Source organism: Pteronotus mesoamericanus, unplaced genomic scaffold (genome assembly GCF_021234165.1).
Source record: "Pteronotus mesoamericanus isolate MK-2021 breed Mesoamerican mustached bat unplaced genomic scaffold, CSHL_Meso_final contig_121, whole genome shotgun sequence".
NCBI classification, from domain to species: Eukaryota; Metazoa; Chordata; class Mammalia; order Chiroptera; family Mormoopidae; genus Pteronotus; species Pteronotus mesoamericanus.
The window spans coordinates 882,598-943,545 of NW_026555046.1; the positions used below are offsets into that span (position 1 = coordinate 882,598).

General features: G+C 41.8%; 1 protein-coding gene and 1 long non-coding RNA gene across 3 annotated transcripts; both read right to left on the bottom strand.

The window, feature by feature from the left end:
- Nucleotides 1–4,274: 4,274 nt before the first annotated feature.
- On the bottom strand, nucleotides 4,275–58,458 carry TGFBRAP1 (transforming growth factor beta receptor associated protein 1). 2 transcript variants are annotated; one of them, XM_054585760.1, is made up of 12 exons: nucleotides 58,360–58,458; nucleotides 37,437–38,137; nucleotides 28,143–28,337; nucleotides 25,942–26,096; nucleotides 22,179–22,261; nucleotides 18,874–19,215; nucleotides 17,211–17,268; nucleotides 14,962–15,105; nucleotides 14,192–14,335; nucleotides 13,476–13,635; nucleotides 8,488–8,921; nucleotides 4,275–6,532 (listed from the first exon to the last, which is right to left on the bottom strand). In XM_054585760.1, exons 2-12 carry the CDS (start codon nucleotides 38,122–38,124, stop codon nucleotides 6,356–6,358), a joined length of 2,580 nt encoding a protein of 859 aa, XP_054441735.1. In that variant the 5' UTR covers nucleotides 38,125–38,137; nucleotides 58,360–58,458; the 3' UTR covers nucleotides 4,275–6,355. The 2 variants fall into 2 exon arrangements, with proteins under 2 accessions (XP_054441735.1, XP_054441726.1); XM_054585751.1 differs by lacking the exon at nucleotides 58,360–58,458 and adding an exon at nucleotides 38,341–38,392.
- A 1,653-nt stretch (nucleotides 58,459–60,111) lies between these two features.
- LOC129080127 (uncharacterized) lies at nucleotides 60,112–60,655 on the bottom strand. Its single transcript, XR_008530158.1, has 2 exons — nucleotides 60,516–60,655; nucleotides 60,112–60,407 (listed from the first exon to the last, which is right to left on the bottom strand). It is a non-coding gene; the product is annotated as an uncharacterized LOC129080127 (long non-coding RNA).
- Nucleotides 60,656–60,948: the final 293 nt, after the last annotated feature.

The following is a 60,948-nucleotide window of genomic DNA, read 5'->3' on the forward strand; positions in this document are numbered from 1 at the left end:
AATGTTCAGTGGCGGAAAGTTCCAGTTCCAGGAGCATGATGATAAGGTACAAGGTGCATGTGCATTCAGTATGTCAGAACACCCAGCCTTCCACCTGTCTTTGGATAGCCTTGCTGTGGATTGCCCAAGACACAGGTCTGTAAGGCAGTGCAGAAACATGTTAGAAACCCACAGCGTGAAGACTCCTTACCGCAGTGGATGTAAGGAGGCTGACAGAAAAGAGGCTGGTTGTAATTTTCTGCCGCACTCTTTTCCCTGGTTCTCATGTTTACAAGAAGTGGTGAACACCAGCCCTCACCGACCTGGACCCACATGCACACACGTGTGGTCTATATACTGCCTGCTGTCACCTTCTTGCTCTCCCAGGAAAGCAAAGAGAATGTCCCCTGCTTACCAAGCATATGGATTCATCAGACTGTCAGCATCCCCTGAATGTTGTTTAGTGACCTACTCAAAGACTGAAACTGGAGCCGTAACAACTGGCTCCACCTTTGGGCAGGGCCATGACCAGAGAGAGGTCTGGGGCTGGGCAATGCTACTTCCCTTCCTGGAAGATGTTACAGAGGTTTGTGTAAAGGGAAATTGAAAGAATGATAGAAAACATGCACATCTTTGTTCAGAGGCTTGCTGGAAAAGTGCATCTTGCCTGCCACATGTGCTTTGGTCGCTTTTTCATTACAAGTTAGTCTGGCCCTTGTTTCTGAATCAGCTTCCTGCAGATCTTGCAGGTGCGCAAGCATCGTATCATGATGGGAAAACCTCTATGCCTTTCCTTGTTGACAAAGACCAGGTACTGATTTTGAACCCATTTTCAGTAGTGGATGACTTCTAGATGGCTGATACAGGGTTATATTTTAAATGTTGGTAAGAATATATAAAATAGCAATGCTAGTTTTACATAAAACACACACAAGCAAATAATCTATGTGCACACACTTTGGGCACTATTCTAAAACCAAGAAATTGAATATTATTGTCTTTTAAAGGAAGGAAATTCTGACACATGCTACAACATGGATGAATTTTGATGGTAATGATAAATGAAATAAGCCAGTCACCAAAAGACAAATACTGTATGATTCCCTTCATCTGAGATCCTTAGAGTTATCAAATTCAGAGATAGAAAGTAGAATGGTGCTTTCCAGGGACGAGGGGTGGGGCGGCTGGGGAGCTAGTGTTTAATGGGCAAAGAGCTTCAGTGTGGGACCATGAAAAACTCCTGGAGATGGATGGTGGCGATGATTCACAGCATCATGAACACACTTAATGACACTGAACTGTACAATAAAAAATGGTTAAAATCAAAGTTATGTTGCGTATACTTTACAATTTAAAAAATTTATGAAAATGGCAGACATACACAGAAAATGTATTTGAATATTAGCAATGTCATAATCTTTTAGACAGAGCACTAAATTTCTGTTTACTCACAAAGTGAATATATTCTTGTAAATAAACTGAAATCAAATGTCTTCAGCAGTGTAAACACAACTGAGGAAATGTTGTCTTGTGCTCTCACTCTCAAGAAAGCAAGGTGTAGCATTTCAGTTACATTTATTTATGAGCTCAAGTCAATAGTTGTTAGTCAGCAATGTATTGAAAGCAATTTAGAAATAGATTTGGGGTTTACTCTAACGTGCTGACGCAGAGAGGGGAAGGGGGTGTGGGCGGACTGACTGCCCTAGTTCTACTGTGCACTCCCATTGCTCTAGGTAAATCATGAACAAGTGGGCAATGAGACAGAGGTAGAGGCTGGATGAGCCCGTCAGATGAGTAGCAATGACGCGGCATGCTCTGTGGTCATAGCTCACACTGGTAATCTGCCTCCCCAGCTTAGTGGAACACCAGTAGAATCTGAACTGGGAAAACTAGTATTTCAAGTGAAATGAATGAAAAACATTTTCTAGAGAAAGATAACTGTAATGGTGAAGGGCTGTGGAAGCCAGAGCACATGCAAAAAGGTACAGGGATTCTTACAGCCAAGAGTGGAAAATGCTGGAGGAAAGGGGCACTTGAAAGCCAGCTGTTTATTATTGAAAATGGCCCATGTAGGCTAACTCCTCTTACAGTTGCAGATGATAGCTCTGGAACCAGTGGGTGTAAGCTACAGAAAAGCACTTTCCTAATAATTGCAACAACACGATAGCACCCTGGGAGGGCTCAGACACTTCCGTGGGGACCCCGTAACAGTTCCTGAGCTAGACACTGAGAGACCCAAGGTCCTGTAAGGGCAGCATTTGTATCACAGGCTCAACCATCCGCACTGCTCTGCCCTGACTGCCCCTGCTTGGAACAGGTGGTGCCTAAAGGGTCCTCAGACACCACCCGGCCCCACCTCTAGTCTATAAATGACACCACAATGTCTAGAGGATATGACTCGCCCAGGACCACAGTTGGATGTGTTGGAGCCCAGTGACACCCAGGTTTCCCCACATCTCATAATAACATTTTACTTTTCAAGTTACACTTGGTCTGTTGAGTTGTGTTGCTTTCTAATCTCTTCTTGCCATATGTCTCGTTTAACTAATTTACCACTCTAGATTGCTGACTGAATTATAGCTACTGTTTCCCTTCTCAGCTGCAAGCTAAAGAAAAGCAGGCTTCATTAATTCCAGGGCTTGTCTCTGAACACAGTATTAACAAGCTTTTAGATGGTGTTCCAGCCATTCAGCTTTTTCGAGAAGGTAGAGGGGCCTCTTGTCCATATGGCCTAGATTCTTGTACATTTTCATTTCAATAGTGAGTCTGACAGTCTGCTAAGAGCAAATGGGGTGTTAGTTAGCACATAATTACTCCTAACACAGCCACAGCCCATTTAATCGAGCCAAGAGCCAGTCTTTCCCAGACACATATAGCACATCAATTCATTCTTTTTCTCACTCAGCCACTCAAACAGGCAGTGTGAGTCCACAGCCTCTTCCTGGCCAGTCAGGTGTATAAGCCTAAGCGCCACCCCTTCATTTCTAATATGCAAATGAACTGCCCAACATCAATGATATAGAAATGTGAAGACAAGTAAAGTTTCTGATGCATGATTTTCTGCTTGAAGCTGGGTTGGTTTTGGTTTTTGCTTCTGTTTGTGGATGCTGAGCAGCAGGCAGGGAAACCTGCTGGTGGGGACTACAGTTCTGGCTTGGTGTGCCTCAAACTTCAAGAAAATCACCCAAAAACCTCTGCCTCAGTTTCTTCAACCTGAAATACAGATGACTCATGACAACTCACCCCTACCATCACCCATACATATTTGGAATTTACCAGCCTGAATAGCATTCAGACTACCTTAGACTAGTCAGGGGCTACCAGCTGTGTTAACACACCCTCTCCTCAGGGCTAGTCCAGTCCCCGGAAGAAAAGAACACAGGAATGTGCTGTGAAAGTTATTCCACAGGATTTCTCCAAGAGCTCTAGGAACAAGGTTTAAAGGGGGTAAAAAAACTTTTAAAATGAGATATTTTTTAAAAGGTTATATTCTTTGAATATATTCAGGATTGGAACTGCAGGAGCAGCAGGCTTATTGAAGAGTGTTTGGCTACAAGGTGAAGTATGTAAGTAACCAGAAACCTCCACTGTGAACTCCTTCGGGCATAATTAATCTGAAGGCAACGTATGTCAAGGAGCAATTTAAGAATGTGCAGGAGATAAATTCACAAGTGGACAGTTTAAAATTTGGTACAATAATAACAAAAAATTTAAGGGGTGGCCATGTAAATCCTCTGTAGGTGCTGGGAGGTATGAATGAGTAAGTTCTGGAACTCCTTAGGCTAGGTACCAGGTGAATGGAAACCATCACTTTATCAAGATAATTTTTATTTAAAATAAAAAAGAAAACTACAGAAAGAACAAAGAATAAAAAGAATTTTAATAAAATCAACAAGTTTACATTTGTACATCTTGTGTATTTGGGACCGAACCAGGGGCAAAGGACAGATGTGCAAGGACAACAGTTCCTAAAGGAGATCGAGCAAAAAGCAATGGCTACCCAGCTGTGTGACAGGTGTCAGTTTGAGGGTGTTACCCGCGGTCACTCACTGAACTCCCGAAGGGAGTGCACTGCTGAGCCCAGGCCCCATGCTCCACAGCCTGCACAGCACCCCCACCTGAATACCCACCTGACAGGCAACAGCAGATAAACACTTAACAAAATTAAATAGTATTGCCCAGAGTATTAATGCCAACTGAGTTAATGCTGTTTTACCTAGAATGGTTATACCAAACCTAATGAGGGGAAAAAAGGGCTGATGATGGTTCTAATTGCTCAACACAGTCATAAAACAGCAGGCCTACAGAAGGAATCATGTATTTCTTTTAAAAATATGATTTGAGAAAAGAGCCTCATGGGAGTTCGAGAAAGGTATGATTTTGAACACAGGAGGTAATTCTGCACAGTGTCATAGAATTCTGCCCGTCTTAGAGGATTCGGGAGAGAGGGAGAACTGTTCAACTTTAATTCTTATTATTCTGAAGGAAATGTATTTCAAAATATTAATATTCAGAGAAAAAAAGAGACTAGTGCCCCCAAGTTAGGCATGAGCAATCACAAGACTTACACCCATTTTGAGTAGAGAGAAACAGTGCTTTTAAAAGTGCAATGCTGCATGGACTAGTGACTTGTTCTTTGAGGAGTACATCCAAGCTCACAAGTTGTAATGCTGATGTGCACAGCGATACAATGATTCTGCAACAGAGTCATCCACATGGTGAAACACATGACCGGGCTTTGAATCCACACCAATGTATAGCATATGGTTGAGTTACAAGAAGCATTTCTTCATCATTTATTCTTTAGATCACTGAGACACAGTTAGGAAAGAATGCAGGGGTGTCTCTGCTTTCTTGGCCCAGCTGGAATCACGAAAGGAAAAGGAATGCTGACCATTATCAGCAGAGGACACACGTTTTAAAGCATGGAAAATGAGTTCTCGTCCCCCTCTGCAAGGCTTAGGCTGACAGACAGCCTGTATTCCAGGGTCCTTTCTTACTCAGAGAAGCTGATGCTTGTTTTCCAAGTGTTACGCCAGGGGACACAGTGTCTTTACTGTTAATTCCTACCCGAGTCAACAATCAAAATGAAGAAATTCAAATGAGGGCAGTATAGTAACAACAGCTTCAGCCTCTCCACAACTTTTGCCAGAAACACAAAATGAATTTGCAGTTCAAGGAACAGGAGGCATTTTTCCTGTGTGTTCAGGAAACCTCAGAGCAGATGTGTGAAGTGCTGGGAGGTAAGGCAGCCTGACTGGACTTCCCCATAAGGGTGTGTGGCATTACCTGTAGGAAAGGTGGCATCTCTACCATGTACAAAGGCAGCTGCCACCGACTGCCTGCCCTGCCGAGAGTGAGGGTAAAACCAGCCTCTCCTGAAAATACGCTCGGTTTGTGCTCATAACGTTTCCCTTTTGATTTCCCGAATATTCAATGGGCGGTGCATTTTAACAAGAAAAACATCCCTAACAAATGAGACAGGTGTCGTATTTCTCTAAAGGAGAAATACTACAAAGATGACATAACTTCAAAAAAAATTTTTAGCCACACGTTAGTCACGGAGTTTCTGATCACCAGGTGCTGTGATAGTGAAGGAGCTGTGCCTGGGCCCTGCCCCACCACAGCACCATCTCTGCTGTCACTTTTAAGATAGACAGGCAGCTTCTCCCAGCCTTATCAGTTTTGTGTAAGGTCTCCACTTGCTAGGCAGCCAGAAGGATACAAATTTACCCCAAAGGGAGTGCTTGGGTGAACAAAGTAGAATCTCTTAGGGGTTGAGAGCCAGATGGGAAGCAAGAAGGAATGGAAAAACTTCCCTAAGGCAGCCGATGCCAAGGGCAAAAGCAGAGACCACATGGTCATTCAGGAAACAGATGGGACCCCAGTGGCTGTGCCATGGATGGAGCACACACCCACACGGGAAGGAAAAGTGCGACAGTGAGACCTGCCCTCACAGGACTCTGTGCCCTGGACACTCACCTGGCCCAAAGAGGGTGTCACATGTGTGCCATCCTGAAGCAAATGCTTCCAGTGCAAATGTGTGCCTGAAGATCAGGTGGGGGCCAGGGGAAATCCGGTGGGTTTGGAGTGCACTGGGAAGGCTCATTTTTCTTTCCAAGTAGACACCTGTTTTGGATGACCATGCGTCTGGACAGTGAACTCTCGCATGTCTCTCTCTTCAGGTTTTTCATTTACATTCATTGCAGATTGGTGAGCAGGGAAGAGTCCTTGTTTCACATTGACTAAAGTCTCCCAGGCACCCAGATGTCACGCTTCATCTTGGCTGACACAGTGCCATGCTTTCTGCTTTTTGCATCCAGCAGACTTGGTGCATCAAGAATTTGAGGTCCCCCTGGCACCCCCAGGTAGCCCTTCAAGTCCGTGCGCCAGGTCTGGGGGAGCTGGGGTCCGTGTGTTTCCTGGCAGCACAGTGGGTGTGGACGAGACCACCATTTGGGTATCTAACAAACACGGGCTCACAGAAGGGATTCTGACATAGCTGGCACAGATTTTTGTCTGACAGCCGAAATGAGCTTCCTTTCAACCTCATCTGTGAAAATAAAGACAGAACTCTCACATATTGTTATGCTGTTTTTCTGAGCTGACATGCATTATCCCATGGATCATTATTACTGATGAGGACTGCTTTAATATCAACTTCTTGAAACAGAATATTAGAAGTTAAAAAAAAAATATCCTTAGTAACTAGAGAAGTAAAAAAAAAAAAAAAAAAAAAAAAAAAGCCTCAAAACTGCTTTCTTTTTTTACAAGTCATTGCTGCTTGTCTAGCAGAAGCATTTCCAACCAAGATCATCTCTCAGATGTTCTGTGAACTCCGACATATTTTGGCAAGGCCTAGTATAATGTCATGTACTGCTGGAGCTGAATAAACCCTGCTCCTCTCACTGGCAAACAAGCAGAATAAGGCATAAGTAAGGAACATGGTCAAAGCTGCAGGGTTGATTAGTGGCACATTCCTGCCTAATCCCAGGACACATAACTTCATTTCTTTAAAGGTACCTAACAAAACTGAGCTGTGACCGCATTGTTCCCTGTCTGGTAAGACCTAAGTTTTGCAGGTTAAAGAGCCTTTTTTTCACAAAGAAGGCACATCAACCTATTGGAGGGATTGAGTAACAACAAGGACACATTAGTTTCATTAGTCACTCAATAAACATGTATTCAATGACTTTAAGACATCAGGCTTGGTTGGTTCTAGCAATAGTGAAATAAGTGAATGAAGCTCCCTGCTCTCGAAGAACTCAAACTCTAACAGTAGAGGGAAAACAATTACAAATGCATGTACTCAGAAGTGGTTAACCTGCTTCAAAGGGAATGAAGGTTTCACAAAGGAAAAATACTTGCCTAGGCTTCCATCAGGCACTCACCAGGCACCAAAGGGAAAGAAAAGAATACCTCAGGCAGAGAGAATGGCAGGGAGCAATGGCCTTATGAGTGAAACACTATGTCACAGTGGGCGGTGCCACACATCCTGGCAAGCAGTCAGAGGTAGACAGGGACAGGCCACGGGAAGTGACTCTGAATCTTCCAGGAGTCAACTTGTTCACGGTGGGGTGAGGGAGTAGCGGGGAAGGAGGTGGGTGGAAGTAGGGCTATGGAAGGGCAGGCAGTCCGATTCCTGCTCTGCAAAGATCATTCTGCCAGCCATGTGGAGTGTGGAGCTTACAAGAGAGGAGTCTCCAGAGGGAGATAAGTTTGGGGGCTGCTACGGACTGAATGCTTTTGTGCCCCACTTCCCAATTCAAATGTTGAGGCCCTAATTCCTAATGTGATGGTATTTGGGGGTGGGGCTTTTGGCAGGTGATTAAGGTTAGATGAGGGTCATTAGGTAGGGCTCCCATGATGGGATTAGGACCATCAGAAGAAGAGGAAGAGAGACCAGAGCTTGCTCTCTGCTCTGTGAGTGAGGAGATTGTCTACAAGCCAAGAAGAGTCCATAGCAGGCGCAGAATCTGCTGGCAACTTAAATCTTAAATTCCCAGCCTCCATAACTGTGAGGAACAAACGTGTGTTGTTTAAGACCCTGAGTCTGTGGCATCTGGTGGCGCAGCCTGAACTGAGTAAGACAAGGACCAGGAATGTGGAGTTCTGAAATGGCCCGGAATGCATGCCTGGGCTCTTCTATTTACTGTGTGACTTCTCTGTGCTTCAGTTACCCCTTCTGTGAAATGGTGATAATAGTAGATACTATATAAAATGTTGTGATGATGAAGTGTTATCATGATGTAAAGTGTAGAAAAGTGCCTAACACACAATATGTACTTGCTTTCTTGATCATCAGAGCAGAAAAGGGAGACAAATTACACCAGCATTATTCCTGCCCCAGCTCCTACCTCCACGCATATGCACCTGTTTCTATAGGAGTGGAACATATTTGATGTGTTGATGCTGTAGAGAAAAATCACTAACCAAGAATATTTTTCCACAGGTAATATGTATATTAAATAAAGTGTCAACTGGCTAAGAAGCTAGCCAGGCTCTCACCTTATCGTATTTGTAGATTAAGTTTTCAGACTTGGCCAGGCCGAGAGCCACCTGAGTGGTCCTCCTGGTGTGCACACTGCCCCTCATGGCCCCGGTCAGGAACGGGCAGAGCAGCTGCACTGACCAGGTACCTGGCAGCAGAGGCAGGACCTGGGCAGCATCAAACTCTGCAGCATGGTGGTTCAGGAGGTCCACAGCAGCCACGGCCAGCTCAGGAGCTGAGGGGCTGGGGCTCAGGTAAATGGTGAGGAGCGTGTGGAAGAGTTGCTGCCGGTAGGCTGGGTCCCTGCCCTCAGAGCGCCAGAGGCAGTAGTCTTCAGCTGCTGAGACGTCCCTCAGTTCATGCACCAAGATGCGCAGCGCCTTCTCATGCTCTTCCAGCTTCCCGTGCAGGATGGCACGCTCCATGGGCAGGCTGGCACCCTGCACCTTCTCTGTGGGGCAGAACCCACTGGTCAGGGCAGGCAGGGCCTGAGCCGCTCTGAGCCAAGCTAGTGTAGAACCAGCTGCCTGGTGCTCTCAGCTTAGGAAAGGGCAAGGCAGATCTGGCCACCCAACATTCCTGACCACTGCCACCCACCACCCCTATGCACTGCCATCCAGCTATGCACCACCCCCAGCGCTCCCACACACCGCCATCATGCTCCCCTGGGCACCCAAGAAGGCTTTCTCTGTTTCCACTTTCCCATTTGGTGTCAGTAACACCAAAGATAGACTTGACCCCTAAGTACAGCCAGGTCTCATAATACAGCTTTTTAACGATGTTTAGAGAATGAATGAAACATATGATGCATGGTCTCAAAAGGCCCCAGTGAAACCCTCAGTATTGCAGTGTCAGACCTCCAATTAATCCATGTTATTCCTATCTTCCCAGTAAGTATCTTCTGACTAAAGCAGGAATACACTACAGTCACTAAATCCCGATCATACCACCTCACCCCATAAAGTGTGCCAAGCCCCTCTAGTCCAATTTAAAATATATTTCATGGAAAGGAATATGGGTTTGTATTGTTAAAATCCCTATCTACGTCAGTCTAAAGATTTTTTGTTTCTCTCGCAATTTAAAATTCTGACCAAGGTCCTGCCCTTGGTGGGCTGCATCTCATTAGCAAAGCCCCTTTGCTTTACTCCCCTGAAGGCTAGGGAGATAATGCAAAATCTCTCTCCACTGTGAAGGGATATCCCAAGGACAACTTCTTCAGGGACCAAGGTTTCTACTCTAACTGTAGCATTTTACATGTGAAGTTTGGCCACATTCAGGCCCGATGCACACAGCAGACACTTGTCTAGTAGCAAAGGGCTGCCTCTTCAACATATGTCACCTACAGCACTAGACACAGAAGCTGCAACAGGCGTCATCCAATCCTCACAAAAAACTGTCAACAAATAATTACTAAGTGCACACCACATTCATGGAACAGAGAGAGGCACAAAGATGGTTAAGAAAAGGTCTTGCAGTGACCTATACTTTCACGTCTATCATCTCATCCATATTTAATTCTCATCCCCAGTGGGTAGACCTGGCAGGAACTGTTCGGCAGTGTGGCCAGAGTGACACTCCCCAAGTCACCTGACTAACAAGGGTACAGAGGGAGCCTCTGAGTGCTGGTCCACAGTGCCTTGGGGACACCCCTGTTCCTGCAAGTTCTAGATCTGGCCTGCAAGTCCAGACTTATCCTTTATGACTGCTAAAACAGGACCTCCTCTGAGAGCTCTCCCTGCCCATCCACTCCAAGAACCCATGTGGAGCCTTTACCAGCCCTCATCTGCCCTTTGCTTATGAGGACAAGAATCAAGTCACATGTATCTTTATATCCTCTGAGCAGTCTGACACTATATGCATGCTCCAAAACGGTGCATGAATAAAAACCTTCATCAACAAACTAATGACTAGCATGAAATTTTTATACAGGGATTTGTAAAACGAAGTATGAAATAAATCAAGGGTGACAGTAAAAATGTCGAACAAGCTGTATAGCATGGGAACTGACCCATCAGAATGGCCAGCAGCTGTGAGCAGCTGACAAGTATCACAGCTGAATGTAAAGTGCAAGCTAGAGCTAGTACTGGCTATCCAAGAGGCTGTGTGAGCTGGGGCAAGTTGGTAACTGCTCCAAGCTTCAAATTACTCTGCTATAAAAATCATGAAGTATGATAGGACTTATCTCATAGGCTTGTTGTGGAAATACACATCATAATGCATGCTAAGCATTTTTTTGTAACCAGAATTTATTTGTAACTCCCAAGTCAATACTTGTGGTGCTTTTGAAGGCATCTGTGGACTTGTGCAGAGTGGCAAAACATTTGAGCCATCGACACTCACTTTCCAGCTGAGGTCAAGCAAAGTGACACACTGCTTTCTTGCAGCTCTCATTGGACAAACAGTGTGCTTCTCATGGTCTACTCTGTCACAGTTTGGCATTTTTGTTGGTGATTTCAGCATTTTAAAATGACCCTCAAGCACAGTATTGAGGAGCTATCTAGTGTTTCTAAGTACAGGAAGGCTGTGAGGTGCCTTACAGAGAAAGTGTGTGTATCAGGTGAGCACTGGTCAGGCCTGACTCAGGAGTGCTACTGGTGACTTCTGGCCAAGAAGGAAGTCTAGGTAAGCATGCTTTGGCTACGTGCACAACAACAGCAAAAATTACAACGAGACTACAAAACAAATCTCACCCAGATCAGTCAGAAAATCTAGCTGTACAGAAGTCTGACAACCAAGGATTTAAAGAAGCCACATTTATCCACACCAAGAAGGAGGGGTGGAGACGTGGCGAGGCAGCAGAACAGGCAGTCCCAGGAGTGGTGGATAAAAATTGGGAGGGATACCTTGGGAGAAAGAGATCCCAGCCCCAGGCGAGATTACCCAGTCCAGGGTTCCAGCACCAGGAAGGTAAGTCCCCATAACTTCTGGCTGCAAAAATCAGTGGGGGTTGAGGCTGCAGAAGAAACTGCGGGATACTCAAGAGACTTCTCTTAAAGAGCCTGCAACAGACTTAGGATTCATGGAGACCTACCTCCTCTGGGATTCAGCACCAGGGCGACAGCTGGAAGGGCACAAGTGGCATACAGGGAGAAAGTGAAGTGACTAGCAAGGGGGCAAGTGCCAGGGAGACAGCTTCCTCCTGGGCAAACTCCAGAGGCCAGGCAGGGGTACTGCCCCCTCTCAGAGCCCTCCGCCACACAGAGCCGCAGGTGGTGAAACGGGGGTCACCTAAGGCTCCGCCCCACAGAGTTTACAGGTGCCTTTTCTACAAAAGGCCATGCTACTAAGACAGAGAGTCAAAGCAGGTCTACCTAATACACAGAAACACACACAGGGAGGCTGCCAAATTAAGGAGACAAAGAAATATGGCCCAGATGAAACAACAGAACAAAACTCCAGAGAACTAAATGAAATGGAGATAAGCAACCTATCAGATACAGAGTTCAAAACACTGGTTATCGGAATGCTCAAGGAAATCATTGGGTACTTCAACAGCATAAAAAAGACACAGGCAGAAGTGAAGGTGGCATTACATGAAATAAAGAAAAGTCCAGAGGGAAACTAATAGTGGAGGTGATGAAGCTGAGAGTCAAATCAATGATTTGGAACATAAGGAAGGAAAAAGCATTCGATCAGAACAGCAAGACAAGAAAAGAATTTTAAAAAGTAAAAATAGAATAAGGAGCCTCTGGGACATCTCCAAATGTACTCACACCATAGTCACAGGGGTGCCAGAAGGAGAAGAGGAAGAGCAAAAATTGAAAACTTATTTGGTGAAGGAAATTGACATACAAGTCCGGGAAGCAGAGACAGTCCCAAACAAGTTGGAAAAGAGAGACAGACCCAAAGAGGAAAAGAGAGACACATCGTAATTAAAATGCCCGAAGTTACAGAGAGAGAATCTTAAAAACAGCAAGAGAAAAGCAGATGATAACCTGCAAAGGAGTTCCTATAAGACTTTCAGCTGATTTCTCAAAAGATACTTTACAGGCTAAAAAGGCTGGCAAGGAGTATTCAAGGTGATGAAAGGCAAGGACCTACATCCAAGACTATTCTATCCAACAAAGCTATCATTTAGAATTGAGGGCAGATAAAGTGCTCCTCCGGCAAGATAAAATTAAAGGAGTTCACCATCACCAAGCCATTATTATATGAAATGTTAAAGGAAACTATTAAAGAGAAAGATCAAAACTATGAACATTAAAATGGCAACAAATGCCCAACTATCAACAACTGAATCTAAAAAACAAACTAAGCAAACAAGCAAAACAGGAACAGAATCATAGATATGGAGATCATTTGGAGGGTTATCAGCTGGGAAGGGGAAGGGGGAGAATGGGGAAAAGGTGAAGAAATTAAAAAGTACAAATTGGTAGGTACAAAATAGACAGAGCGATGTTAAGAACGGTATAGGAATTGCAGTAGCCAAAGAACTTATATGCAAGACCTATGGACATGAACTAAGGGAGGGGACTGCTGGAGGGAATGGGGGTACTAGGTGGATGGGGGGGGGGGAGGGGGAAAAATTGGGACAGCAGTAATAGCATAATCAATAACACATATTTTCAAAAAAGAGTGCCATTGGCTCTGAGTTCAATGTTAATGAACAACTAATAAATAAGGTGCCTTTAAACAGAAACGTTCATGAAACAAGGTTACGTACTGACTGGCTGAGGAAAATGTTGGAATCAGAGGTATGCAGGAACCTAAGCCTGTATTTGTCTACGCACCATGTTTTGACACTCACTAATTCAGTGTTTGTGAAGACTTTATGGAACAGAACCCCTGGGACTAATCAGAACTGACTGCAGATAAAGGACCACGGTCCATTTGTGGAGGGGGAGGCAGGAGAAGTTCTGCCCCACCTTCTAGGGAGGCTGACTTTGTGCCAAAGAGTCTCAAGGATCACCCATGGAATCAAAACAAGGAGCATGCCAGAGCCTTCCTCTCTGTGTCCCCCTCACCCCAGGCCTGGCAGAAGCTTATCAGTGGAGATACTCCTCACCCATCAGAAAGTGAACTCGGTATACATCGGATTTCTGCAGCAGATGTTGTAGCTTCGCCTGTGTCTCAGTCACTTCTGTACCCTTGCCATTGGCGCTGGGCCTCTGCTGCAGCACCTTGTCCAGGTAGAGGACAGCCAAGTGCGTGTGGTACTCTTCCCACTGCAGGAAATGGGGTCCAAGCAGACATGTGTTTGCAGGCGGGAAGCTGGAGGGCGCCCTGGCAGCAAGTCCCAGACCGACCCATCCTGGGGGCATCTGGGCAGGTTCTTAAGGACAATGAATAGAACACACCTGTTGGGTCGAAAACCTCTCAGAAACCACAATATGGAGAAGGTAAATTTAATGTCTATGGGGAAAATATAAAAGGGTTACTTCTCATTTTTAGAATTAGGGGCCACAGGATTTAAATATTCTCCAAAAAGGTGCATCTTCTCTCATTTCCTTTAAGAGAAATAATAAGGAAGAAATAGAGAATAAAAATATAAGCTCGGTGGATATGAGATGGGGGTTAAAAAAAAGCTACTTATTCCTCCCCTCTTTCACAAACCTCCAGTTACCCCGAAGACCATCAACAAGTACAGACTGCACAGCCAGGGAACAGAAAATATTACATAAGGACCACCTGCCAACAGGTTTTATTGTTGAATTCTGTGTCTTAAGTCGCTACAGTGATGCCACAGCCTAAACACCTGAGTCCAAGTTTGGCAATGCTCACCTGCAGTTTCCTGTCCATAACTAAATGTTCCAGGTATTTGACAAGGGCATCAGGGTATTTCTTAAGGCAAGTGAGAATATCATCTGGATTAAAACTGTTCTGCTGTTCCTCCAACGGTCTCTTGGTGAAAACTTGAACTCCAACCTGAAAGAAGAGCAGTGACTAAGTTATGCTTTGCAAAGTTTATTCTGAGCACTGGAGACTCATACTTTGGGCAAAATCACTGTTAGAAACACAGTGATACCGAAAAGCAGTGTAGCACGAGGCTGACAAAGACCAAGAGGTGACAGCCAACAGGTGCTTTCTCACTGCCCTCCCTCCTTCAGACCTACGACTTCCCCATCTGGGGGGTGGAAGCAGAGACATGACGACGATTTGCCTGCCACGGCCCAGGCCTGGCACCAAGCCCTGCAGGGCAATTATCTGATCCTGCTCCGTCCACAGAAAACAAAAACGCCAGACTTAGTTGGGAGTGGCATTCACAAACACACACCTTTCAGAAGGTGCTATGAATGCGCCGTGGCTATGCTTATTGCTTTTCTACAAAAGTGGCCTGTCCCAGACAGAGGATATGAAGTGTGCCTCTGAAGCACTGAAATGTAGAACTTCCCCTGGAGCTGGGATTCAAATGGCTGAAGGGGACATACTGAAGGGGGGAACTAAGGAAGTGGACAGAGAGGTCGAAGTGCAGCTTGTTAACCCCCTTAACATCAAGGTTTTGTTTGTTTTCACTATTTCTCCCACCCCGAATGCATTTACGAAGCACAGACCTCCTCACTTTTCTGCAAGGCCCAGTCGGCATACTTCCACACCAGCTCTTGGTCCGAGCTGTAGGTAAGGAAATCAACGACATACTCGTACAGGTCTGAGCGTGTGGAGTCGTGAATATCCCCGTTCACTATGTTCACCCACAACTGGAAAGGAACAACAAGAAAAAGGAATGAAAGCTCTTATTTCTTCTAGAATCAGCTGAGAAAGGCATGCTTACTTATTTGGCCTTATTTGATACTTAAAAGCAGTGGGACAAGCCCTGGCTGGTGTGGCTCAGTGGACTGAGTGCCGGCCTGTGAAGCAAAGGGTTGCTGGTTCAGTTCCCAGTCAGGGCACATGCCTGGGGTGGGGGCCAGGACCTAAGTAGGGGGCACACGAGGGGCAACCACACATTGATGTTTCTTTCCCTCTCTTTCTCCTTACCTCCCCTGGCTCTAGAAATAAATAAATAAAATCTTAAGAAAAAAAAAAGTAGCGGGACAAATTTTAAATGCCTAAATCAAATTTAGTATTTTTTTTTCAGAGAAATAAAGAAATGTAGAAGATGTGGTTCAGGAAATCAAGAAAATGAAGCACCAGGTTCTTTTTCTTCCCTTTTTAGTGATGTCACAGCAACACAAATCATTTATATAAAGTATGGGAAAAGGAGGATGTATTAAACATATTTCTTCATGAAATAAGCAAAATGATCACTGACAACATCCTGACACAGAAGGAATTCACCCATGTCCATCAGTGAGGCTGTTTCCACCTTCTCCATCCCAAGAATTTTTGATTTTGAAGTCCTGTTTTGACTGTGATAGATACTACACTTTCAAAAACTTTGATTCTGTCCCCTAGCATCTTGACAGTCTTTTGCACAAGGTCTCTTGATATACTAGGAATCAAAGGGCTCTGTCTTTTCATCCGGGAACTTCCCTGCTGCATAAACTGAAGCTTACGTTCAGCGCCCCAGAATGAGGCAGCATCGCAGGGGCAGAGGGGACGGAGGCTGCTGAGAGCCCGTTCTCTCCACCGTCGCTGCGGTGTCCCTCAGCCTCCTCTCTGCTGCGCTGCGCTCCTGAGCCATGCCACCAGTAAGAAGCCCACAGAACGAGGCAGGAGGCATAAATGCTTTAATTCTGATTATTGGCAGGCCAACATTTTTTTATGGTACTATTTCTTTAACACCGAATGGTCCAAATCAAATCTACTCACATATACACTAAAATGTGTCATTTAAAAAAAAAAATACTGGGATTCGGCCATATATTGAAATTTACTTCATATTATTTCAATTTTGTAAATCTCTCTGCTAATATTATTACAGTTACATCAAGATGTAATTCTTAGAATTATGTGATGTGAAAAACAAAAAATTTAACTTTGACACCTAAATCTACTCTTAGCCACTAGGTGCATGCTGATGGGAACCCATTTTTCTTTTTCAGCCTATTCTGCAAAGATGTTACCTTAACAGTTTAACCAATACACGTGTGTCTTTGGCAAAGTCATGAGGTTGACTTTAGCGTGGTGAGTATTGCTCATGGTCTTGGATGCTCACAAAACAAAACACATGAAGGCACACGAGGAAAGCACAATACAAAGCAATACCAGTGGGTGATAGCTGACACAAAGGGGACAGTCTCCTGAGAGTGTGAGATGAGGTCAGTCATACGATCTTAGATGCAAGACCAGAGCAAGACTAACACTTGGTACCATTTTAATTCAGGCTGCGCATCCCAGCCTGGGCCACCTGGTGCACTGGGTCTAACCCCAGTTCTGCCAATGGCCAGTGGCCTGAACCTGGCCAAGTGATGGCCTTTGATCAGCTTTAGTTTTGTCACAGATGACATAGGATAAAAATTCACTGCACTCTCTGGCAACAGTTATTGTCATTAAGTTATTAATATCATAAATTTATTAACATTAACAAGTAACTATAAAACAAACTGTTATTCCCAGTTTTAAATTTCTGATAAGGCACTGATATCATGTGCCTGGTGACTCAGTAAGAAATCATAGTTTTATTTGCTAAATTTTCAAAAAACTCAGTCTTGATAATGTTTTTTAAAGAGATGTAAAGACAAAGAAAAAACTTTTGGCCTACATTTCTCAAGCAATTCGCTTTCTAAAAACAGTACCAATTTTGTTCTTTAAAAAGCTGTGGATCAGGCAAAAGTGGTTTCTATCAATTTGTGATTTTTTAAAGCAACACTAAGGTAATGGTATTGATTTTTAAATAATGCTAAAGTGCTTTTGAACTAACCTGAACTGCAGCTGCATCTTGGTTATTGTAATGATAAAGCAGCCCAAGTGCAAAATACCTGAAAGAAAACAACAGGGTAAGTGCCCCGCCCCCACCACCTTCTGTGGGCAGCACCCACACAGGGACACTCCCAGCCGTGGCACCCCCGCCCCTCACCCGTGCTCTATTTAACTCAGAGTTCAACAACAGATTAGACAGCAACGAGATCCTTATTTCTGTTTATTTACTGATGGTATTGAAATGTATGCCCTATCAATTTTCAGAAAGGATCACATTCAGGTCTAATATAAGCTGACAATGAAAACTATAGCTTCACTATAGAAAAATCACATTTGAAATTACTTTACATTTGCTTCAAATATTACTATAATTTTATATCTCTTCAGTTAGCCCCCTTTAACCTAATATTAAAAGATTAGTAGGAAGGTATACTATCTAAACCACTACTGAAAGAAGGGGTAGGGAGTCTGAACATGGACAACAGAAATAAAGACCAATAGGAGCCAGGCATCGCAGAGAACAGGACGTCAGGGCGGGTTCCGGGGGAGGCCACCCTGAGTTCAAGGACACGAGTTTCTATTCAGGAGTCATACTTATGACCTGTATGACCTTGACCAAGTAGATTACCTTCCCTTGCCATCCATCTCCTCACTTATAAGTAGAAAGATTAGCAATGACATTAGTATTGCCTGGGCAGTAAGCCATGGCCACTCTTCCAAGTTCTGCAGGTGTGTCCAGCTCCTAGTCCCCCTCCTCCCAGCCGGTGACTGGACCAAGGGGCCCAGGAGGTGTGAGATTTTTTTCCCTAGAAGAGCAAACTTCCAAGATACCAAACTGTTTGCTAGAATCCTTCTCTTTTCCTTAACCTTTCAGAAAGTTTCACTGACTCTCTGGACCCTACCATTCTGAGTCACTACCATGAGGCTGCAGTATATCTTCTGGTCCCTAAACAAAATGACTCTGTTCCACAGTGTATTTCAGAAACTGAAGGAAATTGCCAGAAGAGCCAATACCCATGTGGACACCAGCCATGAGCCTGTGTTGTCTCAGCATCTGAACAGGACCAAAAATGTAATTGTCATGGTCCTCATGGGAGTTTATTGATGCTTTTGCCACTTCAAATACATACCAAAAACCACAGACAAAGAATCTTATTGCTTAACTGAGTTTAGGAGCCACCCAACATTTTTAAAGGAAAAAACCCAAGGCCCAGAAGAACTCAACAACTAAGCCACCTGACCAGGGTGAAGAAGCTGCCAGCTCTGTGATCAAATCAGTCACTATGGACCAACTGTGTGCATCATGAAAACAGTTTTAAGCTGTAACTTCTTATCCATAAGATCAATTATCTATTTATCCAGGTGACTATCTATCTGTTCAAATTGGTCACTGGAGGCTAACATACACTAGTAATTGTGGTATCTTCCACAGGCGAATCCTAGAGGGAATATGTAAGTAACTTAAGGATCACTTCATTTACCAACAAGGCTAGGCTTTGCTCCACATGTAGAAGATGATGTAACCTGAGGGGCCCTGTGCTGACACTATGATTTCACGGCAGTCCCTTGATGCATCTCTCAGAAGCTCAAGTCCACTGGTTTTATCAGCTGTGTGGGGAGGGGCTTGCATGAAGCTTCTGGCTGAAGTGGGAGAGGACACTCACTTTTTGTGCTTCTCTAGCCAGGCAGCACTGTCTGTCAGGAGACAGGAGTTCTCGGTGACCAGCAGGTCCAGCAGACTGTCGTGGTCAGCCTCTGCATATAGCTTGAGCAAGGCTGTATCGATGTCCTCCTTGTAACCGTTTGCTACCTCTGTGCTGCGGACTTCGTTCAAGTAGCTCATGAGGAAGTGCTTGCACTTGGCCATCTTCTCCTGGTCTCCTTGGGTCAGCTGGTTCAGGTCTGCGTACTCATGGAGAGGAGGGTGAGACCGTGTGAATGAAGAAGAGGTGGGCAACAGGAAGGGGTAGAGAGAGATCAGCTCCCGGACATCAAGCTGGCCGCTTCTGCAATTACAGTGTCAAACTAAATGAAGCAAAAAGAGAGAGAGAGTACACATAGGCACACAAAACAACACTGGAGGGGTGTGCATGTCTGCACACGTTAATAGGGAGCTGGATATGCACCAGAGAGACCACCTTAATTGGCAGGCATGACAAAGCACTACTGAACTGAGTGCCACCACCTGATTCCCCAAAAAAATAGCGGGAACCATGGTGAAAGATGTGCCTACACGTATTGAAGTGAAATATCAAAACATCTGAACACCAAGTCAGCACTGGGCTCCCTAGAGAGCAGGGCAAAGAAAGAAATACGAATGAAATAACACATCGCTGTCTGATCAGGGTCTCCTAAAACCAAAGTTTTTTCTGGCACTAAATTATAAACAAGTTTATTGAATGGTCCATAAAGAAGAGACTTTACAAGACCATAACATACAATTACCTCATCAATGGTCTTATAACAGAAGACACAGAAGCATTCCATGTGGCCATTTCTGTGGTGACTTGAGAATGTTTCAGAACAACTCAAATGACTGGTATAGTGTCCTAACCTCATTAGACCCAGGAAGCCCTGTATAGTAATGTCTCATCTCTACTTCATTGTCCGTCCCTTTCCCACCTCCTCCCTCTGGCCCACTCGTCCTGTCCACAGTGATAATAACAGCAGTATCGTCAACTGTGGATCTCAACCCTGGCCAGGATCAAACCCATCTGTGGGAAACCTCTTGAGGGGAGACACAGCAGAGCCCCCTGCAGACACACCGAATGGGAGTTTCTGAGGCAGGACCTGAGTCTGCACTTCCTGTGACATTCACTGCATCCATCTTCCTTCACTTTCCCGGCTTCCTGCACTGGCCTCCTTCCTCCCACCCTGCTCTTTACCCACCTTCAGTGGTTCTGTTGCACCACCTGACAGCTTTGTCCCTCTCACATTCCAGCACTCCACTCCGCCTCACTGTTCTGTCTGTTGACAGAATTAATGTCTCTTAACCCTCGCTTTTGCTGTTCCCTTTGCCAAAAGCAGTGGCTCTCAATCAAAAGCAGTGTTGCTCCCTGGGGGATATTTGGCAATGTCCGGACGTATTTTTATCATGAGTAGCAGATGTTATTGGCGCCTAGCGAGTAGAGGCCAGGGCTGCTACAACATATCCTATGGTACATCCCAACCTGTCAATGTGCTATATGAGAAACCCTGGCATAAAGTATGGCTCACTATTTGGGAAACTTCTGCTCATCAGATAAGGTACAGAACAAATTCTGATGTCAGTCTGTGCTTGGCAATGCCCCCCTGCATTTCACTCACAGCACAGTGGCGCCTGCACTGGGCAATGGGCATGCCCCAAGAGCAGGGTGCTGCCCTACCCTCACGTCCTTGCTCTCAAGCTTATAACTGGGTACAAGAACAGGCTGCGCAACTCCCAGAGGACTAGACACATAGCATATGTCTCCATGACACAAAAGATACACCGGTTCTATCTTAGCTGCCAACCATGATTAGTCAACAATTATGGCTTCTAGCACCAAACTGAGAAGGAATCTGAGGACAAGTCCCAGAACAATGAGAAAAATGATCATGAGTAGTAGGAGCGTCTGCACTTGGGCACAGGAAGGGGAGGTGGAATCATGTTTGTCTTAGGAGGGTCTTCTTCAAATACCCAATGTTCTCAGTCACACTTTGGACAAAAGCTGAGTAGCAGTCGATATAAAAGTAAGTTATAACGAGGCTGAAGCATGAAGTGTAAACAACTGACAGGACCTACATTTATTCTCTTATAAAATCAGTTAACTTCTCTAGGAATGCGTCATGACCTTTCACCTCATATTCTAAATGAACCCATGAGAAAAAGATGTACTGGGAGACAACCATGACCCAAGAAAGAAGGCCTTCGATACAGCAGGGAGAAGACAAGGCATGAGAGAAAAGAACCTTGGTTTACACGGGCAGAGGATCTATTTAAATCCCAAAGCTATTCAACTTCCAGGAACAGATGATAACAGCACAGAGAACTTCCGTAAGTAAAAGAGATATAGGGCACCATGATTCAATATGAAATTACTTCTTCACTCAGAAGTTTGTTCTCTACCATTGATTTGGTAGAGCCTTGGTGGGTATCAGTGAGGTCCAGGCCTTTCTGCAAACACTGCCCAGAACAGGTGCTGGACAGCAAGCTATAGAATGGCATTCTGTTGCAGTTTTTACTGAGATGAAAAGGGTCTCTTCAGAGGTTTTGTATACATCTTATCTTATAGATGGCTCTACACTGCCTAGAATCTATTCCAGTCAGACATTTTGAAAACTTATTCATAAGCAATGCTTTAGTAGGGTATTTAGACTATGGTAGCAGGTTTACCTTACTCTTCTGCAAAGCACGCTGAGCAAGCACATGAACCATGGCCTCACTGAGCACAGTGTTAGAGGAATGGGCAGCTGAGAAACAGTGAGACAGGAGTGGGTGAGAGGACAGGCAAGATGGCCCGTGGTACAGGGTGACTCATAAAGCCAGGGTACCTCCATGAGAGAAACGCAACTTCCTGAGAGAGCCAACTAGGAACAGGCCATTTACAAAGTCTTTAGAAAAAGAGTCATTTTCATAAATCTTCCCAAAAGCACCTGCTCCTTTTTCTAAACTCATAGCTTCTTGTGAAATCTATGGAGAAAAGGAGAAGTGAACAATAGGTATCTTCCTAAAAATCCTCCATTTTTATCAGATTCACTTTTTCAGACTGCCCTCTCCTCTCTTTACAGGACTTTCATGTCCGTCCCTCCTCAGACCCCACCCTCTTTAAGATACAGGACAACTGAACTAAGGCTAAGGCAGGTGGAGGGAGTCAAGAATAAGCCTCACCATTACCACCTGAAGCACAATCTAACCACGACAGCATTTCCACTACAGCATCGCAGCTGGAACGGAGGCCCTGACCACAGAGGAACACCTGGAAATCTTGCTACCAACACCTCAAATTACCTGAAGAGCTCTTTAGCTTCCAGGAACTGAAGTTGTGCAAACTGTATGAACCCCGCCTGCTGCAGAACCCTTCTGTACATCACCTGCAGAGAAAGACAGGGTCAGAGTTCAAACTCAAACATAAATACCATCCACAGTAGGTGACACAAACCAAAAATCTTTTTGACACAAACCTTTGTCTCCTTGATGCTTCTTTCTTTATAGCATCCTAAACCTTAATATAATTTAAGTCAGGCTTGCTTTCTTTTTCTTTTTGCTTTTCAGTAGATGTTTATTTTCCCATACCCCTTTCTCAGAACACAGCAGAACCTGAATTTAGATCCCTTTAGTCACAGAACGAAAGCATTTGCTTGGAGGGCTGAGTAAATACCTCTGCCCTTCAGCAGAAAAATGAAGAATTTATAGGGGGAATTTCTTCTTGATTTTCAGGCACACCATGAAAAGCTGTCCTGTACATAGGACATTTATTTCCCTGGATCAGGGGCTTCTTTTTTCATTAGTTTCTCCAGAGACATTTTCCCTCTTTGAGAAACACTGGCTTTTAAAGGTCTAAATTGTCTGTCTCTTTGGATCTCTAGAAGAAATATTCCTTTAATCCCAGACCCACATTTAAACCTCTGGATAAATGCCTGTCTAGTTCAGAACTCAATGAAGTAAAACCAATACTTGCTTTAAATGAAGAGAACGGAGTGACATGGTGAAATGCCAGTCTATTGAACATCTGGTCTCCTTTTCTCTCCCTTTCTGGTTTCTCTAAGCCTAGGGTCTAGCATTTGGTCGCAAGCATCCTAAAGTTAAAATAAGTAATGTACTTTATTATATGAGTCACATCTAACCCTTCAAAACACACACACCTAATTAGGAAAAATTATCTTGAAATAAAAAACCTTTTGCTACATAATTTATTATATCAGAGCCCTGTTTGAAGACTAGTTGGTAGCTCTGAATTACACATTCATCCATTCCTTTGTATTTCGGCCCAGAAATGAGCAGGGGCGAGGAACAGAAAGAGAAAAAAGTCCCTCTAGGAACTCAGGGAGGCAAAGTGTGGACATGAGGAGTAAATGGGTGCAGGTTAAATGTTAATATATATAACTGCAGAAGCACAAGGGAGTTATTAGTTCTGCCCGGAGGAATGGGAAGGATTCAGGGGACAGGCATATTTAAGCAAAGTATCAAAACAACGCTTTACTGGGTATTGAAGTATGCTCCCCTTAATAGCAGAGCATAAATAACAAGTAAGGCAAAGGGGGAAGGTGGAGAGGTGTGTGAACACATGTGGCATGTTCCACCAACTGGGGAAGAAGGCACAAGAGGTGGCTGCTCTGTCTTCACCAACCACCTGTCCAGAGGCAAAGCGACCTCAGCCATTGTGTCTTCCTGTTTTTGCATAATGATACTGGTTATTTTTTAAATTGTTTTGAGTATTAAAAAATTTTTTTAAATGCCTCTTGGCAGGCTTGCACACTGTAGGGCTCAGTGGTTATTAGTTCCCTGTGTCTTCCACTCTGTGGTGAAGTGTAGGACTCATAGGGTAAGAGGGGAGCGGGGGAGAGAACAGAAGTGAGCTGGGCCAATCCTGATGTGCCTTCAAGGGGTGGGTGTTACCTTAAGCAACAGGGCACCATTGATGTATTTCAAGCAAAGGATTTGGTCTATGTTTTAGAAAGATGATTCCAGAATGGAGTGGAAAGTGGTGCAGACACACAGGAGGGAAGCTATTAAATTCATCCACACAAAACAGAAAGGTCTGTGCACGGGCAGTAACAGCAGGTGCTGAGATTAAGGGCTGAGTTTGAGACGGTTCTGAGGGTATTTCCAGGGCTATATGTGTTAGGAGCAACAGGGAGAAGGCAGAGAACATGTTAGGAAGGAAAAACGTCAACTAAGATTAAAGAGCAAGATGACTACTAACATTCTCTAGTACTGACTGCTTATCTCTACCCTTGGTAAAAAGAGATAAGAAAAAGCAAAAAGCAGACAAACGACATGGACAACCCCTTTCGGCAAATGTTAGAAACTTAAAGTGTGCACATGTGTATGAGCGCAAGGAGGGGGCACCCCAATATGTGGGCTGTCTAGACATTCAACACGCCTACCAACTGCAGCTCATAGGCCTACTTCACAAGAGGACAGAGGAGCTAAGAGTGAAGCGGGCAGGGGCAGGTCTCAGATCCCATGGCACTCTGATCCAGCACCTTCTCAGCATGGCCCTCCTCCCTACCTGGATGTGTCAGGAAAACAATGCAGAAATGCAGGCTGAGCAAGCCCTGAACAGGAGCTTTCTTCTTTTTGCTTTTGCTGCCCTCTGCTGAGTGCTAATAGATAGGTCTTACTTTAAAAAATTAGGAAGGGGCCCCGGCTGGGTAGTTTAGTTGGCTAGAGCAGGATGTCGTCCCAACATCTTGATACGCTAAGGTTGTAGGTTTGATACCTGGTCAGGGCACATTTAATATGCAACCAATGAATGCATAAGTAAGTGGAATAACAAATCAGTTTCTCTCTCGCTCTCTCTCTCTCTTCCTAAAATCAATAAGTAAAAAATTTTAAAAGAAGTCACATCAGGTTTTTAAAAAAATAAAAATAAAAAATTAGGAAGAAAGATGGTAAGTTTATCAATATTTAAATATAACCCTGGCTGAGTGGCTCAGTTGGTTGGAACATCGTTCCATGCACCAAAAGGTTGCAGGTTCGATTCTCAGTCAGGGCACATACCTAGATTGCGGGTTCGATCTCCGGTCAGTGTGCATGCAGAAGATAACTGATTGATGTTTCTGTTTCTCTTTCTCTTTCTCTATCTCCCCTTTCCTCTCTCTCTAAAAATCAACAGACATATCCTTGAGTGAGGATTAAGAAAAATATATATAAAAGATGCCCTTTTTCGTACCCCAAGACCGTAAAGTATAGCTCCTGTCTTTCACTTTCAGAATCTATCCTTTTCAGCATAAAGCAACTGAGGACAAAAAGCATTATTTCTTTCCACAACAATCACATCTGTGAAAATCTGATCCATTTGTAACAATCAAGGGATTACTCTTAATTCATGCGAATTTTTAATGATTGACTTAGATATTCAGATGAAGGATACACATACCCACATTACATTTTCTCTCAACTACATAAAGTAACCTGAAGTAACGTAACAGTTGATCAAGTAGCAATTTTTAGGGAGGGAACTTGATTTCATTAGACATAAGAATAATTTGTGATTATTATTTCCATTTTATTTATCATACCAACAAAAGTTAGGTTACTTAAGTGCATTAATGTTTTCTCCTAAGGAAATTAATTAGATGGATTCCTGCCATATTAAGTAGTTACCAGTATAGTTAACAAAGCTTTTCCTGAACATATATCTAAACTCTTAAAATTCATCCCATCCCAACAAATACAAATTCTAAATTAGAAAACAAATTAACCTGATATTCTTCTTTTGGTTTTTAAGGATTATGCCCCTGATTCTTCTTTGAAGACCCACTGAAGAAGAAAGGTGATTAGAAGTACAACCTGGTGTAAGAATGGAAGTTAAAGGTTCAAACCTGACTTGGCCGGTTGCTGTGTCCCATCAGCAAAGCTGCCTGGCTGCTCTGCAGCCCATTTCCTTCTCTGTACAATGTGAATGTACTGAGAAAACTCAGTAACAGATACAAATGCAAACTGCAAGGTCTGGTGCACAGGAAGAGCCCCCTGCATGTGGGTTAATCGGAGTGTTTTCTGCTTGGTGGCCTGGAGGCATGCTTTCTATGACCGGCTAATTACAAACCTGAAATTTTTCCTTTGGAATGTTCCTTCGGGCTCCTTTTGCTAAAACCAAAGCCTCCTCCACTCTATGGCTTGCTAGAAGATCCTGTATTTGTTTTTCCAGAGGTAATGGAACCAAGATGTAAACGGCTTTACTTGTAGCGACAATCACTCTTCCTGGGAAGAAATTCAACACTGTTAGGAAGGGGTAGACACACTGCCTGTGGCAAAGCATCCTGGCAAAGCATCCGGCTTCCCCCCAACAGAATCTTGATCTGGTTTGTTGACCAATTTCATGAGCCTTATCCCAACACACAATTCCTACAGCGATTATATATTATGATGCTTCTCTTTTCTTCATCCCATACTTGCAACTGTCAGCAAAGGACAAACTCTTTTAACACTGCATTTTGGAAGTATAAAATATGCTTTTTTGCAATTTTTATGTGAAGTACTGATAAATTTAAAACCAGTTGAGTAGATACCCAATATATATCCAAAGATTGTAGAGATTGGTTATGAAAAATTATTAATAAGAATTATGATATACCTCATATAAAGGTTTTAAAAATTTTCTTCTCCATGTTAGTTTATAGGAAACTAGATCATAACGCAGCATTCTGAACCATGAGATGGTATTTCATATTCAGCTGCCATCAGAATACCTCCACATCTTGGTGTTCCCTTATTCATTTCTCCACAAAGCTGTGAGTTAGCCTGACCGATGGCTGGCACTGTCACCCTCATTTCACCTGAGGGATCTTAGAGTTGGAGTTACCATCCAGGATGAGCTCCTAGGACAAAGCTTTTCTGCTGAGTTTTGCTCCCTTCTGGAGATACTTTTTAAGCTATTATGTGTACACAGGAAGCAATGGCACAATCTTTTACATATGTCTGAAGGATAGTTCAGTGTTTGCCAAGCCTTAACTGCTCTTCAACTCTCCTTTCCCTGTGATCATTTCCAAACCCAGACCCACTGCCTGCTCATCCAGGCCCTCCTCCTCTTGCCTGCGTCACTGTGTCATCTCCCCTCCTGGTCTTCCTGCTCTGCTCTCTTGTCTAGATGGTCTATCTTCCAACATCACAACCAAAGTACTTTTTCTCACACTTAGACGAGATTCTGTCCTTCCTCTGCATTGGTATCCCTTTTTCCAGGAAGTCTCCCTTGTTCCCACCAAGGGTGGGTTCTATCATCAGCCTCCCCAGTGTCTACAACCTTATCCCCTCTAGCATCGCAGCATGGTTGTGAAATGTGCCCTTCTCCAAAGCATGTGCCAGGACCCCCAACTGGAATATGGCATGCTTAATGTGGGGACTGAGTCTCAGTACGTATATATCCCTAGCATCTCAAAAAGGAAGGTCTGTGTGTGGTAAGCCAAGATCCTTAAATGGCAAGTGCAATGCATAAATTGAGGTTAATTCCTGCTTTGAGTAAAATATCATAAAAGGCATTCTTAGGGCAACTGGAGAAATCTGAACACAGGCAGGGTATTAGAGCTCATTTTCTAAGGTGCGAAAAGGGCTTTGTGGCTATGTAGGAGAATGCCCTTCTTAGGAAGTATTACGGATTAAATGCCACAGTATCTTCCACTGCCTTTCAATGTTAACAGTGTTACACCTTGGCAAATGGAGTGCAGTATGTTTGACAAGATTCATAATAAAATTTGGGAGAAGTAAGATAGATCCTTCCTCTGGTTCACCACTGCACACAAGAAGCAGTCCCTCCCTGACTGCCCTTGTCTCCTCATCTGACACCAACCCTCCTCACAGGCCATGCACCATAGTCACACTGAACTGTTTACATGGTCTGAAGTACAGGGTTCACTCTGGCGCAGATTTGCATGCACCTTGCTCTCTACCTGAAGGTTCTTTCACACCAGATCTGCTTGGCTGACTCCTACTCACCCATAAGGTCTGGCTCAAATACCACTTCCTTCAGGAAGTCCTCCCTAATATTTCTAGGAAATACTTCTTTTTCTGCTCTTCCAATTGTCCTTATTTCATTCTATGAAGCTCTTTAACTTCTGCAGCTATTGTTTAAATGCCTCTCTCCCCATTAATCCTGGAGCTCCTGCAGTGCAGAATGTGTGTTACCATCTTCTGTGTATCTGCTATGCTCAGCATAAGGCCTGGTTCCTAAGGGGTCCTTAACAGCATTTACTGAAGAAATACCGTTAAGAGTCGATAACTACATTTTGTTAAGATTTCTGTGTAAACTCATACCTTCAAAATCCTGTAGAATGTGGCCTTCTTTAAAGGGCAGGGTCTGCTTTAGCTGCTGATCCAACATGCTGTGAACTGTGATGAATTTGTCATCAAGTGCTATGACATACGGGAAGCAGACAGCTGCCCCAATCACATTCTCTGACCAGTGCACGGGAGCTCGCTGAGAAATCCCAGCAACTGTGGCAAACATGCCTAGAAAAATAGAAGGAGTTAGAAGGGCCTTCAAAAAAACTATAGTATTTTTTTCCTGTGTCTAGGTGCAGAATAACCCCCTACTTTCATTGTATTTCAAGATGGGAAAGGTAATATATTTATGATGCATGTTGCAAGAACCCTGCATGACTTTATTTTCATGAGAACTAGCTTCCCCAGAAAGCATAACTTATATTGACTTCCAACTAAAAATGAAGGTAGATAAATGTTTACATATACCCACCTGAAGGTTTATAATACACGTGTCCTCGTAAGTAGGGGAGAAGTTACTATCAAACAATTTTAGGAAGCCTCACAAGCTTTCTTTCATATCTCGTCCTCCCACTGGTTTACATCTCTAAGTTACAGCTCTTCCTTATACATTCGTTCAACAATGAATATTGAATACATTCATTCAAATATTTATTGAGTACCTACAATGTGCCAAGCATTTTTATAAGGCTTCCTATTAGAAACTGTCCTTGTTCAGAGCTAAGGTCTAATTCTGCATACATATGGACTATAACACAAAGATAAAACCAATTTTGGAATTCAAGACAGAGTGCTGTTAGGTGTTTGTCAATGATAACTTCCATATTAAACTATTAAATGACAGTTACCTTCTTGTACATAAAGCACTAAATGAACCATTTCCAAATGAGCTGTTTATAATCCCCAGATTCTGGGGTTTACCAAAATTAATATATTCACCAAGTAAAGTCAACCCATTTTAGCTATTTTCAAAGTTGTGGACATAACACACCTTTGAAAACAGCTTGCTGCTGCTTGCAATGATTAGATGCTACCGCAGGAGACAAGTGGTTTCTTCTGTACTCAACCACGAAGGGGGGAGTGGGAGAGAGAGAAAGAAATCCTAGAATGCCTGAAGATGGAAACAATGGACAAATGCATATTTGAGCAAAACTCCTAAACCTGTGAAACCACTGACCTTCTTAAATATTCTGTGGTTGCTAAGATTGAAAAGTACTGCACTTAAGTGTAAAAATAGCTCTTCCCCTCTAAATTCGGCTGTCCCCGAAAATGAGTGCCAGGGAGCTCAAGGGTGGACATGCCTCACTCTCAACCCACACCACACTTGTTTGGCCCTGCCAAACACTTGAAATACTGGCTCTTGGAGTGTGAAGCAGCACCACCTGAAACTGTCCAGATGACAGAACAATAAGCTTTATGAAGAGTGTGTGTGGCGTGTGCACGCATCTCCCAATTAAGTTACAATTGCCTAACACGAACGATTCTTTAAGTATTTCCCTTTGACCCTTTAAGTCCATAACAATCATTAGAAAAGGGCTAACAACTCAATGGAAAAATAAACAAAGGATATGAATCAGTAAGTCACAGAAGACAAAGTGCAAATGACTAGTGAATTCATGATGAGATTCCCATGTTCATTAGTAACCAGGGGAACACAAATTTAAAGAGGTAAAAAAAAAAAAAAATCCAAAAAACTTTTACCCATTAAATTGGCCAGAGAATAATTTGGTATTATCCATCAAAACTGAACATATACCTACACTTTAATTCAATGATTCTACTTTAAATCTATTGCCGATAGATTAAATATAAGAATGTTCACTGGCATTTTTAATAATAGCATAAAATTGAGAATCATACTCTAGAACAGTGTGTGGCTCTGGATGAACTCATCAAAAACATAAAAATCATTTATTAAACAAATACCTACAAAAGAAAAACTATAAATTAGCAACAACCATAAATTCAACTATATTTGCTAGGTGCTTTTTGTATGTCGAACACTGAGTTAGACACCGAGAGACAGACTGAGACACAACTGAGGAACTCAGAGGTGAACAGGTTAAGGAAAATTCATAAATAACTACTACAAGAGATAACAACCATGGCAGGAGAAAGGAGTGAGAAGTGCTGATGGGAGGTGAAGTACAGATGGAGCCAAGTGATCAGAGATACGGGCTGCACAGAGATGACACCCACACCAGATGGGGCTCTGGCAGTAAGAAGCAGGAGGTCAAGGGAGGCAGGGAAGGGGGCCAGTGTGTCCTCCTAACAGGGAGTGGCTCCCAGAACAGGGCAAACCATTCATGGGGCACAGAGGGTCGAAGAGTCAAGTTTGGGTCAAAGCAGGAAATGCTGACCTGGAAAGTCAGGCTGAGGAGTGCAGTCTGCATTTATTACAGGATCACAGGTGCTTTAGAAAGACCACCTGACAGGAGGGTGGAGACTGCATTGAAGGAGGGAGAGACCTGGACACAGGGAAAGACCAGGCAGCTGCCTGCCAGGCAGGCAGCACTGGGCCAGGGCTAGACACACAAAAAGAAGATGGGTAACTTCCAAAGGAACCTGGTACCTGACTTAGGGGGAGCAAGAGAGAGCGTGAGCTCTGGCCAGGTGGCTCAGGTGGTTGGAACATCATCCCATAAACCAGAAGGCCGTGGGTTTGATCCCCAGTCAGGGCACATACCTACGTTGTGGGTTCAGTCCCAAGTTGGGGCACGTACATGAGATGGGAGGTAACCGATCAATCTATGTTTCTCTCTCTCTCCCTCCTCAAATCAATAAACATATCCTCGGGTGATGATTGAAACGAGGTGCAAAGCCACAGGAGGCATCAGGAATCTGAAATTAGGATTGAGCTTTGGAGGAGAAAGATGAGTACGAACTTGAATTTCCCATGCAGTTAGAACCAGCCACTAAAGAACCTAAAGGGGACAGAAAAGTGATCTGGCGGCAATGGCACCATGACCACTGCCTTCACTCAGGTGTTTGCTGGCGAATGTGATTCCAAGGCAGCCAACACCTGTATTCTGTAGAAAGCAACTCTCATGGGAACATGGACACCAAAATGCTGTCCAGCCTTATCCTGGAATGGGCTGCCTAAGACTGGGCCTCACCCAACCCTAGAACCATGCAGTGCAGAGGCCCGAGCAGGAATGTTCTCAAAATGAAAAGGGCAGAAACCTGAGGTATAGAACAAAGACTCTTACACAAACAGAAAAGCAGATTTCACTAGAATAAAAGGGCACAGCAGTCATGGCAATTAGGGAGTCCACAGATCCACTTAGGAACAGAGGGCACAACTGTTAGCACCAACAACTACCTATGTACTTGCTAAATGCTGAGGTGATAACCTATTGTTTCCATGCCGTTGAAAGAGTGCAAATTTGTACATGGTAAAAACCTTTAAATACCATTATTTCCAGTTGTGCACCCTCTAAGCACCAGAGGACCCCTTGTATTAGCTGGGAGGAAGACAGCCATGATGAGGATGACAAGTAGCTGAATCATCTGTATTTTTTAACAAGCATTATCAGAGAATAGAGTTTAAAGTCACAATAATAAATTGCGTTATACAATTTTCAACAAAATATTGTTTAAAATAGTAAAATTTAAACTAAGGAAAAAAGTTAAGAGCAATTTCTCATGACATGAAAGTGAACACGTCATCTTCAGAAAGAAAGGCAAAATGAAAACACAGTTCTCAAATGTTTAAAAGTGGATTTACATTCATTATAGTAATTTGTTTGAACTTAACTTCTGAAGCCATATAATGATGGTGGTGACTACTACGTTGTATACAGAACTTGTATATAAGTATTGCGTAAGAGAGCTTACAAGTAATCTTCCAATTTGCTTATAATCGTACTAATCACAAGCAAAACAACAATAAAGAGGGTTGGTTCATTCAGCATGATGTCAATGTAGCTGAAACAGAGTTAAGTCTGAGAAAAAAGGCATCTTAAATATGATTGACTATCATTTCCCATCAATCCTAACATTAAAACCAATGAAAAGATACTGGAATCAAATGTTCTCACTATAAAGTCTTTATAACTAAAACAGGTACTGGCTCACTAATGGGCAGACAGGGAACAAAATGGAAATTCAGAGACAGACCCAGTGACATTAGGAAATTAAGTGTACGCTAAAGGCAGCCACCTAAATCCGTGAGGAAAAAGGACTCCTTTATCAGTTTGCTGGGATAACAAACAGCATATAGAAAAGGATAAAAGTGATCCATTCCTTACACTCTTCACTATAAGAAATAAAACCATGAAAATTAGTAGCAGAAAACATGGGTGAATTTATCTAAAACCTGGAAGAAGGGGAAACATCCCTAATATGACTGAATCGAGAAGCAATAAAGTAAAAAGGTTAATATATTTGATTTTATAGAAATGTTTAAGAAAAGCTTCTGCATGGTAAAACTGTAAACAAATACTGAAACATATAACTGACAACAAGTTGGTATTGAAATGATAAAGAATGCTAAAATAAATGGCTAGGGAGAAGAACTGATAATTCCCATCAGACAGGGCATATGGCAATACCTAGCAAGGTCCACATGCACTTACTCTCTGACTCAACAATCCCACCTTTAAAAAGCTTTCCCCTCAGAGAAATGCAAATTAAAACCACAATGAGATACCACTTCACACCAGTCAGAATGGCCAGCATAAACAAGTGCTAGCGAGGCTGTGGAGAAAAGGGAACCCTAGTACACTGTTGGTGGGAATGCAGACTGGTGCAGCCACTCTGGAAAACAGTGTGGAATTTCCTCAAAAAGCTAAAAATGGAACTGCCTTTTGACCCAGCAATTCCACTGCTGGGATTATACCCTAAGAATCCCAAAACACCAATTCAAAAGATCCTATGCACCCCAATGTTCATAGCAGCACAATTTACAATAGCCGAGTGTTGGAAGCAACCTAAATGCCCATCAGTAGATGAGTGGATCAAAAAACTATGGTACATTTACACAATGGAATACTATGTAGCAGAAGGAAAGAGCTACTACCCTTGGTGACAGCATGGATGGAACTAGAGAGCATTATGCTAAGTGAAATAAGCCAGGGGTGAAAGACAAATACCATATGATCTCACCTATTAGTGGAACCTAATCAACAAAACAAACAAGCAAGGAAAATATAACCAGCAACATTGAAAGAAAAAACAAACCAACAGAAAAGAGAGGGAAGGAGAGAGAAGGGTAATGAGGAAAAGAAGGGGAAGGGTCAAATCAAGGAACATGTATAAAGGACCCACGGACAAAGCCAAAGTGGGGAAGGATTGAGGGTGGGAGGTAGTGGTGGGTGGGGCAGGGGAAAGTGGTGGCAGGAAAATGGAGACAAATGTATTTGAACAATTAAAAAAAGTGTGTTTCAAGAAAAAATAAATAAAATACTTTCCCATAAGTACACCGGAAAAATAGAAAAAGATAAATCCCTACTAATAGCATAGGACTGGAAAAAACACAAATGCCAACCAAGGGGATGGACTGAATAAACTATGGCACTGCCACACAACAGAGCAGCATGAGCTATAAACAAATGAGGAATATATATTATCCTACAAAGTGATCTCCATAATGCACTATTAACTAAAAAGAAAAAAAAAAACAAGAAAGGAGATTAAAATATTTACATACCTGTTTATATTTTTTATTTAAAAATGAAAGGATAAACCATAAAAATAAAGATTAGTTATGGGGGAAGGAGAGAATAGGTGAAGGAGACAGGATATAAGCTCTCTTAATATATCTTGTATCAATTGGCCTTGGAACCTTGTAAATATCTACATAATAAAAAATAAAATAAAGCAATTTCTAAAAATCAAAAATAAAACAATTTAACTGTACTTCCAGTTGGTGTCATAACCACACAGAAGGAAACTTATTCCAAATGATTTTAAAACACAGTAATGTGACTATACATTCTTGTATCTACCTTTTACATATGTGTATTTATGTATACTTATATGTACACACACACACACACACGCACGCACACACCCCCTAAGGACAAAAAGAACTATAAATACTCAAACTTTCCTAAGTAAACGCATTGTGGGAACAGTAGTGTCGGCAGTTACACTGCTCTATGTACTATGGAATAGATCAAAGAAACAACTGTGTTGGGGCAGTAGTTTAAGAAGATTTTCAATGTGGTTGGAAGGAGATGCAGGTACACAGGTAGACAAGGTCTGTGTCCTGCAGCTCTGAACTGGTTTTATCAATATGATCTCCTATTGGATTTCACCTTTAAAAAAATGCAAACTTCTGAGCTGTAGCTACTGAAGGCCTAGAAACAATGGACAACAAGCTCCTCTAGTACCCAGACTACCGTCCCCAATCATCAGGGCCCCTAGGAGAAAAGGTGGAAGCCAGATCTAAGGCAGGAAATGTGCCAAGTAAACTTGGAACACCTTGCCATATACAGAAGGCAAGGAAACTGTTAAAGTTCTAGGGTCATGTGAAGGGCCATCAACCTGAATAAGCTCTCCCAAGTTCAAATGGACTAAAATACACTGTATATGTTAAAATCCATGATTTATAATTATAATTTTAAAAAGGTACTTCTGGAAGACAGAAGGGATCACCTTACTGAAAACCTCATCCTGCCTTTCTTACAAAAGGTACCTGGGGGCAATCATAGAGTCTATGAGAAGTTTCTCTTCCCCAAGGAAATACAGTTCATATATGGAGGAGGAACAGAAATAGAATGTTGCCATTTTGAAGATCCTACAATACAATATTTAAAGGATGTAGGCAATCCTCATCAATAGCTATTATTTCAAAGAGAGATACGAAATTATGCAACCCTGATAGAAGTCCTCCGCCACTTATGAATAAGGCTTGCCTGTCTGAAACAAGCAAATAAAAAAACACTTGAATCTGATTAAACCTCTCATATTACCAGCCTACAGGAAACACAAGGTCAACCTTACACATTCAACAATATAGGGGGATAACATCAGCAAAATTCAGACTATCAGGAATTATTGGTGAAATGATCCAATTTCTTCAACAAAAAAATTAAAGAAAAATAAAAACGAGGACATGGAACCTAAAGATAAAAGAAACTTAACAGACCTGTCAAGCAACTGTTATGTACGGGCCTCGTATGAATCTGATTCAAACATGCAAATACTTAAACATAAATGTATGTACATATATATTTATATGTCTCTTCATGCATAACAGAAATATGACATGCCTTAATATTTGATATTTAAAAATTACTGTTTAATTGTTTTAGTTATATAAGGGTATTGTGGTTTTCTTTTTTCTCTTTTTTTTAAATAACAGAAGTGCATATTAAAATGTTTACAGGTAAAATACTATGATGTCTGTTTCTGGCTTCAAAACATGCGAGCAGGGGAAGTGATTAGAGGTACAAATCAAACAACCGGCAGGGAGCTGGTAGTGGCCGGAGCTGGGTGATGGGTACATCAAGGCCATTACACTACTCTCTTCCACTATATATGTTTATATATGCTTTCCATGATAAAAAGTTTTCATTAAAATTGGAATTTTTTTTATAAGGTAATTGGGTAAAATACTTTTTCCCCCAAAAGTAAAAATCTGAGTTATCGAGCCATGAAAAGACATGAAGGAAGCTTAAATGCGTGGCTAAGTGAAGTAACATCCATGTGAAAGGCTACACACTGTATCATTTCAACTAGATCACTAGATCAACTAGATCAGTGGTTGTCAACGGTTGAGCAGGCTGGGCTAACAGGTAAAGCACAAAGGACTTCTTTTCGTTTTGAAAAAATATGATTGATTGATTTTTGAGAGAGAGAGCATGCACACAAAACATCAATTTGTTGTTCCACATAACTGTGCATTCATTAGTTGCTTCTTATATGTGCCCCTGACCAGGGATCAAACCCATAACCTTAGCATGTCAGGATGATGCTCTAACCAACTGCGCTACCCAGCCAGGGTGCATAAAGCAGTGAAAATACTCTGTCTAATACCATGTATATGTCATCATACCCATAGAGTGTACAACACTAAGAGGGCACCCTAATATACACTACGGACTTTGGGTGATTATAATAACTTAATATAGATTCATCTATTGTAACAATTACACCACTTAGGAGATAAAGATAGTAGGGGAAGCTGTATGTGTTTAGGGGCAGAGGGTACATGGGAATGCTGTACTTTCTGCTCGGCTTTGCTATGAACCTAAAACTGCTCTAATAAATAGTCTATTAAAAAAAAAGTAAAAATCAAGAAGCGTATCCTACCTAGTTCATGATCTCAATTTTTGCCATTACCAGAAAATGTTTGTACCCATCACTGTGAAATGAGAAAGCTACACACACCTTCTGTATTGCAAAAGGTTGAGGTGCGCCCACAAAACATCAGAGCAGCACCTGAGCACTACACACACTACACACACACACACACACACACACACACACACACACACACACACTCTCACTCCGCCCCCGCCCCCGCCCCTCCTTCCCTCCCCGACCCCTGGTAATGTGAGCCATTCATGACCTAAAGAAAACGTCACAAGTCACCAGTGAAATTAATAGCTCTGATTCTTCATTTCAGTAAGGCAGGGCAGAGAACTAGTAAGACCACAGAAAATAGCCAAAGCCCTTTTAAGGAGCTGGTTATAAGAACCTTTGGGTGGGATAAAATCTCAGTCAATTACGAGAAAATTATATATGTAACACTGAAGTCTCCACATCTGGAAAGACCTATTAGTGAGCTACCTCAAATCCTTATTAGGATGAAGAGAAAAAACAATCAACTGAAAAAACCACATACTTGAGAAAATCTTATCAGGTAGTCATAGATTTTCATTTTTGTACTTATTTACTTAAAAAGAATTTCCTCCCCAGAGCTATCTTCAGGATCCATGTTAGTACAAACTAAAACCAAAGAACAAAGTAAATGAACAAATAAACCAGACACAGACTCACAGACACAAAGAACAGACAAGTGATGTCAGATGAAAGGGGGCCTGGGGGACTGGACCAAAAGGTGGAGAGATTAAGAAGTACAAAACTGACAGTTACAAAATAGTCACGGGGATGTAAAGAGCAGCATAAGGAATACAGTTAATAATATGTATGAGGCCAGGTGGGAACTTGAAATATTGGAGAATCCCTTTGTAAAGTATTGATATATGATTCCCTAACCACTATTCTGCACACCTGAAACTAACACAAGATAAAACTGAATGTAAACTGTAATTGAAAAATAAAATTTTTAAAAGACAGCATGAAGTCACGGAGATAACCAAAGAGAATGGGCAGATGAGAGGTGAAGATTAGTGGAGGCAACAGCAGCCTGCTCACCCAGTCCTCCCGGGCCCGCCAGGAGGAATTCCTGTCTCCCTATCCTCTTGACAATGGGGCGCTTCTCCTCACTGCAGTATGGAAACAGGTCCTGGGCGATGCCTGTGTTGTAGTTCAGGATGATGTACTGGGTGGTCAGAGCCAGACACAGGAAGTGGCCATCTGCAGCCACAGCCAGGGGCTGCTCGGGTGTGGATACTTCTCTGACGATTTGAACCCGGTCCTTGTACACCAGAAACACTTGAATTGTTCTGCGTTTCACAGAGATGATGCAGACCTCCACACAAAATGGGTCCCCATCCACAGGGTTCTCATTCAAGGCCAACGCCACAGCCCCTTTGATGCGGGCCCCTGAGGGAACAGGCTCCAGGTTCAGCATGTTAACCAGAGTTATGGAGCTGTCACAGAGCACCAGCAGTCGGTGGAGAGCTGATGCTGCTCGCAGCTCATTCACTGGCTTCTTGAAACCCAGGTGTCTGTGCAGTTGCTTAGTGGCAGTGAATGTGGCTATCCCAGCAGGCAGGGTCTTCTCTTCCAGCAGGAAGTGGTAGATGGAGCCTTCAGTGGTGCCCACGTAGAGGTTCTTGCCGCAGCACTCTACACACTCGATGCTGATGCGCTCTCTGTCACCTGTGAGCAGCTCCTGCTCCACAGCAGAAACCAATGTAAAGGCCTTGGTGCTCATCATGCCTGCTGCTGGTCTGTAGGAAGAGGAAAAGAAAAAGGTAATGTACCATTCCAGGTCACAATATCATGCTCTGATTCCTCAGTTACAATTTCAGGAAAATGAAATCATTTAACACTGTTAATAAAAACAGTGAAGGAAAAAAAAGATTTCCCAATCACCCTCCTCCCACCAGACCAATGAGAGACCCCTGCAGGAGAGCTGTCTGCTCATCCTCACCAGAGCTTAGGTTTATATGGAGCTTCCTTGCACTGTTCTTGGGAAGCATACCTGTAGGTAAAAGACAAGCACATGTATTCATCCACAAACAACATAACAAAAACATGGTGGAAAAAGGCAAAAATGATCCTCAGTGATCTCTCCCAGAGCTCCTGTAGTCACTTGATTTTGTGCTGAAGTGAGTGGTGGACACAACTAACTGCACATGTGGCTAAAACACTGAGCAGGAACCACACCTTGGCCCCTTTGTATTCTTCCCAATAAGAGTGAATGCATTTGTGTAGAGTAGTAAAGATATCCTCAAATCTTAAAGTCTCTCAGGTAGATTTGTGAGAAGGTTTGACATGGCAGTTAACAATCACTCCCACTGGAAGACACACTGCCCCCAACTCTAACCCATGGCTTCCTACTTCTTCCTCTGAGAAGGGCTCCTGATTCACAAAGCAAGAAGCAGCAGAAATGGGCAAGAAAGTCTTTCCCTAATTTCTCAGCCAGCAGGAAAGCAGACATACACACAGTAGGGAGTCCCTGATACCCTCAAGTAGAAGAGGGACATCCCCAAACTCTGAGAGAGCTACAGAGAACTGCTGGGAGTTAGAGAGAAGTTACTAGGCTCTGTCTACCACTTCAAGCTGTCCGAAAACAGGGTTGCCTCATAAGAAGCTAAATTCCTTAATCCTTCGAGGTATCCTAGCAAAGGCTGAAAGAATTCTTGGAAATATTCAAGAAAGATTTATGCATCAGAGAAGGGTAGAAATCAAATAAAAGATTTTAGAATTCTATAATTTCTTATACCCCTGTCCACTGGGGCGGCAACAGATACACAGGAGTGAAACTCCAATTCCCCTCCCTGAGTCAACAAAATTCCCAGGAAGGGAGTATCCCAGGTCTGGGGGTAAGGTTTTTCCACTGGACACCACCAGAGTTCCTTCCTTTCCCTTTCCTGTTACTTAGTAGCAATGTGACCTTGGGAAGCTCACTTGTCTTCTCCCTGCCTGTTCCCTTATCTGTGCAATGAGAGTAATGATGACAACTACTTCATATGACTCCTTGAGGATTAAGTAGGTCAACTCAATAAAAGCTAGTTTGTTTGTTTTTAATCTCATCATTAATGCATCTCTTTCAAGCCTCTGCCAGTTTACTCTATTTTTATTTATCGAGCTGGGCACCAAGAGATGGAACAATGCTCTCTTCTGCCCTGAGCTATGGGTAATCTGTACCTCCTCTGACTGACAAACTAAAACATAAGCCAGACATACACGCTCACACACCACACACATGTCCCTGTTTATTCACTTCATTTACATGAGCTCATTTTTCCAGAGCTAAGGAAAAGAGAAGGGAAAGTAAGCAGGGACACTCAGAAGGCCTCAGAGAAGAAAACACGCCCATCTATCTATCTGGGGCTCTGGGAACTCCCAAGGGTCCCAGGGAAAGGGTTGGGGGAAGGTTAGGCTTTTGACACAATTATCTATTTGTCATGACCTCACAGAATCACCAAAACTCAATCTAGACAATATTTTTTCCATTTAAATTCTAATGAATTAAAGACAGATATTTAAATGTAAGCTTTGAAACATCCTGTCTGTGAAAGCAAAGTAATACAAAATAGTTCTTCCTTCACTGATGGATCAATAAGGGCTGTCTTCTAAAATGGCAAGATAGTGATCCCACTATTTAAAATATGAAATGTATTGCTTGATTTGCAGAAGGAATAGAGAAACAGAATTCAGGCACTCATAATCAAACTCTTCTACTTAATTTTTTAAAAGTATATTGTCCATGATTCTAGCCTGTCTTTACTTAGCATAAGAGATAAACAAAAGATGTTTACAGTGAAGAATACAGTTGACCCTTGAACAATGTGGGGTTAGGGGTGCCCACCTGCTACGCAGTTGAAAATCCACATATAAGTTAAAGTGGCCCTCTGTACACGTGGACTCCCAATCTTGAACAACACAGGTTTGAAACTGCATGGGTCAAGTGAGCTGAGAGGGTCAAGTGAACTGCAATCAACTGAATTGTTCAACCCCACATTGTTCAAGGGTCAACTGGACACAGGAAGAATCAAACACCTCATATTTAGTCTAAATACTGGGGTGGACAGAGAAGGAAAGAGGGAGAAGAGAGAGTTGTAAGAAAAGCTATTTATTAAAAAGTCATAATGTTATAAATATTTTAAAAGACATGCAATATTGTTTCATCATCTGGTAATCAGTTAATCAGAAACTTAAAAATAAGTTTCCTACTATAGGCCTTTAAATAAAGGACCTTTCTTTATTGAGTAAATGGTAATTTATAAAAAGCAGAAGGAGAATGATGTCAGCATCACAGCTGAATAAAACATTCCTTCTTATCTCCCTAAAAAGGGAGATAAGAAAACAACAAATTAGACATCCACTCACAAACAAAAGCACTATTGTGGGTGTTGTGGGATCTAACACCATACACCAAGGGGGACCTAGCTGGAGAGTCACCCATCTGTACATCCACTACTAGGCAGGGAGAACTTGGATTGCCTGCGGAACCAGTGGGGCCAGCAAACCTGCCCAGACTCCTCTTGCTGCAGTTGGGGTAAAAACCTAGAGAATGCTGACCTGGGCAGCCATATAGACAAGACAGAGAATTTGCAGAGGTCCAGACTTTCCACAGCAAGATTCCAGCATGCCACTGAGGAAAAAAACAAAGCAAAACAAAACAAAAATTCAAAACGAAATATGAGTTTGGTCCCAGCAGAGGCAGTGGTAGAGAAACTTCCCCAGCACTGCACCAGGCAGAGAAACTGCACAGGAACTGCGCCATCAGGCTGTGGCAACCTCTCCCATGAAGGAAAAGGAGAGTGGTCCGTGCATGCCCAGCTACCACAGGTGTGAGGGATGACGCTGGAGAAACCCTTTCTTCTGCTGCAGAGCCTAGGGTACTGCGGCAGAACCTCCACGATTGGGTGGAAGGAGGATTGGGAAAGGCAAATAAGAATTTCAAGGGGAATTAAAGGAATCCTATGCAGCAGGAAGTACACCATCAAGCCTCGGGGAGTAAGTACTGCCCAGTGCTTGAGCACTAAACCCACAGCTCCCCTGACTCTGCAGCTAATCTCTCGTGTGTACTTCTGTGTGCAGCACGAGAAAGAAAGCTGGTAGACAGGGACCCACTCAGAAAATGGGCAAGGGAGAAACCACAAACTTAAAACTACAGCACCATCTGCTGGAAAACAAGAGAGGTTTCTAGAAGCCAGCAGTGAGTTATAAGAACCAAAGACATGAAAGCTTAAGAATGCAACCACAAGGGGAAGCAGGAAGAATGGAACAGGTAGATGTACCCGTAGAGAGGGAGAAAAACCACATAATAACACTATCAAACAGAATACCCCATTGAAGTCAACTAGCAAAGATTTAAGAGGTGCCTGCTACTTCAAATGTGAAAGTGGCAGTGAAAAATTACAGGGAACATGAAAAAGCAAGAAAACATGTCATCACCAAAAGAACATAATTCTCCACTGAGTTCACAAGCATAGAATTTGTGATCTAGCCAATAAAGAATTCAAAACTGTTGTCTTGAAGAGACTCAATGAGCTACAAGAAAACTCAGAAAGACAATTCAGAAAAATCTCAAAAAAAAAAAAAAGATCAAAATGAGACTTTTAACCAAAGAGATAGAAATCAGAGGATTCAATAGCCCCGCCCCCAGGTGGGATTCTGTCCTGCCCTGTGCTGTCTAAGCCGCCTGCTGAGGGCTGAGTGGCAGCCACAGATAGTAGATCTCTGGCTAAAGGGGGTGCAGAGTGGTCTGGAGACACTTGAGGAGAGACTGGGGACGGAGGCTTTGGGGGAGAGAACTGAGAGAGTAGCCGGGGGGTCCCTGGTGCTGACTCCTCCACCATTCAGCAGCAGCCATCTTGCTTGGGCCAAGACCACTCCCCTGAGCAGCAGCAGCCTCAGAGGACGCAATGACCCTGCCCCCAGGAGGAACTCCGCCCCATCCTGAGCTGTCTAAACTGGCCTGCTGAGTGCCGGGTGACTAGATTAACAGCTGAAGGAGACAGCCACAAACAGTAGATTACTGGAAGTCTCAAACAAACTGTGTAAGGTCAGACAGGGTCAACATCTGAAATCATCAGAGGCAGATCCAGAAAGGAAAAACAGCAGTCTCCTACCACAGAAGTTCATACCACAAAGTCAGGAAATCAAGACAGATGAATTTAAGAAGCAAAAGCAAAAAAGAAAAGTCTCACAAATAACTGCCTCCAAATGAAGGAAAAGGAAGAATCCCTAGAAAGAGAACTAAATGAAATAGAGGCAATTAACTATCAGATATTGAGTTCCAAACAACAGTTCTAAGGAAGCTCAATGAGCTCAGTGAGCTCAGAGAGAATTACAAAAACTACAGAGAAACTACAAGGAACTTACTGCAAACTATATCAGCATGAAAAAAGACATAGAAACTATCAGTAAGAGACAAGAGAAAATGAAGAATACAATTTCTGAATTGAAGAACTTAAAGAACTTAAAGAACACGGTAGAAGGAATCAAAAGCAGGCTACATGAAGCCAAGTATCGAATCAGCGAGCTGGAGGACAAGGTAGAAAAAAGCTCCCAGAAAGAGCGAGAAAATGAAAAAAGACTCAAAAAATATGAAGAGGCACTGAGGGAAATGCAGGTCAACCTGAAATGTAATAATATCCGTAATAATAATAATAGGGATACCAGAAGGAGAAGAGGAGAAAGGGATAAAGAACCTGCTTGAAAAAGTCATGATGGAAAACTTCCCTCATTGGAGGGGAGAAAAAGTTACACAAGTCCAAAAGTTACAGGAAGCACAGAGGGCCCATTTAAGAGGAATCCAATGAGGCCCACTCCAAGACACATCATCATTAAAATGGCAAATATCAAAGACAAATAGAGAATCCTAAAGGCAGCAGGGAGAAACAGGTAGTAACATATAAGGGAGTCCTGATGCGGCTAGCAGCTGACTTCTGAACAGAAACACTGCAAGCCAGAAGGGAGTGGCAAGAAATATTCCAAGTCATGAAAAGCAAAGGTCTGCAGCCAAGACTGCTCCTCCCAGCAAGGGTCTCAATTAAAATGGAAGGCAAAATAAGGAGTTTCCCAGACAAAAGAAGGCTGAAAGAATACACCTCCACCAAACCAGCACTGCAAAATATGCTAAAGGGACTCTTTTAAGATGAAAAAAAGGAGCCTATGAATACCCAGTTCCTTTCACAGTTGTCAATACCTGCCTATATTTTTTAATATGTATTAATCTGATGACAATGACGTGTTATTTTAATTGTTCCTTTATTATTTGTTGAAACTAAACCTGTTTTTGTATATTTCCTGTCTATTTCTATTATTTAAAAAAAGCTTTAAATGACTTTTTGGTATTCTTTATCCATTTAGCAATTAAAAAGTTTGTAGAAAAGGTTTAATTAGTCATATTGTCAATATTTTACTTTATAGCTTTTGGGTTTGAATATTTTACTTCAGGGTAAGAAAAATATTAGTTTGTATTTTCTCCTAAAACTCCTTAGAGTCTACATATTGATTTTAACTCACTGGAATATTTCTTGTATAATGTGTGAAATAGGGCTCTATATTTGTTTTATCTCAAGTAATAGCAGTCCATGCACCTTATTTGTTGAATAAGCCTTATTTTCCCCATTGATTTGAAATATCAATTTAATCATATATTACATTGTTAGACAGATATATATGTTTATCTCTAGAATGCTCATTATATTTCACTGATCTACTTGATTATTTCTGTGCTGGTGTCATGTAGTTTTTATTGCTGAGACTTTATAATGGTTTTAAATTTTTTAACAGTTTATAATCGACTTTGACATTAAAAAAAATAGAATCAATTTGAATTTAAAAAAGAAAGAAGGAGAAAGAGAGAAAGGAAGGAAGGAAGGGAGGGAGAGAGGGAGGAAGGGAAGAAAAATGAAACTCCTATTTTTTGCGACAATATGGATGGAACTGGAGAATATTATGCTAAGGGAAACAAGCCAGTTGGTGAAAGACAAATACCATATAATTTTACCTATAAGTGGAATCTATTCAACAAAATAAAAAAAATCATAAAGAAAAGAACCATAGAAATTCTGGAGCTGGAGTACTCAAAGAATGTAATGAAAAATGTAATAGAGGGCACCTGCTGGACAGTAGAGCAAATGGAAGATAAAGTGACCTAGATGATAGAACTGATTTGAAATAACACAATCAGGGAAGAACAAAGAAAAAAGAATGAAAAGAGTACAGAAAACAGCAGTGATCAATGAGATTCCTGAAGAAGAAGAGAGGAAGAAGGGAGCAAAAAATTTATTTAAAGAATTAACAGCTGATGATTTCCCAAACTGGAAAGATAAGTGATATTCATACTCACAAACCTAATAGATAGCCCTATTATCTCAATGCAAAATGACCGTCTCCAAGACAGACTATAAGAAACTGTCAAAAAAACAAACAAACAAAAAAGAATTCTTGAAGTAGCTGGGGGGAGGGAACACTGTAAACTACAAACAAAGAAATCCCATTAGGCTATCAACAGTTTCTCAGCAGAATGCATACAAGCCAAAAGAGAGTAAGGTGACATATTCAAAGTGTTGAAAAATAAAAATTGCCAGCCAAGAATATTCTATCTGGCAAACTTATCCTTCAGCTATAAAGGAGAAATAAAGAATTTCCCAGACAATCAAAACCACCATCAGACCTGCCTTGCAAAACATGCTAACGAGCACCACGAAAATATACAAAAGTACACAAAACACTGATAAAAGGAAACATATCATTCAGACTTAGAAGTTCAGTATGTAACAGGATGATGTGCCAATCACTTAACTATAGTGTATAAAAGTCAAAGGAAAAAATTTCACAAATTACTATAACTACAGCTACTAATGTGCTGATGAATACATAGAAAAAGAGGTAAATGATGACATCAAAAATACTGAAAGGGGAGTTAAAGGGTGACTCTTTTGTAGATGATCTAAGTTAAATAGTAATCAGCTTAAAATAGACAGTTGTATCTATGACATGTCTTATATAAGCCTTGTGGTACCACGAAGCCAAAATTGAGAGCATATCACCATGGAAAATCACCAACTTACAAAGGTAAGCAGAAAAGGAAGGAAAAAGAAACAATAAAAATACAAAACAACCAGAAAATAATAAGATGGCATTAGTAACATCACACATATTAGATACTGACATTAGAAATATGTATTAAAAACATCATGTTAGAAAACATCACAAATCAATAAATGTAAATGGAATAAATTCACCAATCAAAAGGCACAGAGTGGCTGGATAGATTAAAAAAAACTAAGGTCCTACTTTATGCTCTCTACAAGAGACTTACTTCTGCTTTTAAGATACATATAGGCTCAAAATTAATGGATGAAAAAAGATATCCCATATAAATAGAAACCAAAAGAAAATGGGAGTAACTGTACTTCTAGCAGATAAAACAGACTTTAAGCCAACATCAGTAACAACAGACAAAAAAGGTCGGTATATAATATACAATATATAAAGGTCAATATATAACAGACAAAAAAAGGTTAATATATATAATTAAAGGGTAAGTTCATCAAGAACATGACAATCATAAATATAAGTACCCAATATTGGAGCACCTAAATATAATAAGCAAATACAAATAAATCTGAAGGGAGAAATAGATAATACAATAATAGTACAGGACTTCAATAGCCCACTTTGGCAACAGATAGATCATCCAGACAGAAAATCAAAAAGGAAACAATAGACTTGAGCCATATATTAAATCAAATGAATTTAGCATTTATAGAACATTTCATGCAACACAAGCAGATACACATTCTTCTCAAGTGCACACAAAATGTTCTCCAGGATAGACCATAAGACAGGACATAAAACAAGTCTTAGCAAATATAATAACACTGAAATCACACCAAGTATCTTTGCCATCACAGTGGTATCAAATTAGAAATCAACAAGAGGACTTGATACCATAAAACTCCTGGGAAAAAAACATAGAGAAGAAACTTCTTGATGTTGGACTGGGTAATTTTTTGAACATGCAATGAAAGCAAAAATCAACAAGCAGGATTACCTTAAATCAAAAAGCTCTGCACAATGAAAGAAACAAATCAACAAAATGAAAGGCAACCTATGGAATGGGAGAAAACGCTTGCAAACCATGCATCAGATAAGGCGTTAATGTCCAAAATATATAAACAACTCAAACAAATTAATAACAATGAAACCCAAACAATCCAATAAAAGTGGGCAGCGAAGCTAAACGGGGTATTTTTTCAAAGAAGACATCCAAATAGCCAACAGGTACATGAAAAGATGTTCAACATTAGTAATCATCAGGGAAATGCAAATCAAAACACCTGTTAAAATAGCTATCATCAAGAAGAGAAAAGATAAATGTTGGCCAGGATGTGGAAATAAAGGAACGCTTGGTACACTGCTGGTGGGAATGTAAATTGGTGCAGCCACTGTGTGTAACAAAGTGGAAATTCCTCAAAAAATTAAAAATAGAACTACCATATAATACAGCAATTCCAATTCTGGGTAAATATCCAAAGAAAATTAAAATAGTAGTTCAAAGAGATCCCTGTACACTCTACATTGCAGCATTATTCACAACAGCCAAAATATGAAAACAATCGAAACATCTGTCAACAGACGAATGGATAAAGACACTGTCATATATGTGGTGGTTACAAGGAGCTGACGTGTGAAGGAACTGGGAAGATGTTGTTTAAGGGTACAAACTTGGAACTAGTGGATAAATCATTCCTGGAGAGCTAATGCACAGCATAGTGATTATCAACAATACTATATAATGAACTTCACTGTTGCTAAAACAGAATTACACAGAGATAACTGAAAGCTGACAAAATAACATTCTGGTACTTAAAAAATTTATTTATTTGGTTAAGCAGTAGAAAAATTTTCTCCATGATCTAGTTCATGTTATAAATTTACTTAAATGTGAATCATAAAAAGATAAACTTTAGGCCATACCTCTCTGTATTATTTATTTAGTCCAACTTACTATGGTTTAAATTCAGAGAGGTTTTAACATGGTAATAAAATTTAGAAGTTCTCTAAGATGTACAATTTGCACTGTATTGTGTGATTTCAAGCTGACCTGAAATTTAAAGTACTGTGACCTTTTGTTAGAATGTCACCTTTAAAATATGGTTATAATTTAAAAGATCAACATTTTAATAATTTTTCTCAAAATTGCAAAATACGTACCTAGTTAGTGAAAGAGATTGAAAAATATTAGTACATTTGTGGACAATAGTTTAAAAAAAATAACTATACATGCAACAAGCACCTCTCACTATGCAAAAAAAAAAAAAAAAAAAAAAATTTTTAGGAAGACAGTTCCATATCCCAAGAGTCTTCGAATCTCATTAAGGAAATGGACCAGAAAAATAATCAGGTAACTATATAAAGCAATACATGCTAAGGGCCACAATTAAAATATTAGTAATTACTTTCTACCAAATTAAGACTATAAACACAGTCACTAGTAATAATTAGAATCTGAGTGTCTTTGAAAATACTAATATAAAAATACTAATTTTCTTCTACAGATGTACACAGAAACATTACCTTTTAGTTAACACCTGTAGCCACTGTTAAAAGAACTTGTTTCAGCACCTTCCCTGAGGCTCTTCAGGTTTAAGATTCAGCTCAAAAACAATTTCATTCTTATGGCTACACATGGAGCTGGACAGCAGAGATTTTGATATTACCCATAAGCTTAAAAAATGTTTTTTCTGTGTTCCTTTTTAAAAGATTTCATTTATTTATTTTTAGAGAGAGAGGAAGGGAGGGAGAAAGAGAAGGTGAGAAACATCTATATGAGAGGGAAATTTACCCCGACCCAGACAGAACCTGCAACCCAGGCATGTGACCCAACCGGGAATTGAATCAGCAACCTTGCATATTTCAGGATGACATCCAACCAACTGAGCCACATCATCAGGGCATTTTTTCTGTGTGTGTGTTTTTTTTAATAACAGCTATATAGGCTTCTAGAAGCCCTACTTCTTTCCATGGCACAGAGTCAAGCCTAGGAGAGCAGATTTATATGAGGGTACATAACCCACTTCATTTTATAAAAGCCAGTATAAAGTATAACTTCGATATCCAAGCCAGATAAGGATATGGGAAAAAGAAAAATCATCGATCATTCTTATTCATATGAAAGCATTAAATATTAGTACACTGAATATACACACACACACACACACATACTTATGCACCACATCTACAAATTAAAAGGGAAAAACATAAAACAAAGAATAAGACTATTAACATCTGTTATGAGTTAAATCATGTCCCCCCAAATATGAAGTCCTAACTTTTAGTATCTGTGAATGTGACCTTTTGTGGCAATAGGGTCCTTGCAGATGACCAATTAAGATGAGGTCATTAGGGTGGGCCCTAACATAATATGACTGGTGTCCTTACAAAAAGGGGAAATATAGACAGAGACAGACACACATAGAGGAAAGACAAGTGAAAAGAAAGGAAGAAGGTGGCTATCTACAAGCCACAAAATGCCTGAGGCTACCAGAAGCTAGGGGAGAGGCCTGGAACCAATTCTCCCTCAGGAGGAACTAACACTGCCATCACCCTGATCTCAGATCTCTATACTCCAGAACTGTGAGACAATAAATCTATGTTCTTTCAGCCTCCCAGCTTATGGTTCTTTGTTATGGCAACCCTACCAACCTAGTACCATTCCATTCTCTACCCAACATTGTCCTGGGAGACTTTGCCAGTTGAAAAAGATTAGTTACAAAGTATTGAAAACAGGACATAAAACTATCATTATATACAGATGATATTATTGTTTTCAAAGAAATTCAAAAATAACCTATTACAATTTTCAAAGTTTAGAAATATTGTTTAATTAAAAAAATCAATATACCGAAGTGTGGACCCTGAGAAAGATGACACCTACTAAGAAGGGCTTCTGATGGCTCACTAGGCTCAAATGAACAACAACAACAACAACAACAACAACAGGGCCTAGCAACCATCTCTATACAGGGACCTCTCGCACAAACCACTCTTCAGGAAGAAGCCTGCACTGAACTGCCTGCCTGTGCTGTGTTCCTGCCATCTGAGCCAGCCTTTACAAAGGAGATCCCTGGAATAGTGTTCAAACCAAGAAGACTGAGACTTCCCCCATCCAATCAAAGCTATTCAGCTATATCTCCATCAACATCTTCACTAACCAGAGAGGCTCCATTCTGACCAATCAGGACAGTGCTTTTTGAACCAATCAAACTGCGGGGATTTGAAGTCTTCATTTGCATGAGGATAGACCCATCAGGAACCAGGAGCTAGGACTTCTATCTATATAAGTCAGCTCCCCGTTGGCTAGAAGAGTGCATGCTCCCTTTCTACCTAAGGCTCCCTTTCCTCTGTGTTCCCAGGCTGGAGCTGAAACATCCAAGATAAAACACTAAGGATGTCTCACTGAAGCAGAGAGGAGCAGAATTATCTACCTGGAGAGGGGTCGGCCTGCCCCAGGGCTGCCTTGCAGTCACACTGAGCTGCTTCATAATTGAGCTGTAACAGTATTAAGCTTTCCTACAACTCTACCACGTCACAGTTGTGCAGTTTGCATTTCATAGTTTCCTTCTTCACTGCATTCCAAATTGGGCATTTCTATCAGCATTGAATTGGTGCCAACAACTATTGGTTCACAAATTTAATATGCATTTTTACATAGAACAATTGGAAACTTTAATCTCAAAAAAAACACATTTACATTAGTGTAAAAAATTAGGTATGAAGGAATTATCTAACAAAGAGGTATAATATCTTTATAAACAAAATCATAAAATCTTGTTATACATTAAAGAAGACCTAAACTATAACCTGAGCATATGCTTCTGTAGAAAATGATGTTAGTTTTAAAATTTAAATGAAATTAAAACACCATTATGTATCACATAACATTCTGATCAACAACAAACCTCATATATGACGCTGGTCCGATAATATTATAATGGAACTGAAAATTTCCTATTGCCTAGTGATGCTGTAGCTGTGATAACATCATAGTGCAATGCATTATTCACATGTTTGTGGTGATGCTGGTGTAAACAACCATATACTGCTGCCAGTTGTATAAAATGACAGTATATCCAATTATGTATAATACATAATTCTTGATAGTAATAAACAGCCATGTTATGGTTTATGTATCTACTCTACTATACTTTTAATAATTATCTTAGAGTGTTATCTTTCTACTTGTTAGAAAAAAGTTTTCCATAAAAACCACATTATGTTGGCAGCAGCCTTAAAGATCCCATATTTAGTGCATCTCTTGACTGCATAATTTTCTCTTATGCTTGATTTAATCTTGTGTTCTTTTATACAGTAACTGCTGTATGGGCTTACAGCCTAGGAGCAATATGCTGTACCATCCAGTCTAGATGTGTAGTAGACTACACCACCTAGGTTTGTGTAAGTGCACCCTATGATGTTCGCACAATAATGAGATCACAGAACATTGCATTTTGTGGAATGTATTCCAATCGTTAAGCAGCACACAACTCCCTAGAATAGTCAAAACAATCTTGAAAATGCAGAACAAAGTTCAAAGACCTACATTAACTCATTTTAGAAACTGCTATAAAATTGCTGTAATTAAGACATCAGGAAAAACAGATAGATCAATAGAACAGGAGGAAAGTCCAAAATTAGACCCACAGCCATACATTCAATTGATTCTTGACAAAGGCACCAATTCAATTCAATGGGGAAATAAAAGTCATTTCAGTAAATGGTGCTAGAACAACTGCATAATCTTATGAGGAAAAATTAACCTTAATTATCCCTACCTCACTCTATATATTAATACAATAATTAATTTGAGATACATCAAATTATTCTTAAAGTAAAATCTAAAACTATAAAGCCTCTAGAAGAAAACACAGAAGACTATCTTTGAGACCCTGGTGTATATAAATATGTCTTAGAATACAAAAAGCACTAACCATAAAAGAAAAAGTTGATAAACTGGATTTTAAAAAACTAAAAACTTGCATCCATTGAAAGACACCATTATGGAAATGAACAGGCAACCCCCAGACTGGGAGAAAAATTTGCAATAATATATATGGAAAAGGGCTCACACATATCCAGAATATACAAAAACTTCTACAAACAAAAAGCCAAAATGATACACCATTTCACAATGATTAGAGTTGCTACAATTAAAAAGACAACACCAAATGTTAAGGAGGGTGTAGTACAACTAGAAATCTCATACTTTGTTGGAAGTATAAAATGGTACCGTCACTTTGGAAGTCTGTTGCTTTTTTATAAACTTAAACATGCGTTTATCCTGCTATCCCACAAGTCCTCATTTCATGTTTCCATTTCTCTTGAGTATATACCAATATCCACAAAAAGATCTGTACAAGAATGTGCAGAGCAGCCTTATTCATCATAACCAAAAAGAGGAATCAGCTCAGTTTTACCCATTTGTACCCAGTTTCCTAATGGTCTCAGTGATAGAGGCTGACCAGATGTCTGGACTGAGCCAGCTCAGAAAAGTCAAATGGTAGACCCACTTGGGTCGGGGCACGTACTGGCATCAGCCTTGCTCAGGTCAGTTTGCTAATTAATAAGCAGAAATGGGTGGGCATTTACGAAAGGACACGTTGCCCAGTGTCCGGCCTCTCTGTTCACATCCCCGCGGCAGTGAGCACAAACCCTCCTCCCCGGTACGAGCCCACCCTTGCCCCCATCTTTCCTCTCCTGGCCATGCTGTCATAGGTATGGAGCAGGAGAGGTAGGTATGACTAGACACATTTTCTCCTTTGGCCTATCCTAGCTCTTGACTGAATGAATAGCAAAAGTTCTTCCATTGCAAGCTACATTCAGATGTTCTCTTTGTCCTAAATTAGCAAAATAAATGTTAACTGAAGTCATCTACTAAAAACAAACAGCTAAACACCTCCAATTTCTGTGTGTAACTCCACTGGTGCTGTGATTTAATCACCTTCAGTCTGTAGAAGTAACAGTAACACCACATCAGTGTCTCAAAACTTTAGTTAGCACCTAAAAGATGAATTTTAATAGCTTTGTGGGCCAATTAGCTCTCTTCTTAGGATATAAATTGGCTATAACTACAATCAACATCATCTCAAGATCAAAGAAAATATGAATTATTTTATTGACCACTCTAAAGTCAGTAAAGTCAGATGAGGTTGGATAGGACTTAAAGGCTCAGTGGTCACAAACATAATTTTTGTGTGTGTGTGTTAAGAAAACTTAACATTTTTGTTCTTTAAACTGCAGTTGCCTCAGAAAAAGATCTCAAATCCTCAAGGTAACATCACAGGGTTAATTGAGAGACTAGGCACACAGAAACAAAAGAGAAACATGACGAGTAACAAAAGGACTCATGTCCTGGCTCACCGGAGTGCAGGGAGACTTGCTTACTGGTGCTTGCGCACCAGTGACCTGGCTTCCTGAGAGATCCAGGGAAGTTTCATGACCATTGCTCCTGTCGCTTCAGAGCGACATGGAATGCAGCCCAACGTTAAATTAAAATGTAACTAAGTCAAGTCACCACTGTGGTATTGTTGAAAAAGATATATTACCACTACCTAATAATCATGAGAAAACTCCAGACTACCTCAAACTGAGAGACATTCTACAAAATCCCTGACTCTCTTCCAAGAGCACTAAGGTCATGAAAAATGAGGAGAGACTGAGGAACTGTCACAGGTTAAGACCAAGGAGACGTGACAACAAAACTACCCATAACAGGATCATGGAACAGAAAAAAACATTAGTGGAATAACTGGTGAAATTAAAGTCTGCCTGAAATTAAAGGATGGTTAATAATATTGATGTTAATTTATTAGTTTTGAACACTATACTATGGCCATGCAAGACGTTAGCAAAGGGGAAAGCTGAGTATATGTGAGCTACTATAAAGAGCATAAAAACATGTGTACTATTTTTCAACTTTTAAGCCCAAGGTTACTTCAAAACATAAAATTAAAATAAAAAGGTAAATGTAATTATAGTTTTTGGTTTATCATCTTACCTTGGAGTAATCAAAAAAGAGAAAAGAGAGCTGAGAATCTCCTTTCCTAGCAGGAAAAGAGATGTTCAGAGTAATCTGAGTGTCAGTAACCAGAAGGGAGAAAACAGAACACGCAATGACCAGCATTCCAGCAGAACACTCCCCACCCCCGCCGCCTCAGGCCATGGAAGCAATTTCATAATATTTTTATTTAGTTACTTTTAGGGGTGTATTTTCTAAACTTAATGTTCTAACTTAAAATTACAGGTATGAATAATACTTAACATGTTTTTTCTCCTGACAGTGCATTTCACAGAGGAGACTGTGGGACTTTGGCTTATTGGAAATATTTCTCATAGAGGAATTCAGATTAGATTGGGGTAAATGTGAGCCAACTCCTGCTGGGTTGAAAATTTGATACACTATGAATTCAGGACAAGCAGAGAGGTAAGCGGCTCTGATGGAGAGCAGTAGGGCTTCAGGTAGTCAGAGGTAGGAAAGAGCAAGAGATGAGGTCTTCTATATGTTCTCCCTCTGTGTAAGGTTCCTGGAGCTAACCTTGGCCATGCAGTGCAGGGTGGTAAAGTGGGCAGCATGCAAGGTAGATATTCTCAATATTAATCTGCATGCAAGGCAGACATTTTCAATATTAATGCAGAGCTTCAGTGGCTTGGCCAACTATTCTGATCTTGGGCAAGTCCCTTCGAGTTCTGTACCTGTCACCTCCTTGGAAAGTAGGAATTGGGACTGGACAACATGCTTCCCCTGTATTATCTAGTTCCTCTGAAGGACAGGGTAGTAATAACACTATTGTAGAGGAGCTAAGACTTCGGGAAGGCGCATTACATTCCAGACTCCATATTAAATGCCCTCTTCAGGCTCACAAGCCTCAAAGGCCAAGTACTATCATTCTTCCATCTGCTGGGGAGGAAACGGAGGTTTCGAAATGCTGAATGGCCATGGAGAGCTGAGATCCCAACCCAGGCAGCTTGCCTCAAGAGCGCACATCTCAACCAGTGAGCCACCTGGCTGCCCAGGGGGACAGTCACTCGGGTTACTCCAAGTCTAGACGAAGGACGGGCACCAACTGACTATGGCCCTGACTGATGCCTTGATGGTTAATAACTGGGTTTGGCTGGATACTGAGTTACTTGATATAAATGATTTCATTTCATTCTCACGTTACTCTAAGAGATGGATATTATTATGGACATAGAAAAATTTTTGGTGGCTTGCTCAAGGTTTCATAGCTACCAGGTGGCGAAACAGGAACTTCAACCCCAGTGTCTGTTTCTGACTCCAAAGCCATATTCTTTCCATTCTGTTGACTAAAGGAGTCAACTGTGATTTCATATGCTCTCTTAGAATTCAGTCCTCCTGAAGAAAAGTGACAACTCTAAACATGAGGCCACTGTGATATGAGCCATAGAAATGACCATCCTGCTACAGTTCCTCCTAAGAGACCCTTATTATCAGCAGGGCCCTAGGCCTTCCAACCCTAAGATTAGTGCAGGCATCCTATTATCATCCCTCATCCTGCTCACTTAGATTTCTCTGCACAGGAATGGCTTACCCCTGCCCTCTGCCACCTGGAAACCTTTTGTCACAAGTAAAGGGGGTCAGCATCAGCACTGCCTTACTAAATTTTAGATGCACAATGATACGCTTTCACATTTCTTCACTAACCTAGTAATCTTATCAAAACAGGATATATATTTATGTGACATAAGTTGTCCTTACAGAGCCCCAACCCCTGCTGGCCCCAGGTTCTTCTCTAAGTTCTCAAGACAGCTTCTTAATCTTGAAATTTACCAGGAACCCACAACAAATTTACTGACTTGCACCAAAGACCACTTTCCTCCCTTTTGAAAACTAGGACACTACCTGACAACAATTCCACATTCTTTTGCACTCATGTAGCAGAGATCACTGAAGACTAGTTATAGCGCAATAAACCTGTTAAAATGACCTGAAAGATTATCTTTAAAAAGAAAGAAACAAATGCAGGTAAAGTCTAACATCTAACTTGTCATTTTGATATTATTCTGGCACAAACCTATGTGCGACTAGTCATAGTTGATATCCTTTTCCTGGGCAATAATAATCAAATATTAAATCAATTAAATATATATGTAAATACACATTACTCGAACATAAGTAAACACTTATATACACATATATACCATTTATACACACATCTATATACATATGCCATATGTATGCGTATATAGTGTTTGTCTATGTATATATTATATACACTCTATAATAGTAACATCAAGTTATAACTGAATAAGGAACTTGGCGGAGGGGGATAGAGTAGAGTGGGAATATGGATCCCTAGAACATTTTCTTCATAACATTTTCCTCAATGTTGGACCTTCAAACAGCCACAAAGAATTATCCAGTGCCTACTGGATGTTATGCAATTGTTCTCTTTCACAGATATTGTTTTTCATTTTTTCATTTTTTTATTTTTGTTTTTTTCAAATTATAAGAGAAAGTTTATTTAGAAAGTTACTGAGGTAGTAGCAGTGACTCAGCGGGGCTGCTGAGGCTCAGGAAAGAAGTTACAGAAGCAAAAGGGTCCTTGGAGCTTGGGAAAGGGAAAGGTGCCTGGTGGGGAGAAGTGGAGGATGGGAAACCCAACAGCTCCTGCTTTGCACAAAGCACTCAGGCTCATTTGACGTGGCCTCAAATTAACTTGTTACTGCTACAATCATATTTAGTAGTTAAGCATTTTTTAATAAAGAAAAACGGGTCAGGTTTGCCACAGAAGAGATGAGTTGAAAGTATGGGCCAAATTATTTGGCAGGATCCAAACACCTGGCCACCACAAATGATTAATGTATTTCTAATGAGCTCTGGATTCAGCCCAAGATGAAGATGCGTATCTCATTAAGTAGAATTTCCTAGAGTTTTCTTAAAGGATCACAAATGTTTAACATTAGCATGAAGGAGTAAGCCATAAAAACAACTTTATTTTTTCCTGAACAGAAATGCTAGTTGCAAATCAGTCTTAGAAAATTTACCATTTTTTTAAAACAGCAGCTGGACCTGTTTAATGTGAGAATGGATTCTTACAACTCCTGTTGTCTGGAGTGTCAGGCAGAGGCTGAAGTGGCCTGGGAGCCTGCAGTGGTGTACATAGTCCTCCCAACTGTAGGACCAGACGACAGCTACTGGAGGCAGACTGCGGAGGAGAAAGGCAAGGAGCACCACCTGATTTCTTTGGAAAATGTATACTCCGTGATGTATACAGCAAATTGGGATCAGGACCCACAAGGACTCTATCTCCAAAGTGTTCATTGGATTAACAATTACAGTTGACTCTTGAACAACATGGGTTAGAACTGTGTCGGTCCACTAATATGTGAATTCTTTAAAAATAAATATACAGTTGAAAACAACATTTTTAATCCATGGTTGCAAATCCACAGGTTCAGAGGGCCGACTGTATGCACAGTTTTACGTCATTTTAAAAAAGGGACTTAAGGACCCAAATATTTTGGTATGTGGGGGGACAATTGTAGTTACATTTTGGGGGAATCTAAAACCAGATTTTCCCCTGTTCAGGGTCAACTGGCCGGGTCAGGGCTGGAACTCACAGGTCTGTGCTCACTGCCACCATGGAGCAAATAGACTGGGGCCTGGGAAGGGCTAGTTGTAGACAGGCTCCCAGGGAGAAATAGCCAGGTCAGGGCTATTTCTAGCACCACACACCAAAGAAAGAGGCTGCTCTAGTGACTGCTGAGGCTGGCAGAAATGGAAGGAAAAAGGAAGCAGCTGGACAGATGTTCCTTCCAATTTGACCATAGTGTTGGAATCTTCTGGCTGACCAACAGGCAGAGAAGCAAGTGCACGAGGAAGGCATCGTGGTAGTGGGCACCCGCAGGCCCCTCCACGTCCTGAGTCTGACTCCAGGTAAGCCATCTCGCACTGCAGAGGACCCCCTCCTTGCATGCTTCTCTCAGGGCCTTAACCTGCCACTATAATCACTTCTGCAGCTCCTTCTCTCAGAAGGACAGATGCTGGCCCACCAGCACTTCATCAGGGATTAAACCCTAGCACCCAATACAGTCATTCACATTAGGAAGCACTGTGTGTACCCCCATTTCCAGGAGCCAGGTAGGGTCCCTATGCTGACCCGGAGACTTTGTGAGGGTCACCCAACAGCCCATGAGCACAGAAACAATGACTGCTGCAGAGAGACAGCTGGGAACAAAAGACAGCTTCTGTCTTTAAAGTCATCCCCATTTAACACACGGGGAGGCAAGCTGAAAACCCAACTTCCACCTGCACCTCGAGAAGGCCAATGAAAGGACAAATCGCACGGGGTATGTAGCTCCCAGCGCCCGGGCTGGGAGCAGGGACGAGGTCTCTGCCCTCCTCCCCACACACTCTGTGCAGCCTCCAGGTTCTGGGCAACAAGTAGGGGCCTGAATGAGACCCTGAATTTGAGCTCTGAAATCCCAAGAGCTTCAGGAAAAATCAATTACAGCGATAAAACAGGTCCATACAAGGGGTGGAAGAGCAAGGGGCGCAGGGGCATATTCATATTCCTGTCCGGCTCCTCCCTCCAGAAAAACCCAGAGCCTACCCAAAAACAAGGACCGGGTCTCAAATCTTCCCCAAACACACACCCACTCTCTCCTCACACGCCACAGCATCCACGCCCTGAACCCCAAGCTCGGGCACATCTGCCCACACACGTTCACACGTGTGCACCAGCCTCCCCACACTTGCACACCTGTCCTGTATTTGACAGAAATTTGACACTATTCCTCCCCATGCATTCCTGCCCCCGCACACGCTCCGGCCAGTTTACAAACCCCCAGGCGCCCACCCGCTCCCCCTCCCCCCACCGGTCCCCGCCCTCCAGCCCCGCTTTCCGTGCGCTCTCGGTCGCGCCCCACGGTACTGCAGCCCACCGCCCTCTGCACTCACCGGCGCGGCGCCCTCTGGCCTCCGTGGTCCCGCTGGCCCTGCGGCCTGGGCCCCGCGCCGCCGGCCACCCGCTCCCGGCCGCGGCTCTTGGGCTGGTCCGGTCGCGCCGCCGCAGCCGCTTCCCGTCACGTGGGGCGGCCGCCCTGCGCCGGGAGGGCGGGAGCCCGTGTGTCCCTGCGCCGTCGCCCAGGGCCCCAGCCGCCTCCAGGGCGCCTGTGGGGGTTAGAAATTTTGTTCGCAGCCCAGCAACCAATGGAGTGCCCCTCTTCGCCTCAGTTTCCTCCTTTCTAAGGGATCACAACAGTGCTTGTCTTGTAGGGCGGTCGTGGGGGTAAATGACTAAATTGCTGTAAAGCACCGAGAACACTGGCACAGAGTAGGTGTTCATGAAGTGTTCGCGATGACTGCTTAGTGTATTTTCTCCTTCCCCACCGACAATGTACAGCTTCATGAAAACATGGGCTATCTCTGATTTGCTCGCTACTCTTACTTTTAACACCACAAGTTAGACGTACTGTAGGCACCCGGGGAATACCTGCTGAATGAATGAACCGACCGACTGACCGACCAACCAACCAATCAATCCTGGGAAAATCTTAACCACTCTGTCTCTACGTCAACTTGAGATGTTAACTTGGGGGTGGTATTCCCCACGACACTGAAAAGTAGTGTTGAGCAGCTAATCGCTGACTGGGCGGGGCCTAAAATCCAAGGGTCTCACCGCAGAGCTGACACCTACAGACTGCCAGACCCTGGGCTAAGGGCCTTCCGGCAATGATCTCATTTAAGTCTACCTTTGTCCTTAAGAAGTAAGCGCTATTAATCTATCCATTTTACAGTTGAGCTGACTAAGGCAAAAAGAAGCTAAAGACTTATCCCAAATTCCATGGTTGTAAGAACAGAGCAAGAACCCAGAATTCAAAACCAGTGAATTTTATGTATACATAAACTTAAGTTCTATTGATTGGCTTATGGAACATTTGTGTTGTTTTAAAAGCGTGTGTTTACAAAAACAAGAGGAAAAAAGATAATTCAGAAATAATTATTTCCTTTATGAAAGGCTTTACCATAGGATTCTTAAAATGGCAAGCTCCACATGTGCACATTATCCCATCTAGAAACATTCGTTCTTCTTGGAACTACCTGAGAAGTCTCTTTAACATATGGCAGGAACCTATATGTAAATAATTATTCCATAACGTTGGAAATATCTGCATCAGGGCTAATTCTAAATTCTTCATGTTATAAGTCATGTTTTTCAAAGGAATTTTTAATTAACTTTTTATTGGTATTTATTAAATGTCCCTTGGGTTCATACTAAACACGTTTTGAGTATTTTATGGAATGTGAAAAAGATGTATTCTAATAGATTATTGAAGATTAAGAGATGAATAGACACAAATGAATGCTTTTAATAGTTGCCATCTACTCTCAAAACATAACATCCTCATATTCACACATACATTTAAGGCTCCTTACTGGCTGTAAGCTCTTAAGGATGAGTGTGTCTATCAAGTTCTTGCTGTGTCTCTCTGCACGCAGGAAGCACTTAACCAATATTTAAAATTCCTGATCTTCAAAATTAATAAATTAGGCTATCTTTAAAAGTCTTTTAATGTTAAGATTATTTTATAAGCTGTCTTGTTAAAAGTAGACATCTAGTTTGCACATCAGTTTAGAAGAGATTAAGCAAATAAGGTTATGTTTATTTTTTTAGCAAACATAGTTTACTAAAGGCCATGTTTTCAGAGCTTTTATGGCATTAGCTCATTTAATGATATATACACGTATCCATATACTTGTCATCTAGGTTGAGTGAAATAAGCTTTTTCAACTGTTACTCAAATCAACCATTTCTTGAGCAGCTTCTATGTGCCAGGTACTATGGCAGAGGTTGTCAAGTAGGAGACAACAGATCTTTGCATTACTGGTCCCCACAAGGATTCTCAGATGTTCTTCGTCCACTCTGGTGTTGGTTCTCAGTCTTGCCACTCCAATTGTGGTGACTGCCTGGCTTGAGGGTAGAGGACGTCTGTGGCTTCCTTGCCCTGTGATGTGGTAGAAATCTGTGAGATGGCCCTGCTGCCTAGAAATATTTGAAACATCACCTCAGAACTTGTTAGAAATGCAAATTCTCCCCCATCCCAAACTCCTACCTCAGAAACACTGATTAAAACAGGCAGCAGACTGCAGGATTCTGAGGCTCCACTCTCCAAGGCTCTTTCAAGGACGGAGTCAGGGGGAGGCATTCCTAGACCCCTCTTCCTTTGTAGAGGGGTTGGAGGGTTGGTATTACAATCTCATTCTACTTCATCCTCTCTGAATCTGATTAATTTTTTTTTCTGCCTCAGATGACATTCTCTCTACCCTGAGATTTTAGCTTCGGAGACACTTAGAATTATCTTAATGGATTTAGTTTTAAGCAGGGAAGTACTTTTAGTTTTAAACTGGAAAGTAATGGAAGAAAAAAAAAATCACAGGTCTTATCTGCCACAAAACGTTTTTGCTGATGAAGAGCTTGAGGTTTCAGGTTAGGTGGCTGGTCCAGAAAACCACAGCAAGAACCTGTAACTACATTTTCAGACTCTT

What these genes read in the sequence shown, in the direction of transcription:
- TGFBRAP1 (XM_054585760.1), bottom strand. Translation starts at nt 38,124, where the DNA reads ATGATGAGCACCAAGGCCTTTACATTGGTTTCTGCTGTGGAGCAGGAG. An exon ending in TTATGGACAGGAAACTGCAG is followed by an intron (nt 13,636 to 14,191) that starts GTGAGCATTGCC and finishes CATTTCCTGCAG; the next exon opens with TGGGAAGAGTACCACACGCA. An exon ending in TAATCTACAAATACGATAAG is followed by an intron (nt 6,533 to 8,487) that starts GTGAGAGCCTGG and finishes TTATTTTCACAG; the next exon opens with ATGAGGTTGAAAGGAAGCTC.